Genomic DNA, 72,089 nt, shown 5'->3' with positions numbered 1-72,089 from the left:
TGTCCTTACGGAAGAAACGGACCACCAGATGCTTGCTGCATAGATGTTTGTAATTCAAATTGCGGTACAGAATGTCTTAGAAAGGGATTTCAGAAAGGTGGACAATGTTGGTTTCCACATGGACAAGATAATTGTTGTTGTTTTATTTAGTGAATTATGATGTATCATCACCATTGATAAAAATAAAAATAGAAAAGGAATTTTACCTTATCTTTAAAATTCATAATGTGTAAGAACATTTTGTGATGTTTGAGAAGCTCGTTATTATCATTGAATTCACTTAATAAACATTTCTTGCTAATGTTTTATGTAACAAAGTTTTATAATGTTAATTCAATGATCTAAATTTTAAAATTATATTAAATCCACTCTTAAAAAATTTAAGGCTTTTCTACATAAAATATATCATATTTATGTTAGTCCTTTAAAAAGACTTTTGTTAGTCTAATTGGAATTTTCTGTTAAATTTTGTAAAGAAACGTTAACAAATGCATACATGGCTATCTAGTCGGATGTATTAATATGACATGGATTTTTTATTATTTTAAATTTATTATTATAATTGGTTATTGTTGAAACACATTTCTTCAAAATAGAAGTAACCCTAGTTTGGTTCAAAGTTGAGACATGTTATCTGAAGAGCAAAGAGAGTACGATCTCCGCCGCCACCAACAACATCACTTCCAATTTCAACAACCTCCTCACCATTCCATTATTGTAAATGTTTTAGGGTGGGTACATATAAATATAAAACGTGTTTTTGAATCGGGATTCAACACTTTCTATTCACCTCTTCAAAACCTTATTTTTTTATTCATTCTCAATCTTCATCTTCCCTATGCTCTTCTCTATTCTTGATTTACCTCAAAACCCCAAACTAAGCCTGACTATTTTAAAGATAAATGAAATTAGGTTCGCTCGTTAACTTAAATCTCAACTGTTCATGTTTTATTTTATTATAATTTGTGTTTAATTAAAATTGAGGTGTTTCCTATTGTGTAGCTTTTAATGCTTAATAAAAATCTTTCTTTTTAATATTATAAAGAATAAGATGGCAAAGAATGTTTGATGTTTTAATATTTAGGTTATTTGAATAAATTAGACCTAACTAAGATTTTCTTTCGTTGAATTTGGTTTTGTAGGAAGACCTATGGCTTGAAATATTTCCAATGGTAATTGAGGTTTGTTGAATTTTTTTTTTTAATGTTTTACAAGATGATACTGTATTGGTGTTTTTTTTTACTACATTTTTGTTCTAATTACTTTTCTAGCTTCTATTATAGTTTTTATATGCAACTATAATGGAAGTGTGTGAAGATCTTAACATTTCCAAGTTGGACAAATCCAATATGTATCGAAAGGCATGCCTTTGGTGATCAAGATAAGATCACTGATTCAACAATTAAAGGACCTAGAAAGATGATGTTGGTGTTTGGTATGCTTTTTATTTTTTATGGTTTCACAATACTATAATACAATTTTAAGGACTGTAAAGTAAAAAAATATGTTGTCACTTCTTATAGAGCTTGTTTTTTCTGGATTAATTCAAGTTGCCCAATGATGATTATTTTTACAAATTCTTCAATTGTAGTTCTAGAAGCCAAGGAGGAGTTTAAAATTTTATCGGGGAAGGAGGTGTTGCATTGACTATGTACACCACATATGAGGTTGGATCTTCGTTGTCTTTTATCGTAGCCTTTCCATATGTCAATAGTAGGACAATTAAGTTTGAACGTAAATGAATTTGATCGGTTTTTTTTACAAAGTATATGAGGGTTTATTGTTGTCATCAGCACATTAGACTCCAACATAACACATTAGAAAATGACAGTTGTATATTACAATAATTCTCCTTGATGATAGTGCCAATAACAAAAAAGGATGCAAATTGAGGAACGCCAATCTTAATAAAACTTTGTTCACATATACAAATCCAACTAAATGTGCCACATATTAGAAGGCAATGAGTCAAATGTGAGGCACCACAACCATCCATAGAGGGGAGGCTCACACAAATAACTAATTAAGGCTAAGTTCTACAAATCACCAAGATTTGGCCAATAGGACTAGTGGTTACTTAAAAATACTAGACTTAACATCTAGAATATTTTTTAGTTCTGGTCTTTGGAAACATTTTTTTTTATCTTATTTTTTGTCATTGTTCTTTTGTTTTGGTCCTTATAAATTTATTTATGAATTTTATTTTTAGTTTTTGTCATTGTTTTGTTGTTTTTGTCCTTGTAATTTGTAACATACTTTATTTGAATCTCTTCAATATCCAAGACATATGAACAAAACTATATTATGATCTATATTACAATGACCAATAAATATATAAATTAATTTTTCTAGAACTAAAATAAAATAATAAGGACTAGAAATAAAATAAAAAATAATCCAAGGACCAAAAATTAAAAAAATATAGTTTCAAGGAAAATATCCATCAAATCAACTATTGTTGAATCTAGAAAACAAGATCCGCACAAGAAGCCTCCCAAAAAAAATACCACCACCAAAACCATGGATTACAAATCCTTTAGAACAAATTTAAAAATTTTTACAAAAAGTGATCCACACATTCATTATTAATTTACTTTTGATTTATTAAACTTAAAATGATGGCATTTATATATTTCAATATTATATATGCTTTAATTTTAAAAAAGGAGTTGTGATAAAGTATATGATTTACTAAATAAAATATTAATATTTATTACAGTAGTAAAACATTTTGTGCCTATATAATAGAGAAGACCTTAGCCTTGTTACACAAAAAATATATAATATAAGGTGAAATCCAGCAAAATGAGTTCTCAAAGTTATCAATCATCATTTCTTTTCAGTGTTTTATGCATTACTTTGATTTTGATTTCAGGTAATGGGAGAAGTCAGTACTATCCTTTTTAAGTTTTGTTTTTTTACTTAATAATTTACTAGTTTATATTGAAATTTATTTATTTTAGTTATCACAGTCCTTATTTTTCATAGAGATTAAAAACTTTTATATGTTAAATCAGCATGCTTCAATAATAGTGTATGAAGTAACAATAATAATAGATTAAATTTTTAAAAACAGATGATGAGGTGAACTTATGTGCATATATTTTTTCATTTATGTTTGTTTCAGGAATTGCTACTAGTTTGGATACTCCCGCGCAACTAGATTGTCCTTACGGAAGAAACGGACCACCAGATGCTTGCTGCATAGATGTTTGTAATTCAAATTGCGGTACAGAATGTCTTAGAAAGGGATTTCAGAAAGGTGGACAATGTTGGTTTCCACATGGACAAGATAATTGTTGTTGTTTTATTTAGTGAATTATGATGTATCATCACCATTGATAAAAATAAAAATAGAAAAGGAATTTTACCTTATCTTTAAAATTCATAATGTGTAAGAACATTTTGTGATGTTTGAGAATTTCGTTATTATCATTGAATTCACTTAATAAACATTTCTTGCTAATGTTTTATGTAACAAAGTTTTATAATGTTAATTCAATGATCTAAATTTTAAAATTATATTAAATCCACTCTTAAAAAATTTAATGTTTTTCTACATAAAATATATCATATTTATGTTAGTCCTTTAAAAAGACTTCTGTTAGTCTAATTGGAATTTTCTGTTAAATTTTGTAAAGAAACGTTAACAAATGCATACATGGCTATCTAGTCGGATGTATTAATATGACATGGATTTTTTATTATTTGAAATTTATTATTATAATAGGTTATTGTTGAAACACATTTCTTCAAAATAGAAGTAACCCTAGTTTGATTCAAAGTTGAGACATGTTATCTGAAGAGCAAAGAGAGTACGATCTCCGCCGCCACCAATAACATCACTTCCAATTTGAACAACCTCCTCACCATTCCATTATTGTAAATGTTTTAGGGTGGGTACATATAAATATAAAACGTGTTTATGAATCGGGATTCAACACTTTCTATTCACCTCTTCAAAACCTTATTTTTTTACTCATTCTCAATCTTCTTCTTCCACATGCTCTTCTCTATTCTTGATTTATCTCAAAACCCCAAACTGAGCCTGACTATTTTAAAGATAAATGAAATTAGGTTCGCTCGTTAACTTAAATCTCAACTGTTCATGTTTTATTTTATTATAATTTGTGTTTAATTAAAATTGAGGTGTTTCCTATTGTGTAGCTTTTAATGCTTAATAAAAATCTTTCTTTTTAATATTATAAAGAAGAAGATGGCAAAGAATGTTTGATGTTTTAATATTTAGGTTATTTGACTAAATTATACCTAACTAAGATTTTCTTTCGTTGAATTTGATTTTGTAGGAAGACCTATGACTTGAAATATTTCCAGTTGTAACTGAGGTTTGTTGATTTTTTTTTTAATTTTTTTAATGTTTTACGAGATGATACTATATTGGTATTTTTTTTACTACATGTTTGTTCTAATTACTTTTCTAGCTTCCATTATAGTTTTTATACACAACTATAATGGAAGTGTGTGAAGATCTTAACATTTCCAAGTTGGACAAATTTAATATGTATCGAAAGGCATGCCTTTGGTGATCAAGATAAGATCACTAATTCAACAATTAAAGGACCTAGAAAGATGATGTTGGTATTTGGTATGCTTTTTTATTTTTGATGGTTTCACAATACTATAATACTATTTTAAGGACTGTAAAGTAAAAAAATATGTTGTCACTTCTTATAGAGCTTGTTTTTCAGGATTAATTCAAGTTGCTCAATGATGATTACTAAATTTTAAAGTTATATTAAATTCACTCTTAAATGCTTTAATATTTTTCTACATAAATTTTGTCATATTTATGTTAGTCCTTTAAAAAGACTTTTGTTAGTCTAATTGGTATTTTCTATTAAATTTTGTAAAAAAAACGTAAACTAATGCAAACATGGCTATCTAGCCAGATGTATTAATCTGACATGAATTTTTTTTTAATTATTTGGAATTTATTATTATAATTGGTTATTGTTGAAATGCATTTCTTCAAAATAGAAGTTTCCCTAGTTTGGTTCAAAGTCGAGACATGTTATCTAAATAGAAAAGAGAGTACGATCTCCTCTGCCACCAACAACACAACTTCCAATTTCAACAACCTCCTCACCATTCCATTATTGTAAATGTTTTAGGGTGGGTACATATAAATATAAAACGTGTTTTTAAATCGGGATCCAACACCTTCTATTTATCTCTTCAAAACCTTATTTTTTTACTCATTCTCAATCTTCTTCCCTATGCTCTTCTATGTTCTCGATTTACCTCAAAACCCCAAACTGGGCCTGAATATTTTAAAGATAAATGAAATTAGTTTCGCTGGTTAACTTAATTTCAATTGTTCATGTTTTATTTTACTATAATTTGTGTTTAATTAAAATTGAGGTCTTACTTATTGTGTAACTTTTAATGCTTAATAAAAATTGTTCTTTTTAATATTATAAAGAAGAAGATGGCAAAGAATGTTTGATGTTTTAATATTTAGGTTATTTGAATAAATTAGAACTAACTAAGATTTTCTTTTGTTGAATTTGATTTTCTTAATGCTCTTCATTTGAATTCCTTCCAAACAAGGTCTTCTCTCATCCACCTCCACAAATTTTCTACCAAAATGATCCACAACCGCCTCCCTAACCTCTTCCACCGAAACCGCCATACTCCCCCCCGCAAGAATAGGACCAATATGTTTAATCCTACTCTTCTCCTTAATCACCTTGTGAAAAAACCGACTATTATCATCCCCTTCCTTCATCCACTTTAATCTAGACTTTTGGAGAAGCATATTCTCTTTTATCCGCATATTCCTCCAAAAACGACTAGACGCCTCTTTCCTCCTCTCCAAAGTAACCGAAAGTAAAGAGCCATCATCCGTCCCTAGAAGATCATCGGCCAAGTTAAGATCTCTCACGCCCTCTTCCACCTCCAAGTCAATTCTCCCAAAAACCTCCGTGTTCCACCTCCTAAGAATATCCTTGAAAAGCCTAAGCTTCTCTTTTAAGACAAAATCACCTCTACCATAAACCACCATCTTCTTCCACTCAACCTCCACAAAAGGCAACAAAGCATCATGAGAAAACCATTCATTATAGAACATAAATGGTTTTGGGCCCCAATTAGATACACACCGAGCTATGATCTGAAATATCTCTATCACCGATAAATTGACCTACCACACCCCATCTACTAACTGCGTTATCAGCCACAAGGAAACGATCGATTCTACTCATAGACTTCCCATCACCACTATACCAAGAAAATTTGTTTCCTTTGCACGGAATGTCAATCAAAGCACTCTTTTGAATAAACTCCGAAAAAGCCTCCACCTCCTTCTTCTTTACCACTAACGATCTTCCCTTCCTCTCCCTCCTATCTTTGATAGCATTGAAGTCCCCTCCCATAATCCACTCTCCATCATTAAATTTGGCCTTCAAATCCAACAAAGAATCCCACATCCTCCTTTTTTTGACAAATTCACATGAGGAATAAATGTTAACCAAGTAGTACACCTCCCCCTTCCACACCACTTTGATACCCAAGAACCCTTCACCTTTAAAACTATATAGAACATACACATCTCCAACTTTCCAAAGCGTAATAAGACCTCCCGACATACCCGTAGCATTCGAGAAAGAATAACCGATCTCCGTGTTATTCCAAAAACTTCTAGCCGTCTCCTCATTTAAACAAGAAATCTTGGACTCTTGAATCATGAAAACATCCGCATTCCCTTTTTTAATAATGGCGCTAATTCTCCTCCTCTTTAGAGCATTCATCCCCCCTCTTATATTAAAGCTTCTGATAATCATAAGGTCAACTTTTTTAACACCCTCCCACCCTCCTTTGTTATAACCTCCTCATTCTCTAATGACGCAATTCTTCTTTCCAAATTACCTACACCCTCCATATCTACCACACCCAACCCTATAATATCCTCCAACAATTTCTCCTTAATTCTACCATCCAACATACCCCATATTTCTTATTATTCCTACAAATGTCGGATTCTTCACTATGCCTCCCATAAACTGCCGTCATAGACCCACCATCAAAAGAATTAGCAACCCCAGGAAAAGAATTTACACCGCCACTGCTCCCTTTATTCTTGGCTGCCCAGCTATTCCTTCCACTAGAATAAACTCTACCGCCCCTGCCCACCTTATCCTTCAACCATTTGTACTTCAACTTTTTTGTTTTTAATTCACCTTTAAACACTCCCTGCTCGTTACTTCTTCCAGCCCTCTCCTTTATAACACTGCACCCCACCACAGATTGAGAAACGGATTGAGAAACAGAATTAAAGGACTGCTGTTTCTCATGAGAAACGTTAAAATCCTGCCTGGAATTCTGACCCACCAACTCGTTCATGGACCCCCTAACCCACCATCAACAATCCCCACCCTGTTCATCACCAGCTTCCCTTTACCCCCATCCACTCTCTCCTTATCCTTCACCGCCCGAACAGCTTCATCGAAGCTACTATCAACAGATTCAAAGACCCCATTCTGATTGAGTCTTCCCCCTCCTACACTATGATTCTCCTCTCCCTCTCCTCGACACCCAATACTGTTTTTTCCCTAAGAAATGAGAAGAGCTAGGATTTTTAACAGAATTGACAACCGGAAGCAACCCATAATTATCTTCCATAAAATCTTCCCCAGAAAAATCGGATTCCACCTGTAAATCGTTTGACAAAATATCATCCGAATCCGTAGACTCGGGGCCAGGGTTTTGAGTTTTAGGAATATCTGTAGAAGCCCACGGCGAACCATAGCTATCCTCTTTAAGCAACAGCGAGAAAGGAACATCGTCTATAATCACCTTTAAAGAATCCGGGACAGCAGCAAACAGTTTCAATCTCACCATGACACGAGCCACATCGAAGCATTCACCACTAGCTGTATGTTCATCAATACAAATGAACTCACCCAAAGTTCCACCGAGAGCCACAAAGAAGTCAGAATTCCATACGAGAGGCGGGATTCTGAAAACTCTAAGCCACACAACTCTAGATTCGTCCCTGTCTGCGTCTTTCCATCTTCTAATGTCCACAAACCAGTCTTTCCACCATGATTCTCCCTCTCCAATCATATCTTCTATGAAACTAGGTTCCCTATCTTCCAATAAACACATGTTTCCTCCCATAGGTGACACCTTAACCGCGAACATACCCTCCATATCAAAGTGTGTTTGAATATTATAAGCAGAGCCTGGTATTTTAACTCTGCCCATGTAAGCCTTGCTAAACCGCTTCCTGTCCTCCTCTTTAGATGAAAAAATCAGTGTGCTAGGCAAGTTCTGACAGATCCCTGCTTCGACATTAACCTTTTGAACAACTTCGGCATAACTCCTACCCACTTTCCTCCCCACAAAATCTCCAGACACTCCCTTTTGCGACTCTGTGGATTGAAACAGAACCGGGCCACGCCTTCCTTTCGTCCCCGAACTCCTCTTCACCCCATTCAGCACTTCACCTCTAACAAATCTAGGAGGATTAGCATGAATTTTGTTACCTGCAATTTGGACGTTATCTAAGCGAACCCCAAGCATCTTGACATCTTCCACCTCCTTGAATCTTGCGAAACCGAAACGTCTTCCTTTGTTGTTCCTCCTCGGCGATATTGCGACTTCAACCACTCTATTTTAAGGTGAACATTGTAACATTATAAGTTGCAGTCTTTTAATATATTTTACGGTGTACTTTATTATTTTTAACAAGTTTTGATTTCAATTATCATAATATGGTATATGATAAGTAATAGGAACTAGATGTGGACAATCAGTCGGTTTGGGTCGATCTTGGGCCTAAAATTTAAATCCGACGTAAACCACAGTTTTATTTTAATAACCTAATTTTGATCGAAAATTTTTTGGTTTTTGTCGGATTGGTTAAATTAGTTAAGTGGATAAGTCAGGTGGATTTTATCGGTTTAATATTTATTGCAATAAACTCATTAAAATGACTATTTTTTTTTATAAAATTTCACATATTCATTTTTTAATTGTAAAAAATAAAATAAAATTTTAGAATAATTAAAACAAATAACTATTTTTATTATTGATTATTATCATTATTATTATTATTATTATTATTATTATTATTATTATTATTATTATTATTATTATTATGTGATAACAATTTTAATATTATTGACATTATTTTGGTCATTATCACACTTTAAACTATAAATTAAATAACATTTAAAATTTTATAGTGCATGTTCTTATATTAGTGTGATAACACAACGTTATCCTTAAAATATAAAAATGATAATAATATGACAATATTGTGATTTTTTTTTATAATAGGTTAGCCTTAAAGTAATAAAAATAAATAAAATAAATATTAATTGAGTTAGGTCGAATTCGATTTTTGACGGATCTAAAATAATCATCTGAGCTCGACCGAAACAACCCTATAACACCCAAATTAAAAAACTAAATTAACCTGACACCCAATCCAACCCGATCTAATTGTACAAAATAATCAACGATACGGATAAAATTTGTCCACCCCTAATAGGAATATGAAATTAACATAGTGATGAAAATATTATGCCATTCCCAAGATAGTTAGAGATCATTGCTTTTTTCTACTTCCCCGTCATTAATTGATACTTCTATGCTCAAATTGTAAGTACTAATAATAAGCTAAGCCCTTGCTTTTATTGAATCAATGGACACCGTTATTTTAATTACCCTTAAAAAGTTTTTAAAAAAAAAACAATATTTTACAGTGTATCTATGCAAATCTATGCAACAACCGTAGAAAGACTTACTTCATAATTTTTCATTTTGTAATTTGTAATAAAATTTCGATAAATTTTATCATTAAAATTATTAATTTATTATTTTATTAGAAAGAAATTATGAGAGTGATATTTGTAAATTTTAAGAACTCTAGTAAATTTTATCACTTAAATACACTATTTTTACGGATCACTATCAACTCAATATCTTTTTTATTTTAATAAAAAATATATAAATATTTATAGTTATTAAACATATTGATATTATTATTAATTTGTTACATATTTATCTATAATATTTGCAGTTATTAATGATTTTATAATAACAATTATATATTAGTAACCACCAAGTCTTAAATGATCTAAGATATGAATGAATCTACCCGTGCGTCTATAATTAAGGCCAATAAGACTAGTGGTTACTTAAAAATACTATACTTAATTTCTAGAATCTTTTTTAAAGGCGCAGGTATTGTCAAATTTGTAGGTAAATCCGCAGGTATTGTCAAATCCATAGGTGAATCCGCAGGTATTTTTAAATCCGTAGGTAAATCCGTGGGTATTGTCAAATTCGTATGTAAATCCGCAGGTACTGTCAAATATTTTTTTTAAAAAAATAATAAAATTTTTTTTTTAAAAAAATCAACAAAAAAAATATTAAATTTATTTTTAAAAAAAATAATAAAAAAAATTAAAAAAAATCAACAAAAAATTTAAAAAATAAAAATAAAAAAAATCAATAAAAAAATTTAAAAAAAAATTAAATTCCACGTGGCAGTGCTGACTGTGCCACATTGCTTATGTGTTGTACAGTCAGCACTACCAAAAATGCCATGTAGGCAAGATTCTAAGAATCTTGGTTAAAAAAATTGATCAGGGTCAAATTTGATGGAATCTTTATTTTGCAAGGTTTGTCCAATAAGTTTTTTTTTAGAGGGGGGTAAACCGAATCTCGCCTATATGGCAGGGGGTAAAGTAGTATTAACCCTTCAAATTACGGTACAGAATATCTTAGAAAGGGATTTGAGAAAGGTGGACAATGTTGGTTTCCACATGGACAAGATAATTGTTGTTTTATTTAGGGAGTTATGATGTATCATCACAATTGATAAAGATAAAAATAGACAAAGAATTTTAACTTATGTTTAAAATTTATAATGTGTAAGAGCATTTTGTAATATTGTTTGACAAGCTCGTAATTATCATTGAATTCACTTATTAAACATTTATTGCTAATATTTTATGTAACAAAGTTTTATAATATTAATTTAATGATCTAAATTTTAAAATTATATTAAATTCACTCTTAAAAATTTTAAATTTTTTTACATAAAATTTATAAGGTAGTAGTCCTTTTAAAAGACTTATGTTTGCACCATGGATCCTCTCCTTCCCTTCTTTTGTCTTCTTCACCAAAATTAAGTGTAATATGATTAATGAAATTAAGAGAAAATATTAAATAGAAGAAGAGAGAGAAAACATTAGAGAGAGATAGAGATAAAAATGTGAAGGAGAGAGTTGGAGAGAAAAATTTGAAGGAGAGGATCCAACTCCCTTATGTTTGTCTAATTGATATTTTCTGTTGAATTTTGTAAACAAAAATGTTAACTAATGCAGACATGGCTATCTAGTTAGATGTATTAATCTGGCATGATATATTTTTTTTTAATTATTTGGAATTTATTATTATTATTGGTTATTGTTGAAACACGTTTCTTCAAAAAAGAAGTAGCTCTAGTTTGGTTCAAAGATGAGACATGTTATCTGACGAGCAAAGAGAGTACGATCTCCGCTGCCACCAACAAAACCACTTCCAATTTCAACAACCTCCTCACCCTTCCATTATTGTAAATGTTTTAGGGTGGTTACATATAAATATAAAACGTGTTTTTGAATCAGGATCCAACACCTTCTATTCACCTCTTCAAAACCCTTTTTTTTTACTCATTCTACATAAAATTTATCATATTTATATTAGTCCTTTAAAATCACTTCTGTTAGTTTAATTGGTATTTTCTGTTAAATTTTATAAAAAAAACGTTAACTAATGCAGACATGGTTATCTAGTTAGATGTAGTAATCTGACATGAATTTTTTTTATTATTTGGAATTTAATATTATTCGTTATTGTTGAAACACATTTGTTCAAAAAAGAAGTAGCCCCAGTTTGGTTCAAAGTTGAGACATGTTATCTAAAGAGCAAAGAGAGTACGATCTCCGCGGCCACCAACAACACCACTTCCAATTTCCACAACCTCCTCACCATTCCATTATTGTAAATGTTTTAGGGTGGGTACATATAAATATAAAATGTGTTTTTGAATTGAGATCCAGCACCTTCTACTCACCTCTTCAAAACCTTATTTTTTTACTCATTCTCAATCTTCTTCCCTATGCTCTTCTATGTTCTCGATTTACCTCAAAACCCCAAACTGAGCCTGAATATTTAAAACACAAATGAAATTAGGTTCGCTGATTAACTTAAATCTCAATTGTCCATGTTTTATTTTATTATAATGTATGTTTATTTAAAATTGAGGAGTTACCTATTGTGTAGCTTTTAATGCTTAATAAAATTCATTATTTTAAATATTATTAAGAAGATGGCAAAGAATGTTTGATGTTTTAATATTTAGGATATTTGAATAAATTAGCCTAACTATAATTTTCTTTTGTGCAATTTGATTTTGTATGAGGATGTATGGCTTGAAACATTTCCATTTCGAACTGAGATTTGTTGATTTTATTTGATTTTTTTTATTGTTTTACAAGTTGATGCTTGGTTCGTATTTTAGTTTTTCATACTACATTTTTGTTCTAATTACTTTTCTAGATTCTAGTATAGTTTTTATATATAACAATAATGCAAGTGTGTGAATATCTTATCATTTCCAAGTTGGAAAAATCCAATATGTATCGAAAGGCATGTTTTTGGTGATAAAGATAAGATCACTGATTCAAAAAGTTAAAGGACCTCAAAAGATAAAGTTGGTGGTTGGTATGTTTTTTTTATTTTTGATGGATTCACAATGCTATGATACTATTTTAAGGATTGTGAAGTAAAAAAGTATGTTGTCACTTCTTACAGAGCTTGCTTTTCAGGATCAATTAATGTTGTCCACTGATGATTATTTTTAGAAATTCTTCTATTGTAGTTCTAGAAGGCCAAGGCGGAGTTTAAAACTTCACCGGTGAAGGAGGTGTTTCATTGACTATGTACAACACAGATGAGGTTGGATCTTCATTGTCTTTTATCATAGTCTTTCCATATGTCAATAGTAGGACAATTAAGTTTGAACGCAAATGAATGTGATTAATTGATTTTTTTACAAAGTCTATGAGGGTTTATCGTTGTCATCAATACATTAGACTCCGACATAACACAATAGAAAATGACACTTGGATATTACGATAATTCTCCTTGATGATAGTGCCAATAACAAAAAAGGATGGAAATTGAGGAATGCCAATCTTAATAAAACTTTGTTCACAAATATAAAGTCAACTAAACTTGCCACTTATTAGAAGACAATGAGTTAAATGTGAGGCACCACAACCATCCACAAAGGGGAGACTCACACAAATAACTAATTAAGGCTAAGTTCTACAAATCACTAAGATTTGGCCAATAGGACTAATGGTTACTTATAAATACTAGACTTAATATCTAGAAAATTTTTTAGTTCTGGTCTTTGGAAACGTTTTTTTATCTTATTTTTTGTCATTGTTCTTTTGTTTTGGTCCTTATAAATTTATTTATGAATTTACTTTTAGTTTTTGTCATTGTTGTTTTGTTTTTGTCCTTGTAATATGTAACTTGTTTTATTTGAATCTCTTCAATATCCATGAAATATATTCTCGACTTTATTATGCTATATATTACACTGACCAATAAATATATAAATTAATTTTGCTGGAACTAAAATAAAAGAATAAGGACTAGAAATCCAAGGACCAAAATTTAAAATGAATAAATAAAATTGCTAGAAAAATATCCATCAAATTAACTATTGTTGAATCTACAAAACAAGATCCGTACAAGAAGCCTCCCAAAAAATTAGAGAATTTCTTCACCCACCTCCCAACCTTCTTGGCCACCTCCGGTGAATTTACCACAATACCCCTTGTTTCGGAAGTTCATTTCCGAAACTGTACTTTTTTTCTTGAAAAATGTGTTTTCGGAAATGAACTTCCGAAAACGTGTTTTTTTTAATATAAAATATTGATTTCGGAGATGCATCTCCGAAATAAAGTGACTTTTTCAGAAAATGTGGTGTTTCGGAAGTTCATCTCCGAACGCACCCCCCCTGGGGAATTCGGAAATGAACTTCCGAAAATATGTCTGGACAGAATAAAATGAAAAACAACAACAATTCGCTTTATTTAATCGGGTGAAGATTACAACGATAATATTACATAAAATTAAAGTTACATATTGTTCAACACGGGTAAGTGGGGATGAGAGAGTGGTGGGGAGAAAAAAAGACTTCCAACGAAAATTAAAGTTACAATTCGCTTTATTTAATCGGGTGAAGATTACAACGATAATATTATCATCTTAGTTTTTGGAAGTGGTAACCCGGGCCGGAACATATGACGGAGGAGGTGGATGTCCGGAGGAAGAAGAACCGGAGGTACGTCCACCGCGACACAAAGGAGCCAATCAATGTAAGCTATAGTTTATCATTATCATCAGGGGACGTCATTACAAAAAATTGGGAAAAAAATCTTATTATTTTTAATCTTGATTTTTTAGAAATGACGTCCCCAGATGATAATGATAAACTATAGCTTACATTGATTGGCTCATTTGTCTCGCGGTGGACGTACCTCCGGTTCTTCTTCCTCTGGACATCCACCTCCTCCGTCATATGTTCCAGCCCCGGTTACCACTTCCAAAAACTAAGATGATAAATCCAATACAAAAACATTATTCGATACAATCCGAAATCAGAACAAAACAAGACACGTCAAACAAGACAAAAGCATGTTATTCTGCCCGACGAGCGTTACAAAATACACATCAAACAAAATAAAAACACGTTATTCTTCCCGACGAGCGAACTCCTCCGAATGAAGATAATTATACCAATCCTCATCCCACTCAGTATCAGAACCATCAGCGTTGATCACGCCTGAAGGCTGCGAAGCAGAACCAGTCAAAAGCTTCTTCTTCTCCTTCTTCTCCTTCACCTCCTTCACCTCCTTCACCTCTTTCACCTCTTTCACCTCCTTCTTTGAAGAACCCTTTCTTCCCTTAGCGTCAGTCCTGCGTGCTGGTTGGTTGCCTGACATGTTCCTGTAAACAATTGAAATTGATTAATATGAGAGACAAAATAAAAAACAAAAAAATTTGAACTTCTGATACATTTCGGAAGTTCATTTCCGAAAACTGGGATGGAGGTGTTTTCGGAAATGAACTTCCGAAACACCCCTGCGATGGGATTTTCTGCAACTTCCATGGCAGACCCTAAACCAAACTTCAAAACAAATCAAAATGCTTCTAAACAACCTAAATACTACTAACAACCTAACCATGTATCATTTATACAATTAAAACCCTAAATAACATGCATTTGAATAATAGATCTAAAAATTTCAAAACTTACAAAGTGTTAGGATTGAGGGCTTTTGAATGTTGTTTAGCAGTGTGATTGGAGCCTTGATGGAGCTTTGGAATTCTGTTTGCACAAATTTTTGCCTTTGCCACTTTTTGTTTTGATTTAGGGTAAATGATTGGGGGAGGGGGAGTGTTTTGATAAATCTGCAGAAATCGCAGTATTTCGGAAGTGCACTTCCGAAATAATTGTTTCGGAAATGAATTTCCGAAGTAAGTCAATTTTTTTAAAAAAACACGCTTTCGGAAATGAACTTCCGAAGCAGGGGTAGTTTTGGTTTTTCGCAGGAGGTGACCACCCATTGGGAGGTGGGTAAAGAAATTTTCAAAAATTACTACCACCAAAATCATGGACTACAAATCCTCTAGAACAAATATAAAAAAATGAACAAAAAGTGACCTACACATTCATTATTAACTTACTTTGTATTTATTATACTGAAAATGATTGCATTTATATATATATATATATATATATATATATATATATATATATATATATATATATATATATATATATATATATATATATATTATATTTGCTTTAATTTTAAAAAAAAGGAGCTGCGATAAAGTATATAGGATTTACTAAATAAATTTTTTAATATTTATTACAATTATAATAATTTGTGACTATATAATAGAGATGACCTTAGCCTTGTTAAAAAAAAAAATATTATAAGGTGAAGTCGAGCAAAATGAGTTATCGAAGCTATCTATCTTCATATTTTTTGAATGTTTTATGCATGAAGTCAATTCTATCTTTTTTTAAGTTTTTTTTTACTAAATAATTTACTAGTTTATATTGAAATTTATTTGTATTAGTTGTCATAAAGAGATTAAGGAAGTTAAAATAATTATAGATTAAATTTTGAAAGAAAAAAACAATGATCTGAACTTATGCGCTTATATTTTTCATTTAATTTTTGTTGAGGAATTACTTTTAATTTGAATTACTTTTAATGTAGATGTTTATAATTTAAATTGCGGTACAATGTTTATCACCACCATTAATTTTTTTTATAAGCAAAAGAGATGTATTATAAAAGAGTACCAACAGTACTCAAGAGAAATACAATCAGCAAGCGAAAAGCATGATAATGGTGCGTTGAATCAGTTATACCACAAGGGACATTTTACCCCCTTGTTGCCAATGGAAAACCAAGACCAAGACACCATCTTAATATTATCTACTATATCATCTAAAACAACCGGAATACCCTTGAATAAAAGGTTGTTTCTAGCCAACCAAACAGACCACAAAGTGGCTAACCAAAACAAAGAAACCTGTTTTTGTTTAATCCTCCTATCTAAAGCATTGTAGAAAAAATCAAAGTGATTAAGCCCATGTCGCCCATCCAGCCCCTTTACATCTAACCACACAGGAATGCACAACCATATTCTCCTCGAAAAGTCACACAGAAAGAAAAGATGATCACGATCTTCACCCGCTGCATCGCAAAAAGGACATACCTTGTCAGCTTCATTGTGTATGATGTTTCTCTTTACCAACTGCTCCTTCGTTGGTACTGAAAACTAGGCATGGCAATGGGGCGGGTCGGAGACGATTTTTATGTTTCTCAAATCTAAACCCGAATCCTCAATAAATCCCCGTTTCCTGCCCCAAATCCAAACGGGGATGGAGAATTAAACTCAAATCCGTCCCAAACGGGTTCGGGTATCCCCGCCCCGCCAACATTTATTTCGTAAAATCAAATTTTTAAATAAAAATATTTACTTTTTCAAAAATTAAATTACATTATAAATAACAAAGTAAAACAATATCAAAAAATTTCATACATACATTTCAAATATTTAAAATAATAAATACAAATCAAATTATCAAAACATCATCCACATATTTATTAACATGAATTATGAAATATAAATAATAATGTACATGTTGAAATAAACGGGGCGGGTTCGGGGTGGGTATTAGTGTCCCCATTACCCTACCTGTCCCCATATTTTATAATCAGGAAAAATTCAAACCCGAACCCAAATCCAGTCAAAGCGAATTTTCCCCGTCAACTTCGGGGAAGGTTCGGGTGGGTACCGCATGTCTGAATTTTATTGCCATGCACATGCTCGATGAAAAATAAAAAAAAAATGGAGTTTTACTTTATCTTTGAAATTCATAATGTGTATGAAATGTTTGGGAAACTCTAACTGTAATTATCATTGAATCTCCCTAATAAACAATTTTTGCTAACATTTTATGTAACAAAGTTTTATAATTTTTATTTCATGATCTAAAATTTTAAATTCTATTAAATTCACTATTAAAAAATTACTCTCTCCGTCTCATAATAAGTGTTCTTTTTGCAATTTATAAATTTTTAAAAAAAATAATAGGTGTTTTCAATTTTTATATTTTTTAAGAAAATGATTAATTATGTTGATTTTAATGATAAAACGAATATCATTTACTATAATAACCTTATTAATAATAGATAATGAAGTAGTTATATGAATTAAAATATAATAAATAAGGACAAATTAGTGGAAATAAATAATAAATATCACATTGATATTCTAAAAGGATAAATAATTTAAGAGAAATAAAAATTGAAAAGAAGACACATATTATGAGACAGAGAGAGCCATATTTTTCTACATTAAATTTATCATAGTTATGAAACATTTGGACAAATTTATACTAATCAAATTTTTATAATTCTACTAGAATATTATTTTCCAATTAATTTTATTTACTTTTGTAATATAGACGAATTTTTGGTTAACTATATGTCAAGACAAGTTTATAAAACTTTTAAATAATGAATATAATTGGTACTATATCGTTTAATCACAAATCACTAACTTTTCATTTTATGCATGAGGGACACACATTAGTTCTGTGTTAAGATTACTAATTGTGTGTGTTTCCATATAAAAATTAATTTATTTGTGAATGGCCATATACTAATTAATTAAAAATAAATATTTATCTCCTGTATGATTTGTGTATTAAATTATAATTTATACTATTATAACATCAATCCTACTTTTATTTAATACTAATCATAATAGTATTTCTAAAAATTAAATATTTTAAATTTGTCTCTTAAAATTATTACTTTTATCAAAATTTAAGCAAAATTATGTTCTACAAATTTTTACCTGTTTCAAGATGTATGGAAATTATGATATCAAGTATATTCCTCTTAGCACGAAGAAGTGTTAGCCGATCGGTTTCGTTTGTTTTTGAGAAAATTTGATATTCAAATTGATTAAAAATACACAAATTAGTTTGAATTAAATTTACAAACTTTTTTGGATAAAATCTAAATTGAATCGAGTTGAGAAACAACATGTTTGTTTGATTTGAATTGATTGAGTACATTAAAAAAGTGTTAAAATATTTGAATAAAGTAATTTATGACAATTTCCATAATACAATAAAAAAAATTATAGGATTAATAGTGTTAAAATATAAACACTAATAAAAAAAATTCTTAATAGATGCAGAAATATCTATCAAGAAAAACATTTCATACAAAAGATTTTAAATACATAATTAGTCATTTTAGCAAGGGAAATGCTAATCAGTGCTCTCAGGACAATGGTTAAGACTTTAAAAATAGTAAATTTATCTCGATAACCTGCGTATTTAATGACGAAAAAATTAAAATATTAAATTTTTTATAAAATATTTTTTTTAGAATGCTTAATCATTGCCCTGAAGGCACTGGTTAGCAAGACCCTTTTAGTAATTAGTCATTTTAGTTAATATGGTAATGAAATAGGTTTTGAGCTCTATTCTCAATTAGTTAGTTAGCACAACATTAGAAATTAATTATGTCAACGAACAGTGTTTCATTTTTTTTTTCTCAATTATAATGATGGTATGAGTCATGAGAATTAATTATGGTTGATTCGAGTAAAATGTTTTTAGATAGAATATTGAAAATCTGATGCCCGAAACAATTATCATATGGAGTTTCATTGATTTGATTCGGTTTTTGCGCGATCATGTTCCACCCTAACCATTCTTTAATACTTTCCCAACACAACTTGCTATATAATCACAACCAAACAACTAAAGAAGAGGTGATGGCTTGTTTCTTTCTGGTTATCACATAATAAACATTTGTTGTCATCCACAAATCCCATCTTCTCCCGTTGATCCTTCATTGTTGCTCAAATAGTTCTTGCCCACTGTTTTTTCTCGTTACCACTTTCAAACAACTTAGAGATTCTCTTGTTAACTCAGTAAATATTAACAAATATAATATCAATCATACCATTTTTTTTACGAAACTTTACGAATTTAATGGAATATTTATAGGAAATGATATATTTTGAATTTGTTTAAACTAGATTTTTAGAAAATTTGGTGGATATTTTCACATGAATTGGATTTATAAGATTTCAATGGCACCCATAAAAACTCAATAGGCTAAATTTTTTCTTTTCATTTGTTTTCTTTAAATGGATGGCTAAAATTACACTGACACTATTTTATGGTTGGCAAAGTTTAAAACTTATATAAATATGCTTCTTATGATTTTGAAAATCATACACGAATCAATACTCTTATCTTGCATTTGTTTGCTTTAACGATATGAACCATCCATATGAATTTAGGGTTATTGAGAATACCACTTTAGTGGATCTGAAGTTTAAGTTCGATAATATCTTACACCACAATAAAATTCAAAGTGATTAAACTTGTTACCGTTCACCTAGGACTTATTTTGACAGGAAGAGGAAGTTCAGTAAGTTCGAGCTCATGATGGAGGATGATGTAAGAATTATGTGGAGTACATTTAACCATTATGGTACTACGAATCCTTTCAAAGTGGTTGCGACACTTAATATATCAGTATACCAGATTTTTTAAATGCTAAAACGTCCCAATGCAGTTCTTGATGATGATGTGTTAGCCTAGGAAATTCTAGTTGGAGAAAAGTCAACGAAGAATGCTGATAGCCACGTTGAAAAAATGTTAAGTGTTAGAAAGTCTCTATTGGAAAACCTTCGACTTATCAACTAAGTCGACCAAAGCGTTCGACGAAGCATGGTGAACATGGTTTAGAAGAATCTTAAGAATAGATCCACAAGATTAAGATCACTCTCTCCTCAAAACATGTCCAAAATTTCAAAAAGGGTTTCGACAGAATAGTTAGGTTTGATAAGGTCACCGGTAATCTAGGACCTAGAATATTTTCTAAGTTTAAAGAGGCAGTTAAGTCGGAAATGCTTCGACAAGCGCTATGAGGAACTAAACATGTGTTCTTGACGACAACTGAGAAGTTCCCAGCAGTTATCAACATAATATGTGGTTACTCAGTAGTTACACCCCTCAAGACGAATGGAAGCAAGTTAGAGCGCGAAGGCTTAAGTAGTGGGATACATGTTAGGTCTTTAGGATTTAACTATTGTTGGCACTTATCTTTGGGTGTGTTTGTTTCAAAGTTTAAAAAAATATTCCTGGGAATATGGCTATGGGAATCCTATATTCCCATGTTTGATTCAAGTTTAAAAAAATTATTCCAAAGTATTTTTTATTCCTTGGTATCTTATTTACACATGATTCTTTTTTATTTATTCCAAGGATTAAAGGGTGGGAATATAACATTCTCATGGGAATAAGTTCACCCACCCATAACTTCCCATTATCATTCACATCTACTATTATTTTTTATTTTTTTATAATTTTAAATTAAATCAATTTTACAATTATTCTAGGAATCAAAATTTCTACCAAACACATGGGTTGGAATAATATTCCCAGGAATAATAATCCTTGGAATATCATTCCAATATTTCTATAAACCTTGAAACAAACACACCCTTTGTAATAGTATATAATGCAACTTTATGCATTATAGTCGGGCTCACAAATCCTCACCGATTATCTATAAAACTAGAGTACCCGAGTCTTCGAGGGAAATAGTTTGTGAGATATGTGAGTTTGCATCCACCACTTTTAAATTTTTCTACAAACCTTTTGCATTCAAAGCATTTACATTAAATGTCTTTTACTTTATTTACTTTGTATCTTGTCTATTATCTTTACCTAAAGTTTATTGTCTTTTTCCAATTGTTTATCGTTCAAGCATTATAAACCCAAAAGAAACACATTTTTCTCATTATTCCTGTTTTTCCCAATAAGTCTATGAGACTTTTCGAATTAATCTTTTAAGTGAACTAAAGTCGTGATTGTTTGCTAAAAACACCAGCGAATAATTTTTTATTTTTTATTTATGTTAAGTTTATGTTATGTCTCGATGTTGTTAAGTTTATGTCAAGACGTCGTTAAATTTATGTTTTGTTATGTCTAGATGTTGTTAAATTTATGCCATATGATTATATGTAAAGATGTTGTTAAGGTTAAGTTGAGTTTGTGCAATGATAAGTCATGATTAAGTAAGTAGATGATAGAGCCCAAGTAATAATACAAGGATAATTCATGAATAAATTATTATACAAAGCCAAAAAGTCATGAAACAACAAAAAGTCATATAGCAACAAAAATGCTTGATCCAACAAGTAGTGGCCCACCACATGAAATGTGTGTGATATGAACTGCTAAAGCATACCCCTCACCATCTAGGTTTCTCAAACCACGAGGTTATGAGAAAGAAGCATTATCATCTATAACCTATTTCGCTCAATCATATCAAATGGTCAAAGTAGTGGTGGAATGCAATCTTAATGTCCAACAACATTTTAAAGGTTAACTCTATAGTACCACTTTAAATAAATATGATGCCATCCTCAGCGATATTGGGTTGTTTGCAAAGTTTGGTGGTAATGAAAATATTATACTGTGTTTTAAATAAATATGGGGTCTTCTTTGCATTTAAACTGGAATTTAGTAAAATTTGATAGAAATCCATACATTTCTATCGAATTTGTTAAAAACTCGGTGTCACCCCTGCATAGGACTCTAAATTTTATCCAACATTCAGGGAAAATCTAAGTTTTCGTACCTGTTGTATATACATTCGATATAACTGTAAATAATTGTTGCATTTGTATCTAATTTGTTAAAAAAATAAATATCTAGTATATATGCAAGAAATTAAAAAAACAGACTATCGTCTGAATATTCATTTGGTCGAGAGAAGTTCGAAATTTTAACAAAGTTTTAATAAATTTGAAAAAGTGAATTTATTTACACAATTTTACAAGATTTTTATCAAGAGGGTAATATGGTCAACTCATTTAAAGTGTGGGGTGCTAAGCCCAATACAAAACCACAAAACAGAACCGAACCAAATCGAAACTGCAAAAAAAAACCACATTTGGTTCAAATGTGTTTGGACCATTTTTAAACAAAACTACGCGGTTCGATTTGATTTGCGGTTTGTAATTTACAAACCGAACAAACCACATTACGTTACAACCAACATTCACTTGACCCACAATCAACTCAAACTTAAATCTATTATACCTCAGTCTTACGATTACGAATGATTTTCCCTTCCTCACACTTAAGGTTTCAGTTTATGTCTTCTCAAATCTCGCCTAGCAGTATCACGGCTTCTTCTCATCTTCTTTACCAAGTACACATCATCTCGTCTTCTCTAGTCTCTCATCTCTTAAATTATTTCTTTTTCATCTTATTATTTTTATTCTACTATTCTCTCTTTCATTTACGTTTTAATGCTCCTTTTATTCTCTAATCCCTCATCTCTTTTGCTCTTTCTTTTTCATCTTTTTAGTTTTTCACTCTTATTTTTTTCTATTTCATTATAATATTTTATATTTTGTTTTATGCTACTATTTTATGTTTTTTATTCCACTTTTATCTAATGTTATTTTTGTATATTAAATGAAAAGTTGTTGTCCAAATATGACGAGTTTTATTGTTAAACGCATAAATGACTAAATACAAAGTTATGTTGTCGTCTATATGTGTATGTGTATGGCTCAATAATTTTTAAAAAAAATCGAACCAACTCAAACCACATTAGTTTGATTCGGTTTTACTTTTAAAAGACAACCAAACCGAACCACACACTTTTTCTCTTGCGATTCGAATGATTTTTTACATCAAAACCACTCAAACCACACCGCGAACACTCCTACGCAATTATGAGACTACCAAATAATCTTGATTTTTGTATAATCTTGATTCTATATCTTAGAACTTAGATTTCAACAAAAAGACAATTGACAAATAGTTATTTAGTTGGCCTTTTTCTAGCTAATCTTTTCTTTACTACACACAATTTTCAAAAACAAGGAAATATTTTGCATCACATTGTAATTCAAACTCATATTGGTACATTTTTCAATTTCGAGTTTTTCAAACAATATAAAAACATAATATCTTCAATAGGGCAACAACAAATTCTTGCAAAATCACCAAAAAAGTTTCATCATTTTTTAACCAATTTGAAGTCAACAATTGCATATGAATCATATTGCTTATACCTTTTGTTAATTGGTTAACTTTTGTTGTAATTTATAATAACAAGAGAAATGTTTGATTCTACTTTCTGATCTGATTTTGCTTCACTAAGTTGATCAATGGCTTCAGAAAGTGTCCCTTTATTTCCATTCACCCAAACACCTTTTATGGGCAATGGTTTATCATCTGGTGCTACTTTACTTTCCATTTGTTCTTTGTGCTTTCCCCATAAAACAGAATATAAGCCTATCACAACCAAGATGGAACCAATTGCACTGCATTCACAAGTTCAAGACCAAGTTATCATGTTAGATAGAGGTCATGGAAAAAAAAATAGACAGAAAACCAATTCATTCAACATAGAAACTTTATCTTGAAAATTGTGTATTAACTTTTTCAAAAATTTAAACTTAAGTTCTTTCAATACAAACATTTCTCGTCTTAGTATTTTCATTTTTCGTAATTTTTATCCTTAGAGCACCAATTAGCATAACTCTAAAAATAATTAATCATTTAACTGAAATTCGGTACTAAATAATTTAACTAGAAAATGGTCAGAAGTGGTTATTACTTCGTTGTAAGTATAACTACCTATGTTTGTTAGAAGTTAGTGAGTTGTCTTGGGATCCAAGTAACTCATGAAGCAAGATTTATAAATATGTATGTCAATGTATTACTTGCGGAACTTATTCATTAATCAATATTTCATAAGTTCATTCCCATCTTCTCTCTTAATTTATCTTTTCCTTCTAAAAGTGAAAATGACCTCTTACATTAACATCTTGGTATCTAGAGCTTTTGCAATAAATATCATTAAAAAAGGAACAATAAATCAAACATGAGGCGTCACATAACCACACTAACGAGAAAAGTCACACGCTAGTGGTGTAATCAATCTACAATGTTAAACTATGTAGGTCATGTCTTATTCGTTAATAAGATTAAAGTTTTCCTATAAATATTCTACTTGTAAATTTATAAAACTCATATGATCAATCAAACAAGTCTTTTATGCATTTTCATCAATTTATCATTTTTTACATTAATTTATGAACTTTTTAATTTAACAACTCAAAACTCACAAAAAATCATATTTAATACTTTTTGAGGGAGTTAAAAAACCCAAGGGTTACTAATCAATATCTCTATTTTTCTATTTAAGTTCAATCACACTATAAAACTTTCTCATTTAAAATTTATTTAGGCAATAAAATGAATAACCCAAATAATTTAAACTCGATATAATTTGCTTATTTTATACTTTTGTTAAGGCATAAAAATTAAACTAAATAAAATTGATAACTACAACTATACTTTGTTCTTTTTTAACAAAAGATAATGATTTTATGTTATTAAATGTTTTTTAATTTTGAAAAAAAAAATACCTTTGTAATTAAAATTAGGGTCATGCTAACATGTATTCTTAGGGCATATTTAAGATACTATAATTAAAAAAGTTAAATATAATTAAATATAATAAAATTATATTTAAAGTTTCAACACATTGAATACACATATTCCAACAAAATATTTCTATAAATAGTTTATTAACTTGTGTTCTTGAGGCACATTTTAGCTCTTTCCTTAAAATTATCCTTTTCTTTATCATATAATTTACTTTGACAATTCGGTTTTTAAATTGACATGAATAAATATAGTAATTTTTTTCCGTAATTTAACATTAATTTTTCACATTGTAAAGTTTTTTTTTATGTTACAACTTAGGTTCTGATTGACAATCCATCTTTTGAGCTTATAGTTTTTAAACTCGTATGATAATAAAAGACATGTTTAGTATTAGTCTTTTTATCACAAGTTTATATTTTATTTTACTAGCTTATTGCTTATTTTTCAGACGCTATTTTAAATAGCATTTTAGCTTATACTTATAACTTATCATTTTTTCTTCTATTAATACCCTTATAAATTTTAACTATTTTAAATATGCATTTAATTATTAATTAAAATGTCTTTTATATCAATTTACATTTATCAACTAGTTAAACCGTTAATTTTACCAAACACTTTTTTTTTTATAAACAATTTTACCAAACACTTTAATTAGTTTATCAACTATCAATCATCAACAATCAACTATAAATTATAATCTATCAACCATCAGTCATCAATTATAAGTTATAAGTTAGTTTATTATTCAACCATTATGATATAGAGTAAAATTATATTATTTAAGTTTATTTAGTATTTATATTGATATTTTTATATATTATTATTTAGTGGACTCTTATTAGGCTCTGTTTGATAAGACATGTTTTCGAGCTTATAGCTTATGTCTTATGTCTTATAAGCTCATATGATAATTTAGACTTGTTTGGTAACGGTCTTTTCATCACGAGCTTATAGCTTATTTTACTAACTTATAGCTTATTTTCCAAACGCTATTTCAAATAGCGTTTTAGCTTATGTCTTATAGCTTATTACTTTTTCTTCCTTTTTTATCCTTATTATTTCAAATAAATTCCATTTTTAACCCTTATAATTTAATTTAATTTAAAATAAAATAATTATATATTAAATATTTTTTATGTCATTTTACATTTATAAGTTAATTGAACCGCTAATTTTACCAAACACTTCAATGAATTTATAAGCTATCAGTCTCAATCATCCGCTATAAGCTATAAGTCATCAGTCATCAGCCATAAGTCATAAGCTATAAGCTACCAGCTAGCTTATTAGTCAACCGCTATTTTTACCAAACAGATTCTTAATATTTAGACCTTTAATTTATTATTCAATTAGAGATACTATTTATGTAGTCTCTTTGAGAGGACGTCAAAAAAATCAATCTAAATATTCAATAAACTTAATGTAAGGGACTTAGCTATTTTATAAAACTGACCCGTAAACATTCTTTTGGCTCAAATATACTTTTCAAGTAAGGGAATCTATTCTCTTTATATAATGTATATGTATTTGATAATTTTGGTTCAAATACGTATTTATTTTCATTGAATAATTTATTCTCAAAAAAAAAATTAATGTATATGTATTTGATATGAGATTTCATGAACAATTAAATGTTTTTTTACGACTGTCAATTGATTTAGTTTAATGAAACTCTTACACGAATACCTTTATAATATTGACACAAGCACCTTTATAACATTAATGTAGGGTGATATAAGAATTGAATTATTCTTTGTATTTCTTGGTTGATGTTTATTTTCTGTTATAAACAGTAAATTTTTATCGGTTAAATGTAGGAAAAAATTAATTAATTTGAACAGTATAATTATGAATTTTATTTTATATAATTAAATAGTTATACTTATTAAAAAATTAAATATAAAAATATAAAATAGTATAACTTTTAATTTTTATCAAAAATTATATATATATATATATATATATATATATATATATATATATATATATATATATATATATATATATATAATTTCACATAATGTCATTAGTTTGGCATCTTGAATTAAGTAGTGGTAAATAAAAATTTGAAACCAACCTGTCAACTTAATTGGCACTTAGGTGTGTGATCACCAAACCATCTAAGAATGTCTAATAGCTATAATAGTTTTTAAAATGATTATATTTTGCTTATTACCACCTTTGGAATTTGATTGTAGTTCACTCATGAACATGGCTTTTCTTAAAATCACAGAGCTGTTTTTTCTTAATCTTTCTCCTATTAGTCATTATTAAGCCGTATAAATTAATTAATTAACTAATTAATTAGTAATATATTACAAGTAGCATTTTTCTTATATAATTATAAATTTTTTAAAAACTTGTGTATGCCTTTAGACTTCCCATTATTATAAAATAAAATGAGCTATATTATTCCTTAAAATTAAAATATTTAAGTGTCTTTATGTAGGGTTAGAGAGGCATTGACCTAGAAATTATACCTTCCAAGAAAAATCTGCTCTGCAAGGAAAAATGAACCCATGATTGCTACAATGATCATCATCAAAGGACTAAATGAAGTTGCAAAAACAGGCCCTTTCTTTTTTATCACCAATCCTTGTACATAGTATGATATACTTGATGCAACTATCCCCTGATACAAAAAAAATAAATTATTATTTTTCTATATCAAAATAATTTATAAAAAAATTAAATGTAAACTAAATAAATTAGAGTTCAATCTCTAACGATAATATTTATTTATATTTATGTATTAGTGTAAATTATTGATATTTATAAATTATAGTCTTTTAAAAATAAAATATTTTAAAAAAATTAAACGACCATACTAAAACATTTTATTAAAACCTTTTTGTTCAAAATAAAAACATTTTATTAAGCTAAAAAGGTGTTGTAACAAAAAAAAATAAAAAAAATATGTATCCAGAAAGGTATCTACTAGCAGCCATCTATAATAATATTTGTACTAAAAAAATAATTAATAATTTGCCCCTAAAGAATATTCTAATATTCAAGAGTTGAGATATTTTCTATTTAAAATTTGAAAACCATTTAAATGATAAAAAATTATTTTTTCTAAATGAAGAATTAATATATGTTCTTACAGCATATGCAGAAGCTAATAAATTCATATCCCAACCAATTGTCCAAACAGAAACTTTGTGTTCCATAACCAAAGTGGCAACAAAAGCTAGAAGTGTCCCAAAGAAACATATAAGTGATGTGAGTGTTAGCTGATGATTCTTGTATGTTTCTATAGCCCTAGCCTGCTCAACAAAATTAGAAAAAAAACAATTAATTAAATAACTTCAACAAATAATAAAATTAATAACGCAACATATAATCGACTATTTATTAAGATCAGACAATTCACACTACAATTTTACGTTTTTATTTTACTAAAATTTAAATGCGAATTTTTTGTTTTAATAGCTATGCAATGTCATCGAATTATGGAGTCAGGATTTGAACACGTTATATCTTATTTATTCATTTTTAAAGTGAAATACTGATATTAAATCATTACACACAAAAAATCTAACAATGTATTTTTAGATAGAATCGAGATCCGAAAAAAATTAGGGCTTACTTGTAACACAAAGAGGGATGACCATGCAAGTGTAGCAATAATGAGTAAAATGGAACCAATGAGCCAATTATTTTTGCTTGAAGATCTTGTGATGTTTGTTGAAATTTGATTACTATGAGGTGTTTCTTTAGTCCATAGCAAATCCAAAATAGGACCTTTATATAATGTCATCAACATTGCTCCAGCCACAGTTAATAAAGTTCCAACCACCTTTGCTTGGCATCTCAATTTCTTCATGTTTATAATTTCCATCCTTTTTTCATATAATCAATCCATTTTTATTAATAAAAAATTAAAATTTAAGAACAATAAATTAGATTGAATTTAAATAATTATTTACCGGCATAAAACCGCGATTGCGAAAGTCATGGCAGGAAGCATATTGCTCATTGCACATGAGAAAGTTGGAGATGTTAATTTCAACCCAGCATAGTATAAGTTTTGATCTATCACTGGCCTGTTTAAAATTTATTTAAATTAATGTAAGAAAATGTGATATTTTAGAAAATATGTATATACAAAAAAAATTATGAAAAAAAATTTATTAATGCATTAAAATTAGAAACTAACCCAAGTAAAGCTAGGAGAAAAATTTGGATGAAAACTGAAAATGTAATCTTTGGTTGAGCCTTCCTGAAAAAAATTAAACAAGATGTTTTATCATTTATTTGTAAAGCAATTTAAAAACTCAAAATATTCATGTAAGCATCAAAGATTTTGAAATAAGAAATTAAACAAAAATTTCCATGAATAAGTATGTTTTGATTTTTTTTCTTCATATATGCAAACCTTTCGAAGATAATGGCGAATGGAGCTATAGCGATGGTAGCGAAAGCGTGGCGATAAACAACAAGAACATAGTGACTCATGCCACCATTGAGAGAAAGCTTGGTTATAATGTTCATGCCTGCATAGCCAAACTGCAAAAGGATCATGGCAAAATAAGGCATAGAGTTCTCAAGAAAGTTTGCATAAGATCTAAGCTTTTCAGTCCCCATTTTATGATTTGGAGACAATAATGAGGATAGCTAGGCTTTAGATTTATAAGGGTAGGAACTCTTGAGGAAGATTTGTGTATTTTCTTCCTAAGTTATATAATGGGAAGAGGATTATTATTTATACAATATGGAATTATTTGTCAAACTTATCTATGAAAATTTATAAATAAATAAAAATTAGTATATATTATTAAATATATATATATATATATATATATATATATATATATATATATATATATATATATATATATATATATATATATATATATATATATGATAAAAAAATAATCATAAGTGCTATAATTAATATATTCTTTAAAATATATTTTTTACTAACTTTAAAATTTATATTCTATTGATGCGTGTGTTTGTTTTTATTTTTTAAATGCTAACCTCTCTTTCATGGGTTTAGCAATCACATTCATAGTGATATGATGAAAGCATATTATTGGAGATGGGATAACAAATTAAAAAACAAAATAAATAAATAATGGTTAATTAATCAGTAGAATCTTAAGAGATGGAAATTTATCTAGCTTTAAGATTTTAAAATAGTAAAGGAGCCAACTTCATTTCCAAAACGAATCTTTTCAAAAAATCAATTTCATAATAAATATCTCAAATGGAATCTGAACATCATTTATTTTTGAAGAAAAAATGGACTAAAGAGAGTAGTAGTATAAGAGAAAGTCTAACCTACATCAAGATTTAAGAAAACTCGTGTTTCAATGCTCTCATGACTAATGGGCATGCGATGATGATCTTATAGGCAATTGTGCTGGGGAAAGTTACTAAGAGCATTGATACAAAGTTGAAGAATTCTTTTCACAATACGATAAATAAGAGACCTTTAAGATTGTGATATATAAAAAGTGATTATTTGACTTACTCTACGATATAGCTATTTATAGTTTTTTTTACCTAGCTAAATGTGTAGAATCTTGGGGTTACAATCTTGGGCATTACTCACACAACCCTCTCCCATTAGAGAGAATGTTGGATGATTCGTCACTGAAGATATAACAAGATGTGATCAATGAAACGTGATAATTCTTGAGGCTATAATCTCGATTATGGGTCACACGACACCCCTCTACTAGGTATCATGGCGGAAAAGTTCGACTTAGCAGGACGTGATGAGTTCAACTTAACACTTTACACGTGTCTTACCTCGTCTAACCTCATTTATGTCATTTCTATTCATCTAAGATGGTCGAAGGTGAGTGAGTTGAGCTTGTTCACACACTATGTGGGCTTGAGTTCCAATATTTCATAACAATCCACACCTACCAAGCACGAGGCATGTTGAGGCGTAGTGTTTAAGGAAATATAACACCCATTTCCCCAAGCACGAGGCCTATATGGCAAAGTATTTAATGACGGTGAGGTTCAGCGTGATTAAGGTTGAGTTAACCATGATCATTCAATTGGTGGAGATGGTTGCGTTTGTTGATCAAGAGGTTTTGCAAAACCTGAGTTTCTTATTAAAGTGGTAATGATTACATGTTTTGGGAAATATCATTTAATCAGGGGCCTCCATTTAACTACATACTTGGAAGCACGGCCTTTGATGTCCTAACATGATAATCATGAATACTTGGCTCGAGGGATTCTTGGTTCCTATAAATTCTAGGAAAAATTCAGCCTATATCTATCGCATTATGTCTGCACTTGCTCCAACCATGAGTGTTTCTTCTACAATCACATTTATTCCTACAAACCCAATTCTCCTAGCACCTTACAATGCCTTTTAGCAGGTATTTCCTTCTCTTTTTTATACTTTTCTTCCTTTTGTCTTTAGAGGATTGTGTTACTTATGGATTGTGAGATTAGCAGTAATGCGGTTGAGCTTGTGAGTCATGAGAAGAGATATGAGTTTGACACTATTGTATTGAAAATTCGAGGCGAGTGATTGGAAAAATCAATTGAAAAATAGTCTAGAGAGGAATACTTGGAAGTGATGATAATAGTTATAGTAGTAGTTCAAATAATGGTGTGTCTAACTAAAGTGATGTTATTTTGGTCTCTTCTTTCCTAAGACTGGCGGGAAGTTTAGCAAGACCCCAGATGGAATCCATGGAAGCAAGCTTGGATCCATTTTGCGATGAAGTAGCGAATGTCAACTCTTTAATCACTAATGAGGCAAGGAGAAATGGATTTTGGGATGATTTGGCAATATCTTATACGGGAAGTGTAGACAAAGTTATAGTAGGGCCTTTTGTGGATGGTGTTGGGCCTATTACCATGATGAATGCATATTCTTCTAGTGAAGAAAAGGCCTCTATTTCCAAAAATCATAAGGAGAACCTATGGAAGGGCATCCCTGTAGGTGTGGGTGTTGCATGTTCCTCCTAGTGGAACCTTTTCATGACATCTTCTAAAGGCCAATGGGATCCTTAATTATGGGATAAGAAGTTTGACAACATTAGTTTCGCCTACGATCACCTCGAAAGGTCATCTGATTCTAAGAGCGAGATAACTAGGTCTAAAATAGTTGTTCCACGTGAATGGAACCTACATGCTTTGAAGCGCTCTTCTATGGGGCCGTGTTCAAGGAGTTTCATTTTGTAGATGAAAAATAGAGGACTTGGAGTCTAAACTCCAGGAGATGAATGAGAGCTCGGAGCTGGACAAGATGTTGTTGGCATCTGTAAACGAAAGCATGTCTTCTGGAGAGAAATTTAGAACCATATCGGTTGAGAAAAAAATATAAGTTGTGTTGAGAAATAAGTGTGAATTGTAAATCTCACATTGTTTAACAAAGTGGAGGTTGAGCATTTTATAAGTGAGAGAACTCATACACCTATTACCTTAAGTTTTGGGTAAATGTGTGATATCTCTTTTGTTTAGATGATGTTGTGAATTCAATGCCAAGAACAAAGTATAAAACAAGGGATGAATAAAGAACAAGGAAGAAGAAGAACACAAGAATTGGTTATAACTGCTGCTCTTTTACTTTCTCTTAGAATACAAGATTACAAGTTTACAAGAATAACAAATAACCTCTCTCACCCTAAATTAGGATTTGCAGTATGCAATGATGAGAGACTAATATGCTATTTATAATAAAACCTAACATACTAACTAATGAGCTTTTTCCACAAGGCCCATTACACAAGCTAACTTAATAAACAAGTTAACTTAATAAATTAGGGTTTACACACTAAAACTTGATTTAACATGCTAACAACCCTAGCATCTTTGACACCTGCATGCTAGATCCATCTTCGACTACAGCATGCACATTTCGACAACAACATGTGAACAACCTTCTCCAAAATAGTTCGATTAAACCTTTCATCCAAACCATTTTGCTGTGGAGTACGTACAGTAGTTCTATGCCTTGCAATACCAGAGGCAGCACAAAAACTATTCAACTCCTCATTGCAAAATTCAAGGCCATTATCGGTTCTCAACCTCTTGACCTTCATGCCAGTCTGATTTTCGACCAGAGTCTTCCAACTTTTAAAATTCTCAAAAGTTTCATCCTTAGTCTTCTGGATGAATACCCATAACTTCTTGGAATAATCATCAACTATGGATAGAAAATACCTTGCTCCTGAATGTGATGGACACCTGGCAGGCCCCCAAAGATCAGCATGGATGTAATTAAGGGATCCATGTGTTCTTTGTTTGCCTTTGTTGAACTTCACTCTGCAATATTTTCCAAGTACATAGGGTTCACAAAGCTTCAGCTTTTCAACTTTGTCTCCACTAAGGAGATTTTGTTTCCCTAATTCGACCAGACCCCTTTCACTGACATGGCCCAATCTCATGTGCCAGATTTATGTCTTCGACAAAGGATTCGTGGATGCAACATTTGTCGAACCACTTACAACTTCAGCCTCAAGGGTATACAAGCCTTGTTTCTTCACGTCTCTCAAGACTTCCTTCGACCCCTTCATGACTCTTAGGATACTTTTCTCTCTTTGGAAAACATATCCTTTCTTGTCGAATTCACCAAGAGAAAGCAAATTTCTCTTCAAATCAGGAACATACCTGACTTCAGACAACAATCTTATTGACTCATCATGGAGCTTGAATCTCACAGATCCAACACCTGCAGTCTTGCATGCTTTGTTGTTTCCCACCAATACTGATCCACCATCTTGATCACACAATTCTTTGAACAAGTCTTTGTTTGGATTCATGTGCCAAGTGCAACCTGAATCCATAATCCACTCCTTCCTAGAGTCATTACTCGAAACCACAAGGACATCTGATGATTCGAAATCATCTTGAACAATGGATGCATTGCCATTATCCTTACCTCCATTATCTTTCAGGCGTTCAGGGCACACCTTTCTTGTGTGACCCTCCTTCTTACAATGATAGCATCGAATGCCAGATGCTTCGCCACTGTAAGACTTCGACTAGCTTTTGCCCTTCTTCTTGTCGAACTTACCCTCCTTTTGCAAGAATTTTCCTTTGAGAGCCAAACCCTCACCAATCGTCTAAGTTTTATGCTCCTTTCGTTCATTCAAGTCCTTAGAATACAGGGCTGATTGAACTTCTTCAAAGGTCAGGGACTCCCTTCCATACAAGAGAGTTTCTTTGAAGTGAGCATGTGATCGAGGCAAAGCGCACAATAGTAACAACGCTTGATCGTGATCATCGATCTTCACATTAATATTTTCAAGATCAAGAATCAGCTTGTTGAACATATCCAACTGCTCATATAACACTTTGTCTTCAATCATCTTGAATGAATACAAAGCTTACTTCAGGTAGACTCGATTTACCAGCGATTTGGTCATGTACAAACTTTCAAGTTTCACCCATAATTCTGATGTCGTCGTCTCCTTTGATACCTGCCAGAGAACCTTATCACCAAGGCTCAACAAAATTGTGCTGTGTGTTTTCTCTTTCTGTTAACGCATCGTTCATAGTCGTCGCTCCCTTCAACGCTTCCAAGCAACCCTGCTGAACCAGCAGGGATTTCATCTTTAAGCGCCACAGACCGAAATCGTTCACTCCGGTGAACTTTTCAATCTCATACTTTGTTGAAGGCATCTTCTCCATGCTCACCGCATCCATTTGTTGTGAATTCAATTCCAAGAACGAAGTATAAAACAAGGGATGAATAAAGAACAAGGAAGAAGAATAACACAAGAATTGGTTATAACTGCTATTCTTTTACTTTCTCTTAGAAAACAAGATTACAAGTTTACAAGAATAACAAATAACCTCTCTCATCTTAAATTAGGATTTGCAGTATGCAATGATGAGAGACTAGTATGCTATTTATAATAAAACCTAACATACTAACTAATGGGCTTTTTCCACAAGGCCCATTACACAAGCTAACTTATTAAACAAGCTAACTTAACAAATTAGGGTTTAAACACTAAAACTTAATTTAACATGCTAATAACCCTAGCATCTTCGACACATGCATGCTAAATCTATCTTCGACTACAGGATGGACATTTCGACACCAGCATGTGAACAACCTTTGACTTCATGCTTAACCCTATCGAACCAAGAAGCTACCATTCGACCATACTAGAGTTCGATCCAATATCTCACAAATGAGTTTTTGATATTTCAGTTAGTGTCTGACTCGATGCAAATGTCTCTCCTCATGATGATGATCCATCAATATCTAAATAATAGTATTAGACACTTATCAACATTTTAAAAGAATTTTTGGAATTGTTGAGTGTGAATAAGTTTATTCGATACAAATGCATCTCCGACCTTACAAACTTAACTCTATTATATAGTTCATAAAAATACCAACATAGGAATCAATTTAATTAATATTATCAATGTTTCAAGATGAATTAAAATTATTGATCATTTGAGAGTAGGGTTGAAAATGAGTTGAATCGGGTCGAATTCGCTCAACTTGACTCGATAAGAATTAGTTCAGCTCAAAACTCTACTCGAGTTCGACACAAATTTTTTTAAGCTCAAATTCGACTTATATAAATTTATGAACTACTCAATTCTACTTGATAGATTCAACTCGTTAATTTCAAGTTGTTTGCTTCACAGACTTAAAATTTCCCTATGATCACCAATTCCTATAATGATTTTAATCACAAAATTTTATTGACAAATCTTTAATATTTTCATCATGGAAAACTTTTAGTTTTTTAAACACTATTTAAATAAAAGTAAAGTGCACTCAACATTATAAATCCTGGATATAGGAATTATAATATTATTTTAAAAAAGAAAAATTAAAGTACTATGTACAAATATAATTATCAGTCACTATATATAATTTTGATATAATTATTTTATTTAATATAGAAATTTAATTTTTAATCACTATGTATAATCTTTCTTTATATGATATTAATTTTATTTATATAGTTATTTTTAGAAACATTTTACTTACTTAAAAATATAAATGATCAATTAAAATGGTTAGATTAAAAGAAAATAGAGAGTTAATATTTAGATTTGGAGTCAACAAAATGTTTTGAATATTTCACACAAATTAAAAAATATAATTAATTTTATATGAAAAATAGAAATTATAAATGACTTTACAATAAACTCTTTATTAATTATACAGAAAAGACAAATTAAAAAATTTGAAGGAAGAAACCGTAATAAATACATGAGAATATTAAGAAAAAAATTATTAATATTGCATTGAAATTGTAAAGTGGCTTATAATTTGAAACAATTTTTTTTTTTGCAAATAATATTACACATGGAGGTTTTTGGCTCAAATAATATTCCCCTCATGAGTCAGGTTATTGGCTCCGCTACTAATCTTAAATATTCTTTTTTGAAGAAGTTAAAAAAAATTAAATTAAAACATTCTACAATGTCTAGAATGACTAAGACGCTAGAGTTCAAACAAAACAGACAATCATATGAACAAACAAAACAACGAAGCATGGTGAAAACTCAATACAAAGAAGCAGATGAGTCCATCATATGTTAACATCATAATTAAAAGACATTTTCTCATCTCATCCTTGTTATATGTAGCGCATCTTTGAAAATCCTAAAATATTTTTGGATGAATTTAGAGATACATCTCCGAATGTACTAAATACTAATTTTTGGCAAACTTAATTCGTAGAAGTGTCTCTGAATACACCATGGGTAAATTCAAAGATACATCTTCGAAGTAACCTTTTCACTTTGAAATTTTTTTTAAACTGTTCAGTGATATTTTTGCAGATGTATATCCAAAAATGTCCAGCGAAAAATTAAATATATGCATGATCATCTTCCTCACTCTTCAAACTGTCCAAACTCCTTTATAACCAAAAAAAACCTTGAAAAAAACTCATTCTCAATCAACTTTTCGATTTCAAACCAGATTTATTGAATTTTATCACATCAAATGGAGCATAATAAGCTAAAATTTAAGGTAAAATTCTCTGATTTCATCCCACATTGCATGCATAGATCGTCATTTTTGCTGAAAAAATGTTTGCTTGGTCCGGAAATACATATCTGAACTTACCAACATTATTTCGGATATGTATATCTGAATTAGTCTGTTATTGGTTGTTTTTAGCCTTTTCCTATTTTGGTTATTATTAGATATGATTCATTCAAATATGTTTCCCAAAGCTGATGTATGTAACGATGAAAAACAGGACGAAGCAACTAATAATGTTAAACCAATTAAAGTTAAGCATGATGTTAACTGGAAAAAGTGAAGGATGATGTTAAACCGATAGAGATAGGCGTTGGTCAACGTTTCATAAATGAACAATTGTATACTGCTCGTGAACATCTATGCTTAATGAATCTGCATGGTAGCTGGGAATTTGGGATTTGGCATTGTAACCGGAAGGTCCGACAATGGTTCAAATAGAAGACAAGCATTTGTAACCATGAGACGTGAGAGAAGTGGCACGTATGTTCCCCCTATTCGGGAGTTGAATAGTGATGACACCGAAACGAGAAAGTCTGGTTGTCCGTTTAAACTGCACGAATATTGTAGTGTCAATGAGATGTGGAAATTTAATGTGCTTTCAGGTTTATTTGAAACCTAGGTGTCCAATTCCAGCTACATCGATCGAGTGGACGACACATTCAACAAATGAGGCAGAAATTTGGCCGGATCAATTGTTGGAGAGGATAATAGAGCTCACAAATTGATGGAGCTTGAAAGAGAATCAAATAAGGAAGCGTCGAAGGTGGAATCAATTGTTGATTTATGCGATACTAAATCATTTGATGTATTTTAGACTGTAATCGATACACTATTTTGTATGTATTGATATTGATATGATTTAATACATATTAATTTTATGGTTTGCTTTTGGTTTACATTGCATGTGCTTCTCTACAAAGTTTCTAGTTTTTTCTGATTCAGGTAAGTTTTTGGATATATATCTTCGAAGTCACCCTTATTCGGATAAGTATTTCTAAAATTTTAACTAATACATGATAAGGTTTTTGACGTCCAAAGTGATTCAATACTCGTATAAATATGGTGTGTCTCAACCCCTTATTTGCTGCACACCACCCCGGACTACCAAAAAAGTAGAGGTAGACTAAAATCAAGGAATGAGCTCATATATCCACCTTGCATTTGTGTATTTCAATGGCGAGAAACCACCACTTCCGTTTAGGGCCACCGAGGATACATCCCTCACAAATATGAAATCCAAACTAAATACTCTGCTACGCTTTCTAGAAAATCGCAAAGTTATCAAACTCGAGTATCGGTCACCCTTGTTTGACAAAGAAGGGAAGGTCCATTTCACCAATCTTGAACTGAATACGGATGAAGATTTATAGATTATGTGGAGTATTTTTCTCCGCTATGAATCAAAGGGTCTGAGTGAAGTGGATATGAAGATTCAAAAATCCGTCGATGATATAATCATTATGATGCTACGTCCCAATGAAATAGTTATGTAATGTTGAATTTATATTCGTGACTATCTATGTAATGAATGTTTTTATTTATGCAATATTGGTGTTGAAATGATTTTGTCTTGTTACTGCTTTTGATTTTTCTAGAATCAGACTAGTTCGGAGATACATCTTCGAACACACCCTTAATAAGACTTGGAGATGTATCTTCAAATTTCATTTAAAAATGATATTTGGTGCGTCCGGAGATTAATCTCCGAAAATAGAGGACATTTTAGAATTTTCAAATGGGACCTAGGAGAAATAGCAAGGGTGCGATGAGAAATCGCCTGATTAAAATCCAGTATCTTAACCTTAAACCACCACCAGACCATAACTTTAATTTTGTCCAGCAAACCATAACTTTAACTTTGTCCAGCAAACCATAACTTTAACTTTGTCCAAAATTTGAGTTTGAGATAGCAATTGATTATTGAAAATATAAGAGTTTCTTTCTTTTTAAACTAGTAACAAACTCGTGCGTTCGCACGGGTTCTGGTACGGGACGCGCATTTGTTTCATATATATTTTTTAATAAAAAAATGTCTGGTTATCCGTGAAAAAATAATAATTAAAGGTATCATTAATAAAAAAATTGATCAGTAACTTCATGTCCCATTAATAATCAATATTTTGATCAATAACTTCATGTCTCGTTTCAGATGTACTTTTTTTTCAATATTAGATGTACATTTATTTAATATAAATTTTTTTTAATTAAAATTAATAATCATTATTTGGAAAATAAATAATCAACATTAAGTAACTACATGTCCCGTTAAGAAAATATTTTGATCAGTAACTTCATGTCCCGTTAATAATTAATATTTTGGTCAATAACTTCATGTCCCATTTCAGATGTACATTTTTCTTGAATATTACATGTACATTTTTTAATATAATTTTTTTAATTAAAATTAATAATCATTATTTGGAAAATAAATAATCAACATTAGTAACTTCATGCCCCGTTAAAAGAAATATTTTGATCAGTAATTTCATGTCCCGTTAATAATCAATATTTTGATCAATAACTTTGTAACACCCCAATCCTACCAACGACGTTTAAATAAAATTAGAGTATAAAAATTCACAAATGAAACAATTGAGGTATCACATATTCATTCTCAAAGACAATTCGCCTCGTCGCATAAAGCGGATACATAGCATTCACAATATACGGAAGGACCGACAACATCAAAATAATAGCCTTTAACATGAATCAACTTCCATAGAAGTGCAATGGAAACTCAACAATTAGTTCAAGGATTCATAGAATCTTAATACAACAATCAACATAATTTAAGTGACAATCTCCAAAAGACAATTCAAGTATTCGTCAAGACATAACAATCTAAAGACAAGTAAATTAACGCGTTCGTCCCCCCGAGTGCTACGTATCAGAGCGACAACGACTCAAGACCAACTCGGCTAACCTCTCCTCAATGCGAATCACTTACACGTTACCTATATAAAGGCAATGGCGAAACAAAGAAAGGGTGAGATATCAATTCATATAATTGAGCGCGTGATAAATTATATATCAGAAATTAGACATATTCGATTAATCGCATTCATATCCTCATATTATTCACAAAGTCATAAATTCACAATTCACATACTTCCCTCATATAACAAGTCGCAAAAAAACAATCACAATATAGTCACAAACGTCACACTATGAATCACGTAAAAATATATGGAACATGTATCACAATTTAATCGATCGATTAATATCACAATTTCGACAAAATAACACCACCACGTTAATATACTAATTAAACTTAGCTACCATATAAATTTTCATCACATTCCGGACAACTAATTATACCGTTTAATTCGGCTATATAGATCAAACTGAACTGTTTTGCATTTCATTAGTTCTATGACAGAAAACAGGGCATATGCATATATGGTTTTTGTTTGAAAACAAGGAAAAGGAAATGTAGTTATTAATATATATATATATATATATATATATATATATATATATATATATATATATATATATATATATGTATATATATATATATATATATATATATATATAAGAGTTACGTAAAGGAAATAAATATTAATGAATGAAAGTGTGTGTTGGGGACCTACTCATTCCAATATATATATATATATATATATATATATATATATATATATATATATATAAAGAAAAATAAAGCAAGTGAATGGAAAACATGAAAGAATAAAACAAGAACAAAGAGCACACATCAGTATGTGTCGCCCGTCGTGGCATGTATATCCAAGGACGCCTGTCATGTAATTGCGACGCCCATTATGGGCTAAAGGCTGCCGTCATCAGACTCATATATATTCAATACTCACGTATTAGCAAAAACAGAATCATACCCACATAGTAGTTTTAGAACCATTCATATATTAATACGAACAACAACAGCATAATTTCAACATCCATAAACAGATTCAACACAACAAATTAATAACCTAAATCCCTAATCCCCAACATACAAGATTTCATAAGCCCCATTATAGGAAGAGAATTCCACCCTTACCTTGTTTGGATTGAAGAAAACTCACAAACCCTAGCACTTAGATTGAGACTTCTCTTCTCTTCTTCAAGACCTAGCTTCTGAGCCTCTCTATTATTGTCAAGAAAGTCATTGTTAATCTTTAACATTCCCAACATAACACTATGCGGTGTCACTTCGCAAACCAAACTCAAGTCTTGGAATTGCTCAATCAACTCCAGCTCTTTAACTATCATAGTCGATATATGCAAAGTCTTTTGGCTCAAAGCATCAGCCACAACATTAGCTTTTCCGGGATGATAGTTCAAACCGAAATCATAATCCTTCAACAATTCAAGCCACCTTCGCTGCCTCATATTCAACTCTTTCTGATCGAAAAGGTACTTCAAACTCTTATGGTCGCTAAACACTTCGAATCTAGAACCATAAAGATAATGTCTCCAAATCTTTAACACAAAGACCAACAGCAGCCAGTTTAAGATCATGCGTAGGATAATTCTTTTCATGGGTCATCAACTGCCTAGACGCATAAGCAACCACTTTACCGTTTTGCATAAGCACACCACCTAATCCCATCAATTCTGACTTGGCTCTCAAAGGAGAATGACGCCATCAACGAGAACATTTGTGCTTCGTCTTGCATCAATCGCCTTAATAATTGCTTACCGGTCAACAAACCAACTTCTTCTTCTTCAAGAGAATAAAATCTTACCGTGTTGTTAAAACAATTGATATGAACGTAGTTGCGTTTCAACCAATTCATATCCAAAACCACATCCAAGCCAACAAGCGGCAAACACACAAAGTCAACAACAAAGTCTCTATCAAATATTGACAAAGGAAATTTCAAACACACTAGAGAAGTAGTCACCGTTCCCTTAGCGGGGAGTTCGACAACCATTTCTCCATTCATAGCAGACAAAGTAAGACCCAATCTTTTCACACAATCAGCAGCAATAAAACAATGAGTGGCACCAGTATCAATAATAGTAATTAAAAGAATGCTATTGATGAAACAAGTACCTCTAATAAGACAGTCCTCACTAGATGTTTGAGTTCCTGACAAAGTGAACACTTTACCACCTACAGCTGTCTTCTTTGGCTTCTGACACTGGCTATCAATATGCCCCTCCGCACCACAGTTAAAGCAAACAACATCCTTATGCTTACAATCAGAAGACATGTGTCCCGTCTTACCACAACAGTAACACCTCTTCACATCAGCAGTACAAGCATTGCTCTTATGACCAGGTTGTCCACACTTGAAGCATACAATCTTAGCAGGAGCATCTCCCCCACTAGTCTTATGACCACGAGCAACTCTTTGCTTCCCTTTACCAGCATCATATGGTTTCTCACGGCATTGCTGATTCTTGCCCCTCTTCTCATTAATAACACGATAATGAGCATTGTTGTCCTCTTCATAAATCCGACAACTATCAATCAAATCAGCAAAAATACGAATCTTCTGGTAACTAACCGCTTTCTTGATTTATGGACGCAGCCCATTCTCAAATTTGATACACTTGGAAAACTCACCATTCGCCCCATCATAGTATTGGTAAAACTTAGCCAACTAACCAAACTTAGCAGCATACTCCACAACAAACTTGTTCCCTTGTCTCAGCTCAAGGAATTCAATCTCCTTCTTACCACGGACATCCTCAGGAAAGTACTTCCTTGAGAATTCCATGCGAAACACAATCCAAGTGATATCCTCACCATTAGCCTCCAACCTCCTACAGGTCTCTAGCCACCAATCATTTGTTTCCTTAGCCAGCATATGAGTGCCATATCTGACCTTCTGTGCAGGAGTGCAATCCATAACACGGAAGATTCGCTCGAGCTCCTTCAACCAATCAAGAGCACCATCAGGATCATGCGTACCCTTGAACATTGGCGGATTCTCTCTTTGGAAAGTTGCTAGACTACAAGATCCAACATTCTCGTCAGCATTCGGTTGGTTCTGCATAGCCTGAGCCATCACTTCCAAAGCAGCAGCAATCGCAACATCATTCCTCCCAGCCATAACGTCACTACAACAAGAAAACAATCAGCACAAACAACAATACACGATTGTTAGACTACACTACGACTCGACACTTGGTCGGACATATTTTGATAAGTAACTTCATGCCCCGTTAAAAGAAATATTTTGATCAGTAATTTCATGTCCCGTTAATAATCAATATTTTGATCAATAACTTCGTGTCCCGTTTCAGTTGTACATTTTTTTAATATAAAATTTTGTTTTTATTTATAAATAATTTAAATAAATAATTATTTGTTTTGTCTCATATAAATAAATAATTTAAATAATTTTTAAGTTATTGAACGATATATTATTCAAAAATTGTAAACAATTTAAATAATTTATTTTACAATATATTGAACGATATATATTAAAATATTAAAAAATATGATAATTAATATAAAAAATTTAAGTTATTATAATATATATTATTTTTATTGTCTCCAACACACACTTTCATTCATTAATATTTATTTCCTTTACATATCTGTTTTATATATATATATATATATATATATATATATATATATATATATATATATATATATATATATATATATATATATATATATATAAAGAAAAATAAAGCAAGTGAATGGAAAACGTGAAAGAATAAAACAAGAACAAAGAGCACACATCAGTATGTGTCGCCCGTCGTGGCATGTATATCCAAGGACGCCCGTCATGTAATTGCGACGCCCATTATGGGCTAAAGGCTGCCGTCATCAGACTCATATATATTCAATACTCATGTATTAGCAACAACAGAATCATACCCACATAGTAGTTTTAGAACCATTCATATATTAATACGAACAACAACAGCATAATTTCAATTTCCATAAACAGTCAACACGGCAATTTCAAACAACACCCATAAATAGATTCAACACAACAAATTAATAACCTAAATCCCTAATCCCCAACATACAAGATTTCATAAGCCCCATTATAGGAAGGGAACCCCACCCTCACCTTGTTCGGATTGAAGAAAACTCACAAACCCTAGCACTTGGATTGAGACTTCTCTTCTCCTCTTCAAGACCTAGCTTCCTCTCTTCAAAATGATTTCTATTTTTTTCTGGTTTTCTCTACTCTTCCTTAAACCTCTAACTACACAAAAACCTATTCTTTCTATAATATTGGGCCTAAGAGTTAACACCCCCCTTCACTCATCTTCACTTAGTCAAAATAGGCCCAATAAACTCATTCTCGTCAGCATTCGGTTGGTTCTGCATAGCCTGAGCCATCGGTTCCAAAGCAGCAGCAATCGCAACATCATTCCTCCCAGCCATAGCGTCACTACAACACAAAAACAATCAACACAAACAACAATACATGATTGTTAGACTACACTACGACTCGACACTTGGCCGAACATATTTTGATAAGTAACTTCATGCCCCGTTAAAAGAAATATTTTGATCAGTAATTTCGTATCCCGTTAATAATCAATATTTTGATCAATAACTTCGTGTCCCGTTTCAGTTGTACATTTCTTTTAATATTAAATGTACATTTTTTTAATATAAAATTTTGTTTTTATTTATAAATAATTTAAATAAATAATTATTTGTTTTGTCTCATATAAATAAGTAATTTAAATAATTTTTTAAGTTATTGAACGATATATTATTCAAAAATTGTTAACAATTTAAATAATTTTTTTACAATATATTGAACGATATATATTAAAATATTAAAAAATATGATAATTAATATAAAAATTTTAAGTTATTATAATATATATTATTTTTATTTCGTTTTAGTTGTTTTTTAAATAATTTGTTTAAATAGTTGTCAATTCTAGAGTGTTTTTTAAGTAGTATCAATTATAGAACAAAGTTGAAAAAGAATAAGAAAGAATAAAAGAGAATAAAAAAGTAGTAAAGCAAAAAAGTGATGAAAGTAATAAGTGATGAAAAGTTGATTTTGGAAGCTAAAAGATAAAGATAACCACGTGGACATGGTCTTTGACAAAAAGGGCATATTTGAAATTTCAAGAACAATGAATTTTCTTATATGATAGATAACCCAACAACAAACCAGTCAAATTAATTGAATCCACTAATTCACCTCCTTTTGAAACAAATGAACACCATCAAACTGAATAACATGCTCTTTAAGATTAATAGGCAAGGCACAACAGATAACCAAGCACTTCAACTCAAAACTTACCCAAAAAATTACAATAAAAAACAAATGAGTAACCTTCTCCTCTTTCCCACAAACACTATAGCACAACAAAGAACTGATATCTATAATTCCACTTCTAGCCAATTTATCTTTTTGTAGGAATTCGATTAGAAATATAAAGATAATAGGGTGTAAAGTGCTGTTTATTTCGAGGGTTGTATGTTTTAATTTATACATAGCTAACTTTGTCAATATATGAATCAAACGGTTAATCAATTTATAGGACAATGTTATTACTCTCTTTGATTAATATGTAAGATAATATTTTTGTTTGGCAACTTGTTTTTGTTGATTAATCTCTAAGATATTGCATACAACACACACACCCTTACTACAAGACAACACATAAACCAATGACCTGGGAATAAAAAATTTGTTGAAAGTTTCTATGTTAAAATTCACATGTTTTTAAGAAAATTTTATAGGGTTCTGCCATTAAACATTAAACGTTCAGAAATCAGAACTACCTATTGCATCCACTCTTTCTGCAAGCAGTATATAAAAAACAAATTTCAAAGTTTAAACATTCAGAACTACCTAATGCACCCACTTTTTCAGCAAGCAGGATAATAAAAACAAAATATAGAACCAACAAAATTGAAAAGAAATGTATTTGTCCCCAGACAACAATAGAAAAATACTGTCTTGTAGCTATTTTACAGATAAATTATTCATTAGTCAAAGTTTTTCCACAAATCAAAGCTCTTTTACAAATAAACTATAATTAAGCACCAAAACAAGGCACTTCACTTGATCTTGCTTGAATTGCCAAAAAAAAATTCCTTGCAAGGGCTAAACCTGATTGATGAAAACATTGAAATGAAATGGCAGAAACTGTAGTGTCATTTGTTTTGGAAGAACTCTGCCAATTTGTAAAAGAAGAAAGAAGTTCGGTAGCAGGGATTGAAAGAGATTTCAATGACATCAAAGATGAACTTGAGAGCATCCAAGCCTTCCTCAAGGATGCAGACACAAAGGCTGATGATGACGGTGATGGAGGAGGATCCAATGGAGTTAAAACATGGGTGAAGCAGCTGAGAGAAGCGTCTTTTCGCATAGAAGATGTCATTGACGAGTATAACATGTATGAGGCACAAAGGGTCAACCATTCTAGATTCAGATCTGTGCTTCAAATGGTTCCTGGTTTTATCAAAACCATGAATCCACGCCACCAGATTGCTTCCGAGATTCAAGACATCATGTTATCACTTGGTAAAATAAAAGAAAGAAGTACACGGTTTGAGTTTCGGTCTGAAAGTGGATCAGGAAGTAGCTATAGAGGGACAAAAGCTCCTAGAATTGGTGACCCTCGGATGGCTCCTTATTTCATTGAAGAGACTCAAGTTGTAGGGTTTGAGATCCCAAGAGATGAATTGGTTAGTTGTTTGGTCGGGGGAAACAATGAGCTCGTGTTGGTTTCTGTGGTTGGCATGGGAGGACTCGGGAAAACCACGCTCGCTAAGCATGTTTTTGATAACCAACTAGTGAAGAGGCACTTTGATTGTAGATCTTTCATCACAGTTTCTCAATCATATACCATCAGAGTTATTGACAGATATGGTGAAGAAATTTTGCAAGGACAACAATGAGCCGATTCCAAAGGGTCTGCTAAAGATGGATGACGAAACATTGATTACTCATGTGAGACAATACCTTGAGTCAAAGAGGTATTTAGTGTTTTTTGATGATGTTTGGAAAGAAAATTTTTCTGATGAGATTGAGCATGCCTTAATTAGTAATAACAAAGGAAGTAGAATTATTGTGACCACTAGAATGATGCATGTAGCTGAATATTTTAAGAAATCTTTCCCTGTTCATGTTCACAAGCTACAACCTTTGCCTCCCAACAAAGCATGGGAACTGTTTTGCAACAAGGCATTTAGAGGGCAGTGTCCAGCAGATCTTGAGGATATATCCAAAGAAATTGTTCAAAAATGCGGAGGGCTACCGCTAGCAGTTGTGGCCATCGGTGGTCTTTTGTCAACAAAAGCTAAAACCATGTTTGAGTGGATGAAGGTAAGTCAAAATCTGAGAATGGAGTTAGATCGCAATGTGCATTTGACTAGTCTAGTAAAGATTTTATCTCTTAGTTACGATGACTTGCCTTACCATTTGAAATCATGCATGCTATATTTTGGTATATATCCTGAGGATTATGCAATCTATAGGAAGAGACTTACTAGGCAATGGATGGCTGAAGGGTTTGTTAGGCATGAGGATAGAAGAACCTTGGAGGAAGTTGCTGAAGAGTACCTGACAGAGTTGATACAAAGAAGTTTGGTTAACGTTTTCAAAGTTGGCTTAAATGGGAGAGTCAAAAGTTGCCAAGTTCATGATTTGTTGCGTGAAGTAATCATTAGAAAAATAAAAGAATTAAGTTTTTGTCATTTGTGCCATAAAGATGATGAACAAGTCACTGTTGGAATAGCTAGACGCTTTTCTATAGCAGCTATCTCCAACAATGACTTGAGAAACACAAGTAGCTCAGGAATTCGTGCTATATTTGTTTTCGACAAAGGTGAATTTCCTAAACATTTCATATATGGATTATCTGCCAAGTTCAAGCTTTTGAAAGTGCTTGATTTTCAGAATTCTTTGTTGAAATCTATTCCTGATAACTTAGGGAATCTTTTCCATCTAAGGTACTTGAACCTGAGTTTTACAAAAGTTACCGTTCTTCCAAGATCTATTGGTAAGTTAGTCAACTTAGAAACCTTGGATTTAAGGCAAACTCGTGTGCGTGAGTTACCAAAAGAGATAAACAAGCTCACAAAGCTAACGCTTCTTCCAGTTTATTATAGAAAGTATGAAGGGTCTTATTCTATACTGAACTTTACAACTGGTGTACAAATGCAAGAGGGTATTGGGTGTTTGATATCTTTAGAAAGACTTTACTTTCTAGAAGCAGATCATGGTGGAATAGACATTATCCAAGAGCTCAAAAAGTTGAAACAGTTAAGAAAGTTAGGCATAAGGCGTGTCCGGCGAGAATATGGAAATGTATTATGTGCTACAATTCAAGAGATGAAGCACCTTGAATCTCTAAATATTACTGCTATAACTGAGGAGGAGATCATTGACTTGGATTTTGTATCAACTCCACCTAATCTCAAAGTGCTCAACTTGAAAAGTAGATTAACAAAGTTGCCTAAATGGATTCCAAATCTCAAGTACCTTGTGAAGCTAAGACTTGGCTTATCTAACTTCGAAGATGATCCACTAGACTCTTTGAAGATTTTGCCTAATTTGTTGAGGCTGAATTTGTGGGATGATGCCTTTTCTGGTGAAAGATTGCATTTTCAGAAAGGAGGTTTTTATAAGCTGATAGAGTTGGATCTCACTAGATTAAATAGACTAAAATATGTATCTATAGACAAAGAAGCTTTACTTGGTCTTGAAGACTTCAGATTTAACAACAACCCTCAATTGAAGGTGGCACCCCAAGACCTCCAAAAGTTGAAAAACCTTCAACTCTTTGAATTGATTGACATGCCAGCTGAATTAGTTGATAGCATTGATCTAGATAAAGGTGGACCATGCCATTGGATTATCAATCATATTCCCCTTGTACTCATTCGTCAGAAAGTAGGATCAAGATATCATGATTATGAGTTGCGCCCGATTCCTACTCAACTCAATATCTAAAACAGTATTCCTACTCAACTCAATATCTAAAACAGTAAGGTACTCTTTCTTCTAATAATTTTAGACTTCTCCTGAGAATGTTTGAAATTACATTGCCACTCTAACCAAAGTACATGTTTTCAAATTCGTTTGTTTATTTCATGCTTTAATCTTCCCTTTACATGAATGTTTCCTACTTTCTTGCTTTCTAAGTTATTTGTATCATACTCAATATTGAAAGTTTTTCTGTGTCCATGTGAACAGGTTCATATTCTCCATGTTGTAGGTCACATGAAGATGCAGTTTGTCTCTTCATTCCTTCTACGGTGTGCTTAATAAATTATTTCCTTGAATTGAATCCTCTACTATATATTCAAGGAATGTGTACTCTATTAATTGACAAATGCTTCTGTTTTCTCTCAGTTGTGTGCGGTGTTGTTTACTATTGGTTGTTGTGTGGATGCTTTTCATAAACAGTACAATGGATGTTCCAATTTGCTATGAAAGATATATGAAATTTTGTTGCTATCATTTACAGGATGTGTTACATTTATGAGTTAGTTGCAGCATACTTGACAACATGTGGTGTCTATTTAATTCTAATCCAACAACCTATGTGTGTGTGTGTGTGTATAGGATGATATTTTTGTCATTAGGAAGCGTATAACTAAGACAAATCAATCCAAAGAAATGTAACGCACACAAACATAGTGAGCCACATGCTCAAACATGTTATTTTGAAAAGGTTAGGGAAGCAAGAAAGCAAACCTCCAAAAAGCTCTTCGGTAAATGTAAATTACATCGCAATGGTGGTGCAAGGAAATTGCATTACCTAAATAGATTGAATTTGTAAGTTTCCAGTGAAGCACAATGACTTGCATCCAATATCCTCGTACTTGATGGAAACCCTGGAAACAGCTGAAGCATTTCACACCAGTTCCTTTGAAAAATACAGGTGAATACTATGATAGAAAACCATAAACTCTAAACCATATATCCTAAACGAGAAGCGAAACTAATTCTTGAAAACCAGCATAAGCTAATCTAGAAAAGCAAGATTGAAGAAGTAGGAAACCTGATCGAAGCAACGAAGAACCTTTTTGTCTAGTAGCATCTTTTTCATTGCATCTATACAGCCTGATATCATCTCAAAACTGAAGTAACTTGAGTTAAATTGAAATTTTACACAAGCATTAACACTCAAACTCACAAATTAGATAATGTTCTAGTCATTGGACGCGTTAATCACCGTCTGCTTAAATCTAACAGCCACCCGTACAACCGCCTCTTCTCAATCGTGCGGTTTTAACCGCTCTCATTATATAAGGAGGAAAGCGCGTCATTTCAGGTATTCAAATTCATTCTCATTCTCACATTACTCTTTATTCTGTCGTTGATTTTTCCGCCACCTAAACCTACTCCGCCGATCCAAGAAACCTAATTTCGTGTGGGAATCGAGAGCAGTTGAGAAACTTACTGATTCGAGGAAAAATAAATCTCGTGGTGCTAGTCGTGGTCTCGCGGTGATTATAAAAATGGAGGGAAATAAATGGACGATAGTATCTAGATGAGTGGAAGCTAGTAACACGAAGTTTAAAGGTTAATTATGAAATTTAGTAATAATGATAATAATATATTAGGAGTGTTCGCAATTCGGTTTAGGTAGATTTTATAGTAAAACGTGTGGTTCAGTATATATAGAATATACAGCAGAGTAGTTATATAGCTAATTACAAATAGTTACAATAGTTAGTTACAATTAACCAAATAACAAAATCTACAAGATTTCAAGTTTAACTAAACAAGATATTACAGCAAAGATATTGCACATACAACTAACAATTAAAAGAAAACCAAGCCACGCAACCTTGAGAATAGCACACTTCTATTAAAAGAATAGACATGTGTTTCTTGACTACCTGCTGCACCCACTCTTTCTGCAAGTAGTATATAAAAAACAAATCTCTTTCTACAAGCAGAATATTAAAAAAACAAACAACAATAGAAAAATATTATCTTGTAGAAAGCTATTTTGCAGATAAATTCTTACATTAGTCAAGGTTTTTCCACAAATAAAGCTACTTTACAATAAACTAAGCACCAAAACAAGGCATTTCACTTGAACTTGCTAGGATTGTCAAAAAAAATCCATGCAAAGGCTAGTCTGATTGATGACATCTTTGAATTGAAATGGCAGAAACTGTGGTGTCCTTTGTTATAGGAGAACTCTGCCAATTTGTAAAAGAAGAAAGAAGTTCGGTAGCAGGGATTGAAAGAGACTTCAATGACATCAAAGATGAACTTGAGAGCATCCAAGCCTTCCTCAAGGATGCAGACACAAAGGCTGATGATGATGGTGGAGGAGGATCCAATGGAGTCAAAACTTGGGTGAAGCAGCTGAGAGAAGCGTCTTTTCGCATAGAAGATGTGATTGATGAGTATAACATGTATGAGGCACAAAGGATCAACCATTCTAGATTCAGATCTGTACTTCAAATGATTCCTGGTTTTATTAAAACCATGAATCCACATCACCAGATTGCTTCTGAGATTCAAGACATCATGTTATCACTTGGTAGAATCAAAGAAAGAAGTACGAGGTTTGAGTTTCGGTCTGAAAATGGATCAGGAAGTAGCTATAGAGGGACTAAAGCTCCTAGAATCGGTGACCCTCGAATGGCTCCTTATTTCATTGAAGAGACTCAAGTTGTAGGGTTTGAGTCCCCAAGAGAAGAATTGGTTAGTTGCTTGGTGGGGGGAAACAATGAGCTCATGTTGGTTTCTGTGGTTGGCATGGGAGGACTCGGGAAAACCACGCTCGCTAAGCATGTTTTTGATAACCAGCTAGTGAAGAGGCACTTTGATTGTAGATCTTTCATCACGGTTTCTCAATCATACACTATAAGAGAGTTGTTGATAGATATGGTAAAGAAATTTTGCAAGGACAACAACGAGCCGATTCCAAAGGGTCTACTGAAGATGGACGACGAAACATTGATTACTCATGTGAGACAATACCTTGAGTCAAAGAGGTATTTAGTATTTTTTGATGATGTTTGGAAAGAAAATTTTTCTGATGAGATTGAGCATGCCTTAATTAGTAATAACAAAGGAAGTAGAATTATCGTGACCACTAGAATGATGCATGTAGCTGAATATTTTAAGAAATCTTTTCCTGTTCATGTTCACAAGCTACAACCTTTCCCTCCAAACAAAGCATGGGAACTGTTTTGCAACAAGGCATTTAGAGGGAAGTGTCCAGCAGATCTGGAGGATGTATCCAAAGAAATTGTTCAAAAGTGTGGAGGGCTACCACTAGCAATTGTGGCCGTCGGTGGTCTTTTGTCAACAAAAGCTAAAACCATGTTCGAGTGGATGAAGGTGAGTCAAAATTTGAGAATGGAGTTAGATCGCAATGTGCATTTGACTAGTCTAGTCAAGATTTTATCTCTTAGTTATGATGACTTGCCTTACCATTTGAAATCATGCATGCTGTATTTTGGTATATATCCCGAGGACAATGCAATTTGTAGGAAGAGACTTACTAGGCAATGGATGGCTGAAGGGTTTGTTAGGCATGAGGATAGAAGAACCTTGGAGGAAGTTGCTGAAGAGTACCTAACAGAGTTGATACAAAGAAGTTTGGTTAATGTTTTCAAAGTTGGCTTAAATGGGAGAGTCAAAAGGTGCCAAGTTCATGATTTGTTGCGCGAAGTGATTATTAGAAAAATGAAAGATTTAAGTTTTTGTCATTTATGCCATAAAGATGATGAACAAGTCACTTTTGGAATAGCTAGACGCTTTTCTATAGCAGCTATCTCTAACAATGACTTGACAAACACTAGCAACTCAGGAATTCGTGCTATATTTGTTTTCGACAAAGGTGAATCTCCTAAACAGCTCATGGATGGATTATCCGTCAAGCTCAAGCTTTTGAAAGTACTTGATTTTCAGAATTCTTTGTTGAAATCTATTCCTGATAAATTGGGGAATCTTTTCCATCTAAGGTACTTGAACCTGAGTTTTACAAAAGTTACAGTTCTTCCAAGATCTATTGGTAAGTTAGTCAACTTAGAAACCTTGGATTTAAGGCAAACACGTGTCCATGAGTTACCAAAAGAGATAAACAAGCTCACAAAGCTAACACTTCTTCCAGTTTATTATAGAAAATATGAAGGGTCTTATTCTATACTGAACTTTACAACTGGTGTACAAATGCAACAGGGTATTGGGTGTTTGATATCTTTAGAAAGACTTTGCTTTTTGGAAGCAGATCATGGTGGAATAGATATTATCCAAGAGCTCAAAAAGTTGAAACAGTTAAGGAAGTTAGGCATAAGGCGTGTCCGGCGAGAATATGGAAATGTATTATGTGCTACAATACAAGAGATGAAGCACCTTGAATCTCTTAATATTACTGCTATAACTGAGGAGGAGATTCTTGACTTGGATTTTGTATCAAATCCACCTAGTCTTAAAATGCTCTACTTGAAAAGTAGATTAGCAAATTTGCCTAAATGGATTCCTAATCTCAAGTATCTTGTGAAGCTAAGACTTAGCTTATCTAACTTCGAAGATGATCCACTAGACTCTTTGAAGAATTTGCCTAATTTGTTGAGGCTGAATTTGTGGGATGATGCCTTTTCTGGTGAAAGATTGCATTTTCAGAAAGGAGGGTTTTATAAGCTGATAGAGTTGGATCTCAATAGATTAAATAGACTAAAATCTGTATCTATAGACAAAGAAGCTTTGCTTGGGCTTGAAGAATTCAGATTTAACAACAACCCTCAATTGAAGGTAGCACCCCAAGACCTCCAAAACTTGAAAAACCTTCAACTCCTAGAATTGATTGACATGCCGGCTGAACTAGTTGATAGCATTGATCTAGATAAAGGTGGACCATGCCATTGGATTATCAATCCTATTCCTCTTGTACTGATTCGTCAGAAAGTAGGATCAAGATATCATGATTATGAGTTGCGCCCCATTCCTACTCAACTCAGTATCTAAAACATTAAGGTACTCTTTCCTCTAAGAATTTTAGGCGCTTCTCCTATGAATGTTTGAAATTACATTGCTACTCCAACCAAAGTACATGTTTTCAATTTCTGTCTTTTATTACATGCTTCAATCTCCCCTTTACATGAATGTTCACTACTTGATTTCAAGTAAAATAAGCTTTAATGCATGCACAACTTTCCTAGGAAAATTAATCTTATAATATTTTGTATATATAAAAATGATAATATTCAAGTTGATTTTGTATATGTCACACCCCTATGGATATAATAGTTGAATGAAAGTTTCTATATTTTTGTATTTATGTGAACAGGTTCATATTCTCCATGTTGCAGCTCACATGAAGATGCACTTTGTCTCTTTATTCCTTCTGCTGTGTGCTTAATAAATCATTTCCTTGAATCGAATCATCTGCTACATAATCAAGGAATGTGTACTCTATTAATTGACAAATGATTCTGTTTTCTTTTTCTGTTGTGTGTGGTGTTGTTTATTGTTGGTTGATGTGAAGATGCTTTTCTATAAGCAATACAATGGATACTGCAATTTGCTATAATATTTACAGGATGTGTTACATAGATGAGTTAATTGCAGCATACTTGACGAATTCTTGTGGTGTCTATTCAATTCTAGTCCAAGAACATGTGTGTGTGTGTAGTATGATATTTGTGATATTAAGAGTTGGGATGTGGGTGATTTCATTTGTAATCTAGAGTAGTCAAATCCCGGATAGCGGCGCGGAGCAGTCGACCCCAAAAATTGTGGCTGCTATAATATAATGCACCGCTAAGGCTCTTCTCATAATGGTCGGCCTCCGCTCCGCTATAGCGGGATAGCACCACTATTGGCTAATATTGACTACTCTATTGTAATCCATATTTTTTCATGAGGAAGTGTATAACTAAGACAACCCAATCAAAAGAAATGTCACGCACACAAACATAGTGAGCCACACGCTCAAACACGTTATTTTGAAAAGGTGAGGGAAGCAAGAAAGCAAACCTCCAAAAAGCTCTTCGGTAAATGTAAATTACATCGCAAAGGAGATTGAATTTGTAAGTTTCCAATGAAGCACAATGACTTGCATCCAATATCCTCATACTTGATGGAAACCCTGGAAACAGCTGTAGCATTTCACACCAGTTCCTTTGAAAAATGCAGGTGAATACTATGATAGAAAACCATAAATCCTAAACGAGAAGCGAAACTAATTCTTGAAAACCAGCATAAGCTAATCTAGAAAAGCAAGATTGAAGAAGTAGGAAACCTGATCGAAGCAACGAAGAACCTTTTTGTCTAGTAGCATCTTTTTCATTGCATCTATACAGCCTGATATCATCTCAAAACTGAAGTAAATTGAGTTAAATTGAAATTTGACATAAGCATTAACACTCAAACTCACAAATTAGATAATGTTCTAGTCATTGTACGCGTTAATCACTGTCTGCTTAAATCTAACAGCCACCCGTACAACCGCCTCTTCTCAAGCGTACGGTTTTAACCGCTCTTATTATATAAGGAGGAAAGCGCGTCATTTCAAGTATTCAAATTCATTCTCATTCTCACATTACTCCTTATTTTGTCATTGATTTTTCCGCCACCTAAACCTACTCCGCCGATCCAAGAAACCTAATTTCGTGTGGGAATCGAGAGCAGTTGAGAAACTTACTGATTCGAGGAAAAATAAATCTCGTGGTGCTAGTCGTGGTATCGCGGTGATTATAAAAATGGAGGGAAATAAATGGATGATAGTATCTAGATGAGTGGAAGCTAGTAACACGAAATTTAAAAGTTAATTATGAAATTTATTAATAATGATAATAATATATTAGGAGTGTTCGCAATTCAGTTTAGGTAGATTTTATAGTAAAACGCGTGGTTCAGTATATATAGAATATACAGCAGAGTAGTTATATAGTTAATTACAAATAGTTACAATAGTTAGTTACAATTAACCAAATAACAAAATCTACAAGATTTCAAGTTTAACTGAACAAGATATTACAGCAAAGATATTGCACATACAACTAACAATTAAAAGAAAACCAAGCCACGCAACCTTGAGAATAGCACACTTCTATTAAAAGAATAGACATGTGTTTCTTGACTACCTGCTGCACCCACTCTTTCTGCAAGTAGTATATAAAAAACAAATCTCTTTCTACAAGCAGAATATTAAAAAAACAAACAACAATAGAAAAATATTATCTTGTAGAAAGCTATTTTGCTGAGAAATTCTTACATTAGTCAAAGTTTTTCCACGAATCAAAGCTACTTTACAATAAACTAAGCACCAAAACAAGGCATTTCACTTGAACTTGCTAGGATTGTCAACAAAAAAAAAAATCCATGCAAGGGCTAGTCTGATTGATGACATCTTTGAATTGAAATGGCAGAAACTGTGGTGTCCTTTGTTTTAGAAGAACTCTGCCAATTTGTAAAAGAAGAAAGAACTTCGGTAGCAGGGATTGAAAGAGACTTCATTGACATAAAAGATGAACTTGAGAGCATCCAAGCCTTCCTCAAGGATGCAGACATAAAGGCAGATGATGATGGTGAAGGAGGAGGATCCAATGGAGTCAAAACTTGGGTGAAGCAGCTGAGAGAAGCGTCTTTTCGCATAGAAGATGTGATTGATGAGTATAACATGTATGAGGCACAAAGGGTCAACCATTCTAGATTCAGATCTGCACTCCAAATGATTCCTGGTTTGATAAAAACCATGAATCCACATCACAAGATTGCTTCTGAGATTCAAGACATCATGTTATCACTTGGTAGAATCAAAGAAAGAAGTACGAGGTTTGAGTTTCGGTCTGAAACTGGATTGGAAAGTAGCTATAGAGGGACTAAAGCTCCTAGAATCGGTGACCCTCGAATGGCTCCTTATTTCATTGAAGAGACTCAAGTTGTAGGGTTTGAATCCCCAAGAGATGAATTGGTTAGTTGCTTGGTGGGGGGAAACAATGAGCTCATGTTGGTTTCTGTGGTTGGCATGGGAGGACTCGGGAAAACCACGCTTGCTAAGCATGTTTTTGATAACCAGCTAGTGAAGAGGCACTTTGATTGTAGATCTTTAATCACAGTTTCTCAATCATACACTATTCGAGTGTTGTTGACAGATATGGTAAAGAAATTTTGCAAGGATAACAATGAGCCAATTCCAAAAGGTCTGCTAAAGATGGATGACGAAACATTGATTACTCATGTGAGACGATACCTTGAGTCAAAGAGGTATTTAGTGTTTTTTGATGATGTTTGGAAAGAAAATTTTTCGGATGAGATTGAACATGCCTTAATTAGTAATAACAAAGGAAGTAGAATTATCGTGACCACTAGAATGATGCATGTAGCTGAATATTTTAAGAAATCTTTTCCTGTTCATGTTCACAAGCTACAACCTTTGCCTCCAAACAAAGCATGGGAACTGTTTTGCAACAAGGCATTTAGAGGGCAGTGTCCAGCAGATCTTGAGGATGTATCTGAAGAAATTGTTCAAAAATGTGGAGGGCTACCACTAGCAATTGTGGCCATCGGTGGTCTTTTGTCAACAAAAGCTAAAACCATGTTCGAGTGGATGAAGGTGACTCAAAATCTGAGAATGGAGTTAGATCGCAATGTGCATTTGACTAGTCTAGTAAAGATTTTATCTCTTAGTTATGATGACTTGCCTTACCATTTGAAATCATGCATGCTATATTTTGGTATATATCCTGAGGACTATGCAATCAATAGGAAGAGACTTACTAGGCAGTGGATGGCTGAAGGGTTTGTTAGGCATCAGGATAGAAGAACTTTGGAGGAAGTTGCTGAAGAGTACCTAACAGAGTTGATACAAAGAAGTTTGGTTAATGTTTTCAAAGTTGGCTTAAATGGGAGAGTCAAAATTTGCCAACTTCATGATTTGTTGCGCGAAGTGATCATTAGAAAAATAAAAGATTTAAGTTTTTGTCATTTGTGCCATAAAGATGATGAACAAGTCACTGTTGGAATAGCAAGACGCTTTTCTATAGCAACTATCTCCAACAATGACTTGACAAACACTAGTAGCTAAGGAATTCGAGCTATATTTGTTTTCGACAAGGGCGAATTTCCTAAACATTTCATACAAGGATTATATTCCAAGTTCAAGCTTTTGAAAGTGCTTGATTTTCAGAATTCTTTGTTGAAATCTATTCCGGATAACTTGGGGAATCTTTTCCACCTAAAGTACTTGAACCTGAGTTTTACAAAAGTTACCATTCTTCCAAGAGCGATTGGTAAGCTAATCAACTTAGAAACCTTGGATTTAAGGCAATCTCGTGTGCATGAGTTACCGAAAGAGATAAACAGACTCACAAAGCTAACGCTTCTTCCAGTTTATTATAGAAAGTATGAGGAGTCTTATACTATACTGAACTTTACAACTGGTGTACAAATGCAAGAGGGTATTGGGTGTTTGATATCTTTAGAAAGACTTTACTTTCTGGAAGTAGATCATGGTGGAATAGACATTATCCTTGAGCTCAAAAAGTTGAAACAGTTGCGAAAGTTAGGCATAAGGCGTGTCCGGCGAGAATATGGAAATGTATTATGTGCTACAATACAAGAGATGAAGCACCTTGAATCTCTAAATATTACTGCTATAACTGAGGAGGAGATCATTGACTTTGATTTTGTATCAACTCCACCTAATCTTAAAGTGCTTAACTTAAAAAGTAGATTAGCAAAGTTGCCTAAATGGATTCCAAATCTCAAGTATCTTGTGAAGCTAAGACTTGGCTTGTCTAACTTCGAAGATGATCCACTAGACTCTTTGAAGAATTTGCCTAATTTGTTGAGGTTGAATTTATCGGATGATGCCTTTTCTGGTGAAAGATTGCATTTTCAGAAAGAAGGGTTTTATAAGCTGATAGAGTTGGATCTCAATAGATTAAATAGACTAAAATCTGTATCTATAGACAAAAAAGCTTTGCTTGGTCTTGAAGACTTCAGATTTAACAACAACCCTCAATTGAAGGTGGTACCCCAAGACCTCCAAAACTTGAAAAACCTTCAACTCCTAGAATTGATTGACATGTCTGCTGAACTAGTTGATAGCATTGATCTAGATAAAGGTGGACCATGCCATTGGATTATCAATCATATTCCCCTTGTATTGATTCGTCAGAAAGTAGGATCAAGATATCATGATTATGAGCTGCGCCTAATTCCTACTCAACTCAATATCTAAAACATTAAGGTACTCTTTCCTCTAATAATTTTAGGCTTCTCCTGAGAATGTTTGAAATTACATTGCCACTCTAACCAAAGTACATGTTTTCAAATTCGTTTGTTTATTTCATGCTTTAATCTTCCCTTTACATGAATGTTTCCCACTTTCTTGCTTTCTAAGTTATTTGTATCATACTCAATATTGAAAGTTTTTCTGTGTCCATGTGAACAGGTTCATATTCTCCGTGTTGTAGGTCACATAAAGATGCACTTTGTCTCTTCATTCCTTCTACGGTGTGCTTAATAAATTATTTCCTTGAATTGAATCATCTACTATTTAATCAATGAATGTGTAATCTGTTAATAGACCAATGCTTCTGTTTTCATTTTCTGTCATTTGTGTGGTATTTTTATTATTGGTTCTTGTGTTGATGCTTTTCTACAAGCAATACAATGGATATTTCAATTTGCTATAATACTTGCAGGATGTGTTACATAGATGAGTCAGTTGCTGCATACTTGACAACTTCTTGTTGTGTCTATTCAATTCTAATCCAAGAACCTGTGTGGGTGTATATTCTTGTGTTGATGCTTTTCTAAAAGCAACACCGACACGTCGACACCGGTGATAATTTGAAAAAAAATGAATAAATTGAACATAATCACAAGTGTCAGTGTCGTGGCGGTATCTGAGTCCGACACTAACACTTACATGGACACGTCTTTTGTCAGAGGTGTTGGTACTACAGAGACTAATACAAGTGAATACTATAATAGAAAAACACAAACCCTGAACCAAAAGCCGGAATTAATTCTCGAAAACCAGCATAAAGCTAATCTAGAAAAGCAAGATTGAAGAAGTAAGTGACCTGATCGAGGCGGCAAAAAACCTTTTTCATTGCTCCGATACAGCCTGATATCATCCTAAAACAGAAGTAAATTGAGTTAAATTGAAATTTGACACAAGCATTACCACTCAAAATCACAAATCAACTAAACATTGTAAAAGTGAACAAGTTGAATATTCATGTAAATGGTGTAAAGTAAATAATTTGCTTCCAATTCAACAATGCTGAAAACGTGATTAATACAAATAGCTAGCAACAATTGATTCACAAAAGAGGATAAAAGTAGAAGAAATGAGAAAAGAGGAACGACAAAACCTAATTAGAGAAAAATGGTAAGTTTCAGCAACTGATTTCAGGTGGGAATCGAGACGAGTTGAGAAACTTACTGATTCGAGGAAAAGTAGATCTCACGGTGGTTATAATAGTTGTCGGTGGTGCTGAGTGGGAGATAAATTGGAGGGAAATAAATTGATGATACATTATGAAATTTAAAGGTTAATTATCAAATTTAACATTTAAATGAGTGGAACTACTAACACAAAATTTAAAGGTTAATTATGAAATTTAATCCAAAATAAATGTCTGACATTTGTAAAAATAACTTGTCCTAAAGTGTCATTTTTAGTTTTCAATATAATTTTAATTTTTATCTTCCAATTATATATTCTAATTAATACTCTTCATGGCTTGGAGATAGAAAAGGCTTTAGGGTGAGGTGATACCTCCCTTTGAGCGACATGTTATAGTCGTTTCTCTTGGGGCGTCCTATAGACGTCGCCTAAGTATAGTCCTTTTGCAAATATAACATTACATGTCCCTACTCACGTGAGGTGAGAGACTTTGTGGATGAATGATATGCTTAGGTATAATTGTGTGAGGGTGTGATTAGTATCAGTTGTGATTTGTCCTCTAATCCTACGAGGGAGAAGTATTTATAGAGACCCCTAGGACTTAGGGTTCTCTAGTCAATGGTAGGCCGTTATTCCTATTTTCAAATGAAGTGTGGGTCAGTTAATGACCTTGACTTCTCTCTACCCAAAAACGTTTTATCCCACGTTTCTGGTGACTGGGTGATAGAAAGGCCTTGGAGTGAGGTGATACATCCCTTTAGGCGACATGTTATAGTCGCTTCTCCTAGGGAGTCCTATAAACATCGTCTAAGTATAGTCCTTTTACAAATATAACTCTACATAAGTAAGAATAACAATACACATGAATAAACTAGCGTGATACCCGTGCATGCGCACGGGTACCTGTTGGTGCCGGGTCATTTTGTTCAATTTATGTTTTTTTGTTCAATTTATATTCTCGTTAATATTGATTATTTTATTCAGTTACTTCATGTTTCCGCTAATATTCATTATTTTGATCAATATGTTCGTATTCCCGTTAATATTCCAAATTTGTTCCCGCTTTTCAATATTTTGATCAGTAACTTCATGTTCTCGTTAATATTCATTATTTTGATCACTAACTCTGTGTTTTAGTTAATATTCATTATTTTGGTCAATAACTTCGTGTTCCCGATAATATTCCAAATTTGTTCCCGTTAATATTCAAAAAAAAATTAACAGTAACTTAATGTTTCTATTAATATTCAAAAAACTTATCACTAACTTCGTGTTCTCGTTAATATTCAATATTTTGTCAATAACTCCGTGTTTTCGTTAATATATATTATTTTGATCAGTAACTTCGTGTTCCCGTTAATATTAAAAATTTGGATCAGTAACTTAATGCTTCCGATAATATTCAAAATTTTGATCAGTAACTTCGTGCTCCCGTTAATATTCAATATTAATCAATAACTCTGTGCTCCCGTTAATATTCAATATTTTGAATATTAACGGAATACGCGTGCATTCGCACGTGTACCAGTTCTGACACGCTTATTTTGTTCAGTATTGTATTTTTTACAGAAAAACAAAATTTATGTAATTATTATTATAATACATTTTGTTTAGTAAATATACATAATAAAATTAATATTGAAATTGATGTATTGATTAAATATTATATTATAATCATGTTTGTAAATGTTAGACTATTATACTTTGTTTAATATTATAATTATATTTTTAAAGAGAAATATTATAACTATATATGTTGTTGTTATATTATTTTATTAATAATATTTTATTATTAGTATTATTTAATTGTCGAATATAAAATGTCCCAGCTATTTTCTCTTTCGACATTAATTTAGCAGATAATTTACATATATTAATTGGTATGTGTCAGCAAACTAATTGACATTTTGTGTAGAATATGATAAGATTATTTTTATAATAGACTATTGTATACCATTTTAAAAGTAACTTCATGTACAATCTCTCAATAATATACTAATAAAAGAGCGATGGCTTTATATATATATATATATATATATATATATATATATATATATATATATATATATATATATATATATATATATATATATATATATATATATATATATATATATATATATATATATATATATATATATATATATATATTTACTATGAGAAAAAAGTTTAACATTTTATTTGGTTTCAAATGTTAACTTTGAAGTTTATTTTATTTCTTTAACTTAAAGAATTTTATATTAATCATTTAATTCAACAGGATATATTTTAAAAAATTGAGTGATCAATATAAATATTTTTTAAATTAACAGATTAAAATGAACCCAAGTATTATATTTTCTTAAAAGAATAACTTTAGTTATCACTGCATATGTAATTTCATTTTGATCCACTGCTTGATATAGTGAAATGAATGATGATAAAACAAACAAACAACCACAACATAAAAGTAACAGCACTACAATCAACAAAACAGTTATGACCCAGTAGATTCATTTCCTGTTCCTCTTCTTCAACTGGCTTGCATAATAAAAATTAGTAGTTCCGCCATGAATGTAATGACCAGCATTTACCACATTATTTTCAACTTTGAGACTCCTTGATATCATCTTCTCCACAACCTCATTGCTAGGAACATCGCCTATAAAAGTATAGTACCTTCTCTTCAAATCTTCCTTATGATCCAACAAAATCTTGTCCCTTAAGGACTGAAAATCATTCATCATGTCCCTAAGCTTGACCTTTAAACCACTTGTGACAGACACTCTTGTTCTATCAACAGGGCTCCCTTCTCTGTAGCATTCCGACATGCTTTGATTCGCGATGTTTGATTTCTGAAGAGCCTCTAACCTCGCCTTGATCACATTCGCCTTGCGAAGCACGACAACCATATCGGAATCCATTCGGTCTCTTAGCCCGCGTAAAACTCTCGCACTGTGAGTCAATTTTGTCTCTTCATTCAGTTGTTGTAGATCTGACAAGAGATGGGTGATCTCCTCTATTTCTACCTTGATTGCTTCAACTTCTTGGAAGAATTGAGAGAGGTTACGGTCTTGTGTTAGGTTGAGGTTCCCTAGTTCAATGTCAGGATCTTGTTGAAATTCCTTTTGTGCCTGTTTCTTCAACTCTACATAACTTAGGAAACTTTTTGTCATCTAGTCATTCATCTTTGCAACATTTATCAAAACACTACCTTCATAACAAAAAAAAACCAAACCCACAGTCATTACAATGGTAAAACAAAACAAAATAAAAATGTTGAATTCCGCTAAAACGATTGGTGTCTCAAGATTTCTCACATACAGTAGATTCTGCAAGATAAAATAATGTCATTAGGGCATTAAAGTTCACATATAAGTGTTGCTAAAAATGTCAAATGTATGAAAATATTGAATGTCAGTAGCAAAAAGTAACTCACCTTAATTCTATAGGACCGAGGTCGAAGTTCCTTCCATATCCCAACCATCTTTTGTTCCTCCCGATTCAATCTCATTGGCAACAAATACGGATGCAATAGCCCTGGTGTATTACAATAAATAAGAATAGTCTTGAGGCCGGGAGGTGTCTCAGAACAGTGATTGTTGTAAAGAGCTCCAATTTACACGCACAGTTAAATGTAGTAAGAAATAGGACTAAAACAACAACAACAAAAATCAGTAGTTAATGAACATGTTTAAGAATGAAACGTAATATAGAGTGCCAAGCAGACTAAATCACTGACCTCGCATGCACTAAACCTGACTCACAGTAGCACTACGAATTCAATCTACCTCGACTTCACCGCATCACTACTCACAAACCTTACCACCGCAGAACACACACATACAACAATACAAAAGCACAAGAAATAATCCACTGAACCCGCAAAAATGAACATAGAAGAATACTTCTCACAAAGGCATAAGCAATATTATGTTAGTAAATCCAATAGTAAAATGTGTTCGACAACACAGTTTATGTTAGTTTATATCTCCAACAGTCAATTGTAGCAATCTAATTTGCGAGCAATCGATCAACGCTTGTATCCGAGTTGAGATATATATAAACCTGCTCATTATTTCTATCGGTGTATAACTTTAATGCCAAGCAGTGGCTCTTAGATGGGATTCCTGAATCCTAACTCAGTGGCTTGAAATTCAAATTCCCAATCATTCAGTCTAACAATGTTAACAAAATGCAAGCATAGCATCATGATCCTATATAGATATGAAGTTCATAAACAACATATAATTCAAAAATCATAGGAAGATTACAGATCCTGGCAATGTTAGATCATCACTTTCGTTTTACAATTGCATTATCTCACCTGCAAGTGCTGCCTTTATCTCAGAATTGATGCAAATTGATTTTGACCTGACCATTTCACAACCTCTACATGATGAATCGCGGAAAAAATTATAAACACGAACAAAGAAACAACACACTACCTTTCCGAAAATTGGATACTCGGGTTTGAATCTTGTAAGGGCAATCACCAATCATATAATATATTTCAATAAAAGTGGCCAAAGACTTATAACACGGATCATCTCTAATTGTTCTGATCATATTAAAAGTAACATTATTTGTAGATGTTGTTGATTGGCTGTAATTTTTGGTAAAACTCATTGTGTTTCTATCTTGTCAAATCTGGTGTCATGACATGCTTTCTACTGTTGCGAAGTTTTTCTTATGCAGGCCTTTACCTGATGTCAAGGCAGATGTCATGACATTCACAGCTGTTATGTTCTTTTCTGTTACTTTTTATGGTTATGTAATCTGATAAGATCCTATGCGCTCTATTTGGAAATGTTGGATTCTGATATGATTCAAGGACGTCTTTGATGGTTATGATTTTTAGTTCCTTGTTTTATGGAAATTAGTTTTATTAGGTTAAAACTAATTTGGATCCAAGGCCCAGCTGCTGCGTTTTATGAAGACTATATATTTTACGAAGAAGCTGCAGACTAGGATTAGGGTTTTTGTATTGAGAAGCTTTGAGATTTCTTTGTTTTTAAGTTTTGCGTTCTAGCTTTCTTGTAAGCCAAACAATCATCATGATGATTGTCTTGGTCTAGGTGTTTTGGTTTGAGTTGTAAGAAGTACTCGAAGCTTTTAAGCAAGAGTACTATTGTACTTGATCAAAGCTTTTAAGCAAGATCAAGTTGTGTCTTTGAAGTGTGTCTTCTTCTGTTATTAGTAGAGCGTTTGTCATCACTGCTGTGATTGAGGGGGAGTGATTAGGATCTCTGATCTAAGAAGTTTTAGATTGAAGTTGCATTGGGTAGATATTAAGTGAAAGGAGTAATCTTGATTTGTATTACCTTGAATTAATATTACTTATAGTGGACTTCCTCCCTGGCTTGGTAGCCCCCAGATGTAGGTGTGATTGCACCGAACTGGGTTAACAACTTTCTTGTGTTGATATTCAGTTTACTTTCTGTTCATTTGTTTAAAAGTATTCAGATAGTAATGTCGTGACATCCTGTACGACATCGCGTGTCTGAGTCCAGAATTTCAATTGGCATCAGAGCAGGCACCCTGCCTGTTTTTTTTACTGGGTGAGATCTAGGGACAGTATTTTCTGGTACTATGGACAAAGAAGGTGGTGGATTTGTGATTAGACCACCCATTCTGGATGGTTCCAATTATGATTATTGGAAACCTCGCATGGTGGCTTTTCTGAAATCCGTGGATAGTAAAGCATGGAGAGCTGTGAACAAAGGATGGGAACATCCTGTCATTACTGATAAAGATGGCAAGAAAACTCTTAAACCAGAGGAAGAATGGGACAAAGATGAGGAGGCATTGGCGCTTGGCAACTCTAAAGCTTTAAATGCTTTATTCAATGGAATTGACAGGAATATATTCAGACTAGTACACCAGTGTGAACTAGCCAAAGATGTCTGGGATACCCTCAAGACTACTCATGAGGGCACCTCCAAAGTGAAGATGTCAAGACTTCAACTGCTAACTACGAAGTTTGAAAATCTAAGGATGAGAGATGATGAAAGTATTCAGGATTTTCATATGAATATTCTTGATATTGCTAATACCTCAGGAGCTTTGGGAGAGAAAATGTCTGATGAAAAGCTGGTAAGAAAAATCCTTAGATCCCTACCTAAGAGATTTGATATGAAAGTTACAGCTATAGAAGAGGCACAGGACATCAGCAAAATGAAGGTAGAAGAGTTAATTGGATCTCTTCAAACCTTTGAGATGGGGATCAGTGAAAATTCTGAAAAGAAAAACAAAAGCATAGCTTTTGTGTCCAACTCTCAAGAAGAAGCAGAGGAAAATAGAGAAGAGAATTTATCTGAATCTATAGCTATGCTTGGTAAACAATTCAACAAAATAATGAGAAGAATGGATCAGAAGCCAAGACCTAATGCCAAGAACATCTCATCAGACACCAGCAGATCTTATGACTCTGGCAGAAGAGCAAAACCAGAAGAAAAGTACAATCACAGCAAAGGGATTCAATGTCATGGATGTGAAGGGTATGGACATATTAGAGCTGAATGTCCTACTTATCTCAAGAAACAAAAGAAAGGATTGTCAGTCTCCTGGTCTGATGAAGAGTCTGAGAGTGATTTTGAAGAAGAATCAGCCAAACATGTCACAGCCCTTACTGGGGTTTGTAATTCTGATGAAGACTCTAGTGAAGATGAGCTAACCTTTGAAGAACTGGCAGCTTCCTACAGAAAGCTGTGTATCAGAAGTGCTGAAGTTTGTCAACAAGGTGAAAAGCAGAAGAAATACATAGTTCAGTTGGAGGCTGATAACAAAGGACTTAGTAAAACTATATCTGAACTAAATAGTGAAATTATCATGTTACAATCCAAGCTTGATCAGATATCAAAATCTGTAAAAATGTTGAACAGTGGCTCGGATATGTTGGAGGAGATTTTGCAGATTGGAAAAAGTTCAGGAGATATGTCTGGTATAGGATTTGTTGGTGCAAAGAAACATTCCCAAGATAATAGCAGAGCTAAACCTGAAGCTGAGATGTTGAAACCAATGTCAAAACATGTGACTCAACATCAAGACAAAAGTGGAATGAAGAAAAAGTTTCAAAGATGGAGATGTCACTACTGTGGAAGATTTGGACACGTTAAGCCCTTTTGCTTCAGATTATATGGATACATAGATCAAGCTCCTTACTACAAACCTAAGCAGATCATGCCCATCCAGAAGCAACAATGGAAACCTAAAAATATGGCTTTAATAGCCCATACATCTCTTAGAGTTTCAGCCAAAGAAGATTGGTATTTTGACAGTGGATGTTCCAGACACATGACTGGAATCAAGAATCTGCTTGTTGATATCAAGAATCACTCTACTAGCTATGTAACCTTTGGTGATGGAGCTAAAGGAGAAATCAAAGGAGTTGGAAAACTAGACTGTTCAGGAGTGCCAAATTTAGAAGGTGTTTTGTTGGTCAAAGACCTGACTGCTAACCTCATAAGCATCAGCCAACTCTGTGACCAAGGATACCAAGTCAACTTCACTAAAGTTGAGTGTGTGGTTACTAATGAAGAAAAGGAAGTAGTAATGAGGGGAGTCAGATCTAAAGATAACTGCTACTTGTGGGTGTCCCATGAATCCAGCTACTCAACTGTATGTTCTAAAGAAGAAGAAGCTAAGTTGTGGCACCAAAAACTTGGCCACCTTCATCTAAGAGGTATGAAAAGGATTATTTCTCTGGAAGCTGTGAGAGGAATTCCTAATCTACAAATTGATGAAGGGAGAATATGTGGTGAATGTCAGGTAGGAAAACAAACCAGGATGTCACATCCAAAGGTTAAACATCTGATCACTTCCAGAGTTCTTGAACTGCTCCATATGGACTTGATGGGACCAATGCAAATGGAAAGTCTTGGAGGAAAGAAATATGCTTATGTGGTTGTGGATGACTACTCCAGATACACTTGGGTAAACTTCATCAGAGAAAAGTCAGATGTGTTTGATGTTTTCAAGGACCTGTGTCAAAGAATTCAAAGAGAAAAAGAAAATGGTGTTGTGAGAATTAGAAGTGATCATGGAAATGAATTTGAGAATCAAAAGTTTGCTGAGTTCTGCTCCTCTGAAGGAATACATCATGAATTTTCATCACCTATTACTCCACAGCAAAATAGGGTTGTTGAAAGAAAAAATAGAACCATTCAAGAATCAGCCAGAGCTATGATCCATGCTAAGAATCTTCCTATCTACTTCTGGGCTGAAGCCATGAATACTGCTTGTTATGTCCATAATAGAGTTACCTTAAGAAAAGGAACCTCTACCACACTATATGAGATCTGGAAGGGAAGAAAACCCACTGTCAAATACTTCCATGTGTTTGGTAGTAAGTGTTACATTCTTGCTGATAGAGATCACAGAAGGAAGATGGATTCCAAGAGTGATGAAGGGATCTTTCTGGGCTACTCTACAAACAGTAGAGCCTATAGAGTGTTCAACTCAAGAACCAGAGTAATAATGGAGTCCATAAATGTTGTGGTTGATGATGTCCACAATCAAGCAGATGTCACAAAAGATGTCGAAACATTCTGGGATATCACAGCTGAAGGATTTACAAGAGAAGATGATTGCAGTCCTACTATCACAGAGTCTGAGACTGAACCTCCTAACAAGAGTCCATCTATAAGAGTTCAAAAAGATCATCCTAGTGAACTTATTATAGGAGATCTCAACAGTGGAGTTACTACAAGGTCAAGAGAACTAGCTTCAAACTCTTGTTTTGTGTCAAAAATCGAACCTAAGAATGTTAAGGAAGCATTAACAGATGAGTTCTGGATTAATGCCATGCAGGAAGAATTAGGTCAGTTTGAAAGGAATGAAGTATGGGAGCTGGTACCAAGACCTAAAGGTACTAATGTCATTGGAACAAAATGGGTTTACAAGAACAAGTCAGATGAACTGGGAACTGTTATCCGAAACAAAGCAAGGCTAGTTGCTCAAGGATACACTCAAGTTGAAGGAATTGACTTTGATGAAACCTTTGCTCCTGTTGCTAGACTTGAGTCAATTAGATTACTGCTAGGAGTTGCTTGTATTCTAAAATTCAAATTATACCAGATGGATGTGAAGAGTGCTTTTTTGAATGGATACTTGAATGAGGAAGTTTATGTGGAGCAACCTAAAGGTTTTGCTGATCCAAACCATCCTGACTATGTGTACAAACTAAGAAAAGCTCTTTATGGCCTGAAACAAGCCCCTAGAGCTTGGTATGAGAGACTAACTGAGTTTCTTACTAGTAATGGGTACAGGAAAGGAGGGATAGATAAAACTCTTTTTGTTAAAGATGAAGGAGGGAAGATCCTGATTGCTCAAATCTATGTGGATGATATTGTGTTTGGTGGGATGTCAGACAAGATGACTAGACATTTTGTTGATCAGATGCAATCAGAATTTGAAATGAGCCAAGTTGGAGAATTAACTTATTTTCTTGGGCTGCAAGTTAAATAGATGGAAGACTCAATCTTTCTCTCTCAGAGTAAGTATGCTAAAAACATTGTTAAAAAGTTTGGAATGGAAAATGCTACTCACAAAAGAACACCAGCTCCTACTCACTTAAAATTGTCCAAAGATGAAAAGGGAACCAGTGTTGATCAAAGTTTATACAGAAGCATGATAGGAAGCCTGCTGTATCTCACAGCCAGTAGACCTGATATTGCTTTTGCTGTTGGGGTGTGTGCTAGGTATCAAGCAAATCCCAAGATCAGTCATATCAACCAAGTCAAGAGGATCCTGAAATATGTGAATGGTACTTGTGAGTATGGAATGCTCTACTCTCATGGGTGTGAACCTATTCTCACTGGATATTGTGATGCAGATTGGGCTGGAAGTGCTGATGACAGAAAAAGTACTTCAAGAGGATGTTTCTTCTTGGGGAATAATCTTATTTCATGGTTCAGCAAGAAACAAAATTGTGTGTCTTTATCCACTGCAGAGGCAGAATACATTGCAGCAGGAAGTAGTTGCTCTCAGCTTGTTTGGATGAAACAAATGTTAACAGAATACAATGTCACACAAGATGTCATGACATTATATTGTGACAACTTAAGTGCCATTAACATTTCAAAGAATCCCATTCAGCACAGCAGGACCAAGCACATTGATATTAGACACCACTACATTAGAGATCTTGTTGAGGATAAAATAATTGCCTTGGAACATGTTGCTACAAATCTTCAACTGGCTGACATTTTCACAAAAGCCTTGGATGCAAATCAATTTGAAAATCTAAGAAGTAAACTAGGCATTTTTCTTTGTGAAGGATTATAGCAATTAATTGGGTGTGGGGCCAACATTATTTCTCTCTCCAAATATTTGCTATCATTACACATTAAAGTGTATTTTCCCCCCCTTTTACAATTTGCCCAAACGGTTTCCATTCCCCCAAAACCTATCCTCAACACTCACGCTACCTCTCTGTGTCTCTGCATTCACAAACCTTTACCCAGCATTCCATTTTCTCTCATCATGTCTCAGAGTTCTCCCTCAAAGAAATCGTCTCCTTCCTCTGAAACAGCATCAGGATCTAGGGCACCCAATGTGGTGAGTGATCAAGATGTTGTGTTGAATGTTGTGCTATTGAACATTGAACTCTGTTCCTGCTACCGATCCTGTTCGTAATCCACCAAGAAATATGCATGCAAGAAAATCAACTGGTGGATCTGTTCCAGAAACTTTTTCTGTTCAAGGTAGAGAGGGCTCTGCTTATGTTCACAATGCGATCGCAGGTATTGTTACAAGAATCTTGAATGAAGGGCACCAGGTTGATGGAATATCTGTTCCTCTAGCCCAAATTCCTGCCTCTGAGAACAGCAAAGATGATCAAGATGGTCAAGATGATGCTAGCAAAGATCAGGGTGATGTTGAGACATCTGTTGACAACAATGATGAGAAGACCCCTGGTGCCAAAGATGTTGAGACATCTGAAGCTATCAATGTTGAAACATCTGGTACTAAAGATGCTGAGATTCTTGAACCTGAGAAAGCTGAAGAGGTTCCTGTTGCTCCTTCTAAAGAAACCCTTAATGAAGGCCCTACTGTGCATGATGTGGTGAATCTGGATGATCTGGATGATTCTATTGACATTGCTGATGATGAGCTCATCTCTAGCATCTCTCATAGAGTCAAGACTCATAAGGGCAAACAAGTTTGTGATCAAGATTTTTCCAAACCTCAAGTTACTCCTCAAGTTACTCCTCAAAAGAAGGTCACTATAAAGAAGATCAAGAAGGTCCCTGCTGAACGTTCAACCACTGGGAGCAAGACTGCAGTGAAGAAGAGGAAGGAAAGAAGTGTTTCTGCTCCTGAAGATGATGTCTTAAGTGATGTCCCTGACATCCCATCAAAGAAGAAGATTGCTGTCACAAAATCCTCCACAAAGGTTCGTGATGTTCCTCTGGACAACATTTACTTGCACTATGCTTCAAATGCCATCCAGTGGAAGTTTGTTTATCAAAGAAGGCTGGCTCTTGAAAGAGAATTAGCAAATGATGCTCTGGAATGTCAAGAGGTCATGAAGCTCATCAAGTCTGCAGGTTTGATGAAGACCGTCACTCATTTTTCAAAGTGTTATGAAATGCTTGTGAAGGAATTTATTGTGAACTTGTCTCAAGATTGTGGTGATGGAAGAACTGATGATTTTCATAAGGTGTATGTTAGAAGAAAGTGTATAGATTTTTCCCCTGCTGTTATCAACCTATATCTAGGTAGAGATGCTGAGGCTCAACCTGAGCTTGAAGTGACTGATAATGAGGT

At 32.7% G+C, this 72,089-nt stretch overlaps 3 protein-coding genes, 1 long non-coding RNA gene and 2 pseudogenes across 4 annotated transcripts in view; 3 read left to right on the top strand and 3 right to left on the bottom strand.

Moving 5' to 3' along the window:
- The window catches only part of LOC131657419 (uncharacterized), a 554-nt gene extending 335 nt beyond the window's left edge, over positions 1-219 (top strand). The window contains exon 2 of the long non-coding RNA XR_009300648.1: positions 1-219. This exon is cut by the window's left edge and continues 38 nt beyond it. This is a non-coding gene — a long non-coding RNA (uncharacterized LOC131657419).
- A 23,319-nt stretch (positions 220-23,538) lies between these two features.
- LOC131593605 (WAT1-related protein At5g07050-like) lies at positions 23,539-29,836 on the bottom strand. The gene is made up of 7 exons (XM_058866175.1): positions 29,517-29,836; positions 29,298-29,360; positions 29,068-29,184; positions 28,728-28,980; positions 28,243-28,404; positions 27,619-27,770; positions 23,539-24,003 (listed from the first exon to the last, which is right to left on the bottom strand). The coding sequence occupies exons 1-7, from the start codon at positions 29,723-29,725 to the stop codon at positions 23,766-23,768; spliced, it is 1,194 nt and encodes a 397-aa protein (XP_058722158.1). The 5' UTR covers positions 29,726-29,836; the 3' UTR covers positions 23,539-23,765.
- Positions 29,837-41,617: 11,781 nt separating this feature from the next.
- Positions 41,618-43,105, bottom strand: LOC131659966 (uncharacterized). Its single transcript, XM_058929073.1, has 4 exons — positions 42,964-43,105; positions 42,398-42,495; positions 42,141-42,316; positions 41,618-42,011 (listed from the first exon to the last, which is right to left on the bottom strand). Exons 1-4 carry the CDS (start codon positions 43,103-43,105, stop codon positions 41,618-41,620), a joined length of 810 nt encoding a protein of 269 aa, XP_058785056.1.
- Positions 43,106-45,793: 2,688 nt separating this feature from the next.
- On the top strand, positions 45,794-60,397 carry LOC131659965 (uncharacterized; annotated as a pseudogene).
- Positions 50,780-54,535, top strand: LOC131593604 (disease resistance protein RPM1-like). The gene is made up of 2 exons (XM_058866174.1): positions 50,780-53,947; positions 54,261-54,535. The coding sequence occupies exon 1, from the start codon at positions 51,119-51,121 to the stop codon at positions 53,936-53,938; it is 2,820 nt and encodes a 939-aa protein (XP_058722157.1). The 5' UTR covers positions 50,780-51,118; the 3' UTR covers positions 53,939-53,947; positions 54,261-54,535.
- A 2,433-nt stretch (positions 60,398-62,830) lies between the features above and the next one.
- On the bottom strand, positions 62,831-63,505 carry LOC131657418 (syntaxin-112-like; annotated as a pseudogene).
- Positions 63,506-72,089: the final 8,584 nt, after the last annotated feature.

The sequence above is a fragment of the Vicia villosa genome, linkage group LG3 (genome assembly GCF_029867415.1).
Source record: "Vicia villosa cultivar HV-30 ecotype Madison, WI linkage group LG3, Vvil1.0, whole genome shotgun sequence".
Classification (NCBI taxonomy): domain Eukaryota; kingdom Viridiplantae; phylum Streptophyta; class Magnoliopsida; order Fabales; family Fabaceae; genus Vicia; species Vicia villosa.
This window is presented reverse-complemented; position numbering and strand designations above follow the sequence as displayed.

Bases quoted from the DNA above. Each gene is read 5' to 3' on its own strand.
- LOC131593605 (XM_058866175.1), bottom strand. From the start codon at position 29,725: ATGGGGACTGAAAAGCTTAGATCTTATGCAAACTTTCTTGAGAACTCT. The intron at 29,361-29,516 runs GTTTGCATATAT...AATTTTTTTCAG, and splicing joins TTCGCCATTATCTTCGAAAG to GAAGGCTCAACCAAAGATTA. The intron at 28,405-28,727 runs GTAAGCCCTAAT...TTTGTTGAGCAG, and splicing joins CATCCCTCTTTGTGTTACAA to GCTAGGGCTATAGAAACATA.
- LOC131659966 (XM_058929073.1), bottom strand. From the start codon at position 43,105: ATGGCTGGGAGGAATGATGTTGCGATTGCTGCTGCTTTGGAAGTGATG. The intron at 42,496-42,963 runs GTACGCATGATC...GGATTTATGAAG, and splicing joins GAATCCGCCAATGTTCAAGG to AGGACAACAATGCTCATTAT. The intron at 42,317-42,397 runs GTTGCTCGTGGT...CCTGGTCATAAG, and splicing joins CTGGTAAAGGGAAGCAAAGA to AGCAATGCTTGTACTGCTGA.
- LOC131593604 (XM_058866174.1), top strand. From the start codon at position 51,119: ATGGCAGAAACTGTGGTGTCCTTTGTTATAGGAGAACTCTGCCAATTT.